This window comes from Sorex fumeus, unplaced genomic scaffold (assembly GCF_029834395.1).
Source record: "Sorex fumeus unplaced genomic scaffold, SorFum_2.1 ptg000024l, whole genome shotgun sequence".
NCBI classification, from domain to species: domain Eukaryota; kingdom Metazoa; phylum Chordata; class Mammalia; order Eulipotyphla; family Soricidae; genus Sorex; species Sorex fumeus.
Genome location: NW_026606081.1, coordinates 52169867 through 52230814, shown reverse-complemented (window position 1 = coordinate 52230814; position 60948 = coordinate 52169867). Strand labels below are relative to the sequence as shown.

At 57.2% G+C, this 60948-nt stretch overlaps 2 protein-coding genes and 1 pseudogene across 2 annotated transcripts; 2 read left to right on the top strand and 1 right to left on the bottom strand.

The window, feature by feature from the left end:
• The first annotated feature begins 317 nt into the window (after positions 1-317).
• On the top strand, positions 318-29196 carry AGPAT5 (1-acylglycerol-3-phosphate O-acyltransferase 5). The gene is made up of 8 exons (XM_056114086.1): positions 318-588; positions 6948-7017; positions 10224-10339; positions 12336-12425; positions 17606-17696; positions 24432-24593; positions 25799-25922; positions 27600-29196. Exons 1-8 carry the CDS (start codon positions 370-372, stop codon positions 27823-27825), a joined length of 1098 nt encoding a protein of 365 aa, XP_055970061.1. The 5' UTR covers positions 318-369; the 3' UTR covers positions 27826-29196.
• Positions 29197-31631: 2435 nt separating this feature from the next.
• Positions 31632-50313, bottom strand: XKR5 (XK related 5). Its single transcript, XM_056113907.1, has 9 exons — positions 50250-50313; positions 49232-49418; positions 48569-48750; positions 47456-47665; positions 46436-46605; positions 45682-45793; positions 43003-43734; positions 33857-34007; positions 31632-31698 (listed from the first exon to the last, which is right to left on the bottom strand). Exons 1-9 carry the CDS (start codon positions 50305-50307, stop codon positions 31632-31634), a joined length of 1869 nt encoding a protein of 622 aa, XP_055969882.1. The 5' UTR covers positions 50308-50313.
• A 2187-nt stretch (positions 50314-52500) lies between these two features.
• On the top strand, positions 52501-52652 carry LOC130023840 (uncharacterized; annotated as a pseudogene).
• Positions 52653-60948: the final 8296 nt, after the last annotated feature.

Below are 60948 nucleotides of genomic sequence, written 5' to 3'. Positions count from 1 at the left end.
CGACCAATCGGGAGGCGCGTTTCAGGCGCGGAGCCCCGCCCCCGCCGGGAGCCTGGAGACGGGCTGCCAATGGGCGGGCGCGTTGTTGGCGCGGAGCCCCGCCCCCGACCGGGCCCGGTGACGGGAGCGGGTCATGGGGTGGACGCGCTCCTGAGCCACAGCCCGGAGGGCCGCCGCGTCCTGTGCCCGCGCTGCCCGGCGCGGCCCGTGCGGCGGGGGCGGAGGCGGCGGGCGGCGCGGGGCGAGCGGCGGGCGGCGGGCTGGCGGGCGGGGGATAGGGGCAGGTCAGGTTAGGGACCGCGGGGCCGGGCAGGGACAGGGGCCGCGGGCAGGGCAGGGGCAGCGCGGGGCAGCGCGGGCGCCGGCGACATGCTGCTGTCGCTCGTGCTGCACATGTACTCCATGCGCTGCGTGCTGCCCGCCGCGGTGCTGCTGGGCTCGGCGCCCACCTACGTGCTGGCCTGGGGCGCCTGGCGGCTGCTGTCGGCGCTGCTGCCCGCGCGCTTCTACCAGGCGGTGGACGACCGGCTCTACTGCGTCTATCAGAGCATGGTGCTCTTCTTCTTCGAGCACTACACCGGGGTGCAGGTGAGCGCCCCCGCCCGCCCCGCGCTGTCCGGGTGCGGGCGAGCGTCCCCCCTCCTCACTGTCCGGGTGCGGGCCAGAGTCTCCCGCGCTGCGCTGTTTGGGTGCAGGCGAGCGTCCCCCGCGCTTCGGCCTCTCGCCCAATCCTGGGGTGTCCCCTCCGAGGGCCCCATGCCCAACTCCAGGATGCCAGCGAGTGCGCTCACTCGGGCCCTGCATCCCTAGCCCGCCGACCAGGCCCACCCCGGAGCACGTGCTCCACGTCCCGGCCTGCTCACCACCCCGGCTCCGTCCGTTCCCTGCGCAATCCCCAGCGTGCAGGAGAGCCGGGTCCCCCAATCCTTGGGTGTTGGTGAGCGCTCTGGCCCCGCATCCGGTGACCAGTCGTGCTGGCCCGGAGCACGTGCTCCACGTCCGGACCCTCTCACCATCCCTGGTGCAGGTGAGCGCCCCCACCCTCCGCGTCCCGGGCCCTGCCCTCTCTGGTGCAAGGTCACACCCAACCCTGTAAGTGCCGACCCCCCATCAGGCCTTCCCTCCGCCTGGGATTAGGTTTTTAATAAGGAGAGGTGTGCTTTGGGAACCGGCAGGACATGGTGGGGACTGGAGGCGCTTTTAGGCCGTCCCAGGCAGGCAGGGAGGGTTGGTGTCCGCTGTGGGCCCCTGGGTCGTTGGACACAGTAGCTGCCCATGGGCCCCTTCTTGCTCCGATTACCCGTCCAGAGATGAGATCTCCTGATTAACTCGCTGAAACTCGAGCAAAAGGCAGAGACGCCCTTGAATTCAGATCAGCGGCATCTCTGACACCCAAAACAACAGGGTTTTCAAGTGGGGGGTGTTGCTCACAGTAATCTAATTAGTGTCCCCCTTTCCAGCGAGGGGGGAGTAGGGAAGCCTTGTGTTGGGTTCTGCCTCCCTGCCCCCCTTCCACACTGCCGGGCTGTGCTGCTCCTTTTTTGGTTGATCCGGAGGCTCTGAATGTGTCTGGGGAGGGAGCCAGGCGCCGCCCCGGTAACCTGCTGGTTTCTGGGAAGGAGAGAGCAGGCCTGCTTCCCCACCAACCCAGGAAACAAGTTCCTGATAGGGAACTTTCTACATGTATCTCCTTTTAGCTCGTCCCTGAGTGTTACTCCACCCCAGAGCTCTTCTTTCACTGTGTTTGTCCAACCAAGGATTTGAGTTCATGTTGCAGGCAGCTGGTGCAGGTGAGGGTGCAGATTGGGAATACAGGACAGTGGAAGGCCGTAGCAGGGACCTCCATATTCCATGCAGTGTCCTGTCCCGGTAACCTGTGTGGTGTGCTGCAGGAGCATATGGTGCAGATGAGTTTTTTTCTTTTAAAAAGTGATAGCCGTAGCCGCGTGGATAGGGCAATTGCCTTGCATGTGGTCGACCCGGTTCAACTCTGGTGTCCCATGTGGTCTCCATGCACCACCAGGAGTGATCCCTGGGCGCTTGAGTGGCCTTCCCCAAACAAAAAGTGATTGTGAACTTTTTGTGTTTCTAAAATTATTTAAAATTTGTTTCTTTGCGAGTGGCTTTTAAAAAATTCCTGTTGCTCACGGGTGGTGTGCCTCATGCTGTCTTTGGAACCATGTGAGGTGAGAGGTTGTCTTATACCCAAAGCCACGCTTGAGGGCCAGTGTTGGCGGCAGTGCTCCCGTGTCGTATGTGTGTCCATATCTTTTAGATTGTGCCAGACCCTACAGCTCCTTGGCACTGGCTATTGGGGGGGGGGGGGGAACGGGGATTTGAGGCACCCAGAAAGACGGCAGATCCAGGGGCCAGGTCCTGCTGGATTCAGAAGTGTGGCCCCAGCCCCCCTGAGCTCCTCCAGGGTGCCCCTCCCACCCAGTTTGTTTGTACTGATGGCTCTGTTTGCCAAAACCTTGTTTCCAAGTGCTAACTTCATCAATTATAATGATAAAACAGGAAGTTCTTTGTAAAATAGATTGAGGGATTTTTGAGGGATGCCTCCGAACAGTGCTCTGAGGGCCTGGGGACCACGCCAGGACACCTCTCTTGCTCTGTGCTCTGGAGCAGTGCTGTGCTGGGGCCAGGTGCTGAGGTACTTAGAGGTCACCCCACCTGAGCTGGCAGTCCGGGGGGATGGGGCTCCGTGCTGGTGCTATCAGCCCGCCACTCTGACCCAGCCTCCCAGCCCCAGATGAACAGAGCTCTCCACTCACCTGCCTCTCTCCTAAAAAAAAAAAAAAAAAAAAATCAGAAGTACCCGAAGCCTATCGGGGATTTAGGTCTCCTCGATCCTGGAACCTGGCGGGAAGTGGAGAGTCTCTAATGCTTCTGGGGGAAACATTGTTGCCAGTTTCTTGATGAGCTTCCAGAGCTGAGACTGTGTCCTTTTCCCCTTATATTCCGATACTTTTAGCCAAGCTCTAACTCTGTGCTCTGGCTCCCCAGAAAACAGGATTTAAATGGAGAGGTACCTGCCAGCTCCTTTTTGGTACTTCATTAATTTGGGGTTTGGGCTGTGCCTTGTGCCAGTCCAGCGCCCCTTGTGAGTGGGTCTGTTTCTCTAGTCCCCAATGCTTACCCGACAGAGCATCAACAGGAATGCTGTCCCATCCCCTGGTCTCACCCAGGCCAGGACCGCGGGGGCCCCCCAAAAGCATCCCTCCGCATGGCTGGTGGTGACCAGGGCTGCCAGCCTTGGGTGTGTCTCTGTATTGGCCCCTCAGTTTTATACTTTTCTCAGCACTAATTCCAGCCTTACACTCCTCCCTGCCCAGGGAATAGACTCTTAAGGACATATCTTAGGGAGATGAAATCGGACCTGTGTTTGTGTGCTTTCTAATAAATATAAAACCTCAGCTATGAGTAAACCAGTTATCTGAGGCTGACCTGTGAGAGATTTTATTTATTTATTTTTTTAAACAAACAAAAATCTTTTTTTCTAGGGGATGGGGTCAGTGATGCTTAGGGCTGACCCTTTGCTCTGCACTCAGGGGTCACCCCTGGCGGGCTCCAGGGACCTACTGGCTACCAGGCACCAGACCCCAGTGGGCAGCATGCTAGGCAAACGCCCCACCTGCTGTACTAGCTCTAAACATCTTACTTTTAAATTTCACACCACAAATGCCATAAAACGTAACAGAGTATTTGAGAAGTTGGTGTCCTCCTCAGCCCTGCCAGGCCCAGCAGCTTCTTGCCCTGGTGACTTTCCTCTGGGGCCTCCCGCACCGCCCCTGCGCCCGCTTAGAGGCACCGCTCACTGCCCTCTTTCAGAGAGCGCCAGATTCCCTGGGCAGAAGGGACTCCCTCTCTCTGTTTTCTTTTTTTTTTTTTTTTAGTTAAAAAAGCCTATTTTTTAAATTGAGATACACAGTTACAAAGTTGTTCATGTAACAGGAGGTTTCAGTCATGAAATGTTCCAACACCTCCCTTCACCAGTTTACAACCAGTGTCCCCAGTTTCCCTCCCACCATCCCCCCATCTCTATGGCAAGCACTTTTTTTCTGTCCCTCACACGCTCTTTCTCTCCCTCACTCTCTCTCTGTCTCTCCCTCCCTTCCTTCCCCCCCTTCCTTCCCCTCCCCCACTCTGTCTCTCTCTCCCTCTCCCTTGGATGTTATGGTTTGCGGTACAGATACTGGGAGGTTATTGTGCATATCCCTTTACCTCCTTTCTGGTCCAGAGTGGTCATTTCCAACTATCATGGTCATAGTGATCCCTTCTCTATCCTGACTCCCTCCCCGCCTCCCCTGTGGCAGCATCCTCCTCCATGGGCCAGTCCTCCTGGTCCTGTTTCTCCTCCTTTAAGTGGCCGCTGGCGCTCCCTCCTTGGTTGGTCTCAGGCTGTTGCATCTCAGCAGGTCACCTACTTCCGGGGACACAGCCAGAGGACTTGATGGGAGTGGGAGCTGTGAGGAGGAGGAGCCCTGCAGAGGGGTGGTTGGCAGGGTTTTGGGGTGGGGGGGGCGGAGCCCAGGAGCAGTGGCCCACATGCAGGTGCTGGCAGTGCCTCCCTGGAGCCCGGCCTCAGGCTGGCCCAGACCCTTTGATCAGTTCACGAGCTGCCAGAGCTGCCAGTCAACCGGGGAGACAGACTTGCTGGGAGGATGGTTGCACCTGGGGAGTCCTGGGCGAGTGGGCCCCAGGGCTGGTGCCTGTATAGTTGTGGCTCCTGTGCCGTGTCAGTCCCGGGGAGCAGGCAGCGGGCCTCTGTCTCTGTGAGCCCCGCACGCACAAGCGCCACACTGTGCCAGGGCCAGTGTGTGGGTCTTCCTTCTAGAGAGCCGCACCGAAGACTGGGTGACCTGGAAGGTTCTGGCAGCCCCACCGCTTCCCGGCTGGGCTGGGCCCCTGAGGGAAAGGAGGCTGGTGGGGGTTAGCAGGGAGCAGGAAGGCAGACTCTCCAGGAGGGCGTGCTGGGGCTTGCCGCTGCCGCCTGGAGCTGCCAGGGCTTCCTCTGGCTCTCGGCGGAGGCTGAGGGGCTCAGAGGAAGGGAGGGGCTCTGAAGAGGCCCTCCCCCTGTGAGCCTCAGGAGCCTGCCGGCTGTTCCGGAAGACTTGGTTCCCCCTTCGGGTGCCTCAGGAGCGGGCAGCTGGCAAGGGCATGCTGGCAAGGGGACGCGGGTTTGCTTTTATAGGTGCCACACTGGGGCCCGGCGGGGGGGGGGGGGGGGGGGGGTGGGGGGTGTGCCTGGCCCCAGGTATCAGTGGCCACCATGGCATACCTGCTTGTGGGGGTGTAGGGGTGTGGTGTGAGACTCAGCCTGGGTCCCCACATCTCTGCACCCACTGTCCTGTGCAGGGCTGGGGTCCAGAGGACTTACCTTGCGCACTGTGATCAGGGTCAATCCTGGCACCATGTGTGGCCCCCGCACCCACCAGGAGTGATCCCTGAGGATCACTAGGGGAGCCCATCCCCTTCTCCCTACCAGAAATAAAAGCCCCACGATGGACCACTGTGGTGAGGGGTGTGTCAGCCCCCCTAGAGGGGCTGAGGGGGCATGTGGGACTGTAGGCACAACCCAACTCTCCCTAGAACAGTCTGGAAGCTCTGGTTCCCTGGCTCACCCCAGGCTATGAATCCTGCAATTGTTTCCTCTCCTTATCTCGCACAGCCCTTTCTGCCCAGCTGGATTCCTGCCTTATCTTCCTGCGGGCCAGGGCCCCTGGGAGTGGGGACCAAGCGCCCTTTGTTTCAGGCCAGCAAAGAGCCACTGAAAGTGGCCCTTGTTTGGGAGCCCCGGGGGCCACAGATGCTTTTCTCTGGGAAGCTGGCCCTTGTGCCCGTCCCCAGACCCAGACTGGCTGGGAGCACAGCACAGCCCTGCTGCCCACCACCCAGGCACCCACCCCCGCAGGCTCTGCCGTGACTCCGTTACCTGTGGGAAGGGCTCGGGTTTGAACATTTAAGTCTTGACCACGTTTGGGGAACCACAGGCCTTGGGGCTGGCCGTGAGATGGTCTCCGGGCTCCAGCTGGAAACTGCCTTTGACTGGCCACTCTGCCCCAAGTGGGGGAGAGAGGGCATGAGTTGGGTCAGTGAACCCTAACCTTTCCCTGTGTATCTGCTCCAGGACAGTCTGCCAGAGCCCCAGTGCCTCAGCCCCGAGTGTGGCCGGAAGTCCACTCTTCCCACATTTCCCGCTGTCCCCGCTGCCGTGGGTTGGGAGCTGTCTGGGGGCCCGGGGAGTATCTGGATGGCAGTGGCACCTGCAGTTTACCCTGGGAGAGGATTGCAGCTCTGGGAGAAGGGTGGGAGACCAGCCTCTGCTCTTCCTGTTACTGAGCCCATCAGGAGTGACGTCACAACAAAGGGAACCTGGGGGACGTGCACAGACCCGCTCTGGCTCATTCCTAACCGCGCAGGATCCAGAAGGTGCCAGAACACCGAGACCAGAATGAGAAGTGTCAGTGAGAGTCGTTCCCTGTGCAGCCTTTCAGAAGGCACCTCGCACGGAGAGTATTTATTAGGAACTATTTCCTACGTCTCCAGAGAGATGTCACGGGGTTCTCTCGGGAGACCGCACCGCTGGAGAAAGGAAGCCACTGACCCCTTCCTGATCTCTGGGAACCTCAGGGACCAGGCCCGGGGCTTCGGCTGCAGGTCTCCTGCTGAGGGGTCTGTTCTCTCTCCCCTTCCCTGCTTCACTCCACCTTGTCTGCTGCGGTGCCCACCTGCCCGAGGTCCCCTGCACCACGGCTCTGTGCCCCTGGCCTGGAAGTTGGGAAGCTCCCATCCCGGCTCTCATGAGCGCCGTTGTACACGGACTGTCCATCTCCGAGACCCTCGGGGCGGCCACACGACACCACATTTAGACATCAGCCTGTTCTGTGTGTTTTACTGCAAACGAAAGTAATGTTTCTTTTTTTGTTGCTTGTTTTATCTTCTAGATACTGCTATATGGAGATATGCCAAAAAATAAAGAAAATGTCATATATTTAGCAAATCATCAGAGCACAGGTTTGTATTTCTTTTGCCAGCGCGAGACTTGGGTTGGCCCCTGAGGCATGTGGCGTGTGATGCTCCTGTGTCCACGTGAGACCTTGATGGGGGGGGGGGGGCGTGACCTTGTGACGCAGACATGTCTTGACCCACAGCTTCCCTCAATCATGAAATGACCTATAGATTCAGAGGAATTCACAGTAAGCATGCATCGGGCCATGAGTCAGCCTTGCCGTTGCGTCTCTGTCTGCTCAGGACCCTGCCAGCCACGAGGCCTCAGGCGGCCCTGGGCTTGCTCAGACGGTGCAGTCAGTAAGATCTGACTTTGCTTTTGACACACGCTTGCTGAAGCCGTCCTCATTACTCTGAACACTTTCCTTTGAAAAGCGCCCTGGTGATCGGGGGCTGAGGGGCTTCTCCCAGACCCCGGGAGTTTTCCGCTCCTTCCTGGCTGTGGGTCTTAACCTGCGTTTGCGCTGGCTGTCATGTGATAGAGCATGCGAGGTGAGGGCTCGCTTTCTTCCCACTGCCTCCCTTAGCTTTGGCCAGTGGGTGTGGAGGGAGGCTGCAGGGATGGCAGAGCCCCGTCTGTCTGCGTCTCTCCCTGGTGTGGCTGGCACTGCCCTCCCGACTGGCTGAGTGACCACGGGAGGGGCCGGCCCTGGGAAGGGCTTTTCCCGACTGGCCAGACTGCATCCCCAGCCTCCGCCGGGCCAGCGCGAGTCTCTCCTGGGCCAGCCTGGGGCTCTCGGGGCGACATCTGACCGACCCCCCACCATTCCCACTTGCTGCTGCGGCTGGGCTCTGCCCCTTGACCGTGGCCCTCTGCTCTTTACGCCTTTTCCTCTGACCCTTAGCACTGCGCCCTTTTCCTGTGCCGGCTGGTGGTGTGGATAGCCGCAGAGTGGCTGTGGCAGTGGAGTGTCCCTCAACCAAGCCTGTGTCCTGCAGGGCAGCCCCCGTGCGCAGGTGTGGGCGGCCCTGCTGGGATGCAGGTGGTTATTACACTGGGCTGCCCGCCTACCCCCAGGGGACAGTGAGCCCTTGCTGTGCAGAGCTGCTGGGTTTCCACCCAACGGTTCCAAAAGTTCAGGGCAGGACTCTGAATGGTGAGATGGTCTAGTCACGCTTGTGACGTTCCTGTACGTTTGACATGTTTCTTTTGGTCGTTCTTGGAAAGGCATCTTAGGCCACAATATGGTCACTTCAGCTTTAGTGTAAAAACGCATCTTTAAAAACTCCTCCAGGCTTCACGATCTCTTGTCTCTGACCGCCTCTGTCGGGTTCAGGGTCACTGCCTGCACGCTGCAGAGGGTGTGCCGGATGGCTGTGCGCTTCACGCCGCTTTGCCACTGTTTCGGGCCACTTCCGGCGAGGTTAGGAGGTGCTGGTTCCAGTTCTAGGTCACTCCATGCGGTGCTCAAGATTGCATCCAGGGCGATTGTCTCCTCAGACCAGTCTTGCCGGCCCATGATGTCCTTTGTGGCTTGTCTTTGGGGGGCGGGGCAGACCCAGGGCCCTCGGCCAGTCTGGCAGTGCCATTGCGTGGGGGAGCTCGGGCATGTGGCTGGTGTCAGTTCCGCCCCATCAGTCATTCTTCTTCCTCTTGTGATGGCTGGGGGCTGTCCACGCCTCGCCGTGGTGCCCATGATGTGTCAGGAGCCCACGTGGCCGTGCTGGCCATGGATATGTGTGGCGTGTGGTGGCCTTTTACTGTGCCTCACCCACCTGACAGGCTGGGGCTCATCTTTACAGGTTACATGAGGCCGTGCAGGAGCAGGAGGCATCCTGGCTGCTCGTGGCCCAGGTGGGTGACTGTTCCGTGCCACAGACACAGCTCCTGGGCTTCATTCACCTCTGCACCGCTCTGCCCCTCTAAAGGGAATCCCAGAGGGTGCCCATGTGCACGCAGGCGGGGGTGGTTCCAGCACTTTCCAGGCCACGGTTATGTATCTCTAGAGCATCAGAACACTTGGGAGTGATACCCTCCCCCTCAAAAAAAAAAAAAAGAGAGATTTAAGAGAGCTTTAACAAATGCTAAAATGAATAATGAGTGATTGAGTGATAAAATGAACGAATGGTGCAAATGAATGATGACATTGTCCAGAGGGGCAGCTGTAGTTTCTGTGAGATGCTCTGAAGGTTCCGCACTGAGGACAGATCGGCCGTAGGCAGGTGGCCGTGCCTCTCTCCCTCTATGGGACTTTCTTCTTTTTGATTTTGTCTTTGTTTTGGGGCCACACCTGGCGATGCTCAGGAGTTTGGGGTCCCTCCTGGCTCTGCACTCAGGGATCACTCCTGGCAGTGCTTGGGTCACCATCTGGGGTCCCGGGAATCAAACCCGGGTCGGCCACATGCAAGGCCAGTGCCCCCGCCTTTCTCTTCATTCCCCACTTCAGGCCTGTTTGAACAACACTTCCACCCTGTAGTTCACACATTTGTTCTCAGTGCAAGGCTCCGAGGGAGCCTCAGATTCTGTTGTTGGCACTAGGGAGGGCTCTCCCTGGGGTTGCTGTTTCAGCCCCGGGGGTGGTTCGTGGCCTCGACTTTCCCAGACAAGCCCCTGGTCCTTGTGGCCCTCGTCATCCTCCTCCCTGGCTTTGCGCCTTCTGTCCCCTGCCGTGGGCCAGGCTGTCCCTCCTAACGTCTCTGCTGTGGTCCCCTGCTCACCGCCTCATTTGTGTTCCTGTCACCTGCAATGGGGCGGCTAACAGGCTGGGCCTGTGGCTGGTCTCAGGAGTGTGCCCACGTGTGGCAGAGCCCAGGGGAATTCACCCCAAACGCAGTAGATCCAAGGGGAGTGTGTGTTCCCCCACACTAGCAGATTTCAGTGGAGCGTACCCCACATGTGGCAGATTTCAGTGGAGTGCGCCCCCACACGTGGCTGATCTCAGTGTGGTATGCCCCCACACATGGCATGGAGCACTGTTGCAGACCCAGAATGTCGGGCGTGGGTCTCTATTTACCAGGCTTTGTTCACCTTTGGATCCTGTATCGCAGACCGACCCGGTAGGGATGCTTACATACGCCATGTCCTGCTGCTCTCCATGGCTTTGGCAGCCTTCTGAGCAACGTGGACCTCCCTCCACCCCGAGCCATGGCAGTCAAGCTCGGGTTTCAGAAACAGGCTGCACGATGGGTGGTGGGGGGACACTGCTGCCTGTGGCTGTGGTCGCATCTGGCCTTCGCTGACCCCGGGCCCACGGACCGCTCTGTCTTCGCAGTGGACTGGATCGTGGCCGACATCCTGGCCGTCCGGCAGAACGCGCTTGGACACGTGCGCTATGTGCTGAAGGACGGACTCAAGTGGCTTCCCTTGTACGGGTGCTATTTCTCTCAGGTGAGCTTCGCTCTTGCTTGGTGACCTTCTCGTGGCTCGTGAGGCCCAAGGGATTGAACTGAGCATACGCACAGTTTTGCTTACTGCAGGGGGCTTGGTTTATTTTTATGAATTGAATAGCTTCCTCGACGTTGATGGAACTTTATTTGGCGCTTTCAGCGGTATACGTTATATGTGTCATGATTACCCAAACAAATAGAAGATGCAAATGTGCAAAAATCAAAGGAGACCGTTTCAAAGGAAAGAATTTAATAGGCGATTACCTCCAGAAGTCAATAGCATGGGCGGCTGTGGACTGCACTTGAGAATGTTTAATGCAGGTGTTATTTTACAAAACGCCCTGTGAGGCCCCGTGCCAGCGCCCGGTCACAAGCTTTGTTTGCAGCGTCCTCTTCCATACTGAGGGCATTCCGAGCTTGCCCAGGCCTTTGCTGGCATGTAAATGACGTGTGTGTGATCTTGAGAGTGTGAAATGTCCGCGGCTGATGAACTTGGCCTCTGGTCAGAGAGAGCTGAGGGGCTGGGGCATCATCCCATGCTCCATCTCATGTGCAGGCACCCTTGGGCGTCCGCCCGAGCTCCATCTCATATATGGGCACCCCTGGGCATCAGCCGGAGCTTCATCTCATCCTCAGGCACCCCTGGGCATCTTAGCTCTTTTTAAGTCTGGCCGCCTGTGAGAATGTCATGGAATTGTGGACGGGGAAGTGAGGTCTCCATGACAAAGCTGTCTTAATCCTCAGTTTGTCTGAAGCACAGAGATAAGAGCACCCCAAATATTGCCAGGCAAGACAATCTAGTCTTGATTTTCTTAAGAATCCCCAGGACCGTGGCTGTGTGTGCAGTGTGTGAGTATCATGCATGGGGAGGCCAGCTGCACCCTGCCAGCACCCGCTGCCTCTGCTCTATCCCCTGGGACCCTCTGGCGGCATCCCAGGTCAGAACCTCGAGTGAAGACCCTGGTCCTTCCCAAGAGAGGCGTCCCTGCAGAGGCTGCCTTTTCTTGCGTTGTTCTCAGCGCACAAGCCACTCTTGTGCTCGTGCTTTTTAGAGAATTTCAGCTTTTGCGTCTGTCCTGTGGAGGCGTGGACTCTTGGTGACGGAGGTGTCTGAGCAGTGGAGGAAGGGCTCAGGAAGACGTGGGCGGGCAGCTGCACCCCTCCTGCCCTCCACTGCTTCCCACCCGCCCGAGTCCCTGCCCAGGCTCGAGCAGGTGCCCCAGGAACCCCCCTGAGCCACTCTTCCAGGCCTGTTGGGTGCTGCGACCTGCCCACGGGGCCTGTCAGGGTCTCTGGCTTACGTGGACCCTCAGAAGGGCAGCAGGGCATGGTTCCTACACAGGCTTCAGGGACTAATCCTGAGACGGCAGGGCCACTGCAGCCGAGGGACGGGTGGGTAGGGGAGAGCAGCCACTTGGAACAGTGAGGCCAGCCCGCCACTGTCCGTCACCCCTCAGACCGGGTTTTGAAGTGCCCGCTGGCCTTGCCCGCTGCAGATGCTGGCTTGGCCGCCAGTTCTGAGACCTCTCTGGGCAGCACCTGTCACCCTGCACATTGCTGTCCACAGCTGTGTGGCTCGTGTGGCCAAGTTGTCCTGTGAAAACCTGACCTTGCAGGACACTCTCAGGGGGAAGGACAGAGCTAGGGACCATCTGAATCACCTCGGCTGCTCCTCTTGAAACAGTGGCCAGAGAAACGATGCTTCCGGCCAGCACAGCCGGCCCATCTGTCGGCAGGGCAGCCTGGCCTAATGGGGAGAGGGGCGGGCGGGACCCTGGGTTCATGGCAGTCACACGCTCTAGTTTGATGGTAGGGTTTGTTTGGATTCTAAAGTGTACGAGACTTACTGCGTGGAGCCAGGAATCAGACCCGGCCCGCAGAGCCTGGTGTCTGCCTGTGTTGCCCTTCCCCCTCGCCCCTTTGGCGGGCGGGGGGCTTCAGTCCACCCACGGCCCTGTCCTGTGTCTCAGCCAATGGTGCCTGTTTATGTGTGGCAGCACGGGGGAATCTACGTGAAGCGAAGTGCCAAGTTCAACGAGAAGGAGATGAGAGGGAAGCTGCTGAGCTACGTGCGTGCGGGCACCCCGGTGAGTGACCCCCGCCGCCCAAGTCCCCTTGTCTCTGCCCCACGCCCCCCTTTGTGCTTCTTGTTTTGGAGGCTGTTGGCCCCCGCAAGCTGCTGTGCTCTGTCCTCACCTGCTGCCAGCCAGCCCCGTCTCCTCCCTGGACCCTCCCCCACTTCTTTCCTGCTGGCCTCCGTGTTCCCGTCCATGCCAGAGACCACACATGCCCGTGCCCCCAAGGCTGCGTCTGTCACGTGCGTCACTCCTGTCTCCGCCCACCCTGGTCTCTCTCTGTCCCCGTGGTCCCCTCACCTTTGTGAGTCTGCAGAGCTTGGGCATTTGGGCACCCTCAGCAGGCCACCGGGGGACAGGCCAGCCGCCCCTCCTGCGTTGGGCTCCGGGGTCTGTGCCCCAACACCCCCCCCCCCCCACTGCCACCCCGGTTTTTCCTAGCTTGGTTGTGAGTAGGGTCAGAAGACCTGGGGGGGGCCCTCTCCCCCCTGCTCACCGTCCCCACTGCCCACAGTGTCCCCATTGCCCGTGTCCCTGCCTGCTCCTCTCAGTGACTGCTGTCTCTGCCACCTTCTCTGGCTCTAGGCTGTGGCCTCTGTGTCCCCTCCCCTGGACTGTGTCCCTGTGTTTTCTGACCTGTGTATGTTTTGGGGGATGGGGGGGGAATGCTGCCTTACTCCCCGAGGGCCTGTGGGGCTTCCTGGGGATGGACTGAGCTGGACGCTGGATCAGAAGCAGTGACCTTCACTCACTCAGTCTGAGTGCGAGCCTCCAGTTTGATTCTGTGATTTTTTTTTTTTCTTTTTGGGCTATACCCGGCAATGCACAGGGGTTACTCCTGGTTCATGCACTCAGGAATTAACCCTGACAGTGCCCAGGGGACCATATGGGATGCTGGGAATCAAACCCGGGTTGGCTGCATGCAAGGCAAACGCCCTACCCGCTGTGCTATCTCTCCAGCCCCGATTCTGTGATTTTCTGAGCGTGGCCACTCTGCTGGTGGGCCGGGTCCCTTTATCCTGCTTCAGGCAAACGCTTGGATGTCCAGTGGCTAGCAGGGACCGGCTCCCAGTGAGCAGGACAGCCTCTCCTGAGGCTGGTGACGATGTGAGGACGGCAGTGCTTGGCCCCCGGGGTCCCAGTGTGGAAAGCAGTTTCACGGCCCAGAGCCCATTACTGGGGTGTCGTGTTCTTGCTTCAGCATCGTCACAGTGGCAGCAGATGCCATGGCCTGAGCGTCTGTCCTCGGCTGCAGGCGTGGGGGGCGTGCAGGCCTAGGTCTAGGCAACGCGCCCTCCACCGTGCCAGGAACCATCCAGACCGACAGGCAGGAAGCTGTCTGCAGTCGACTCAGGCCAGAGATGGGGGGGGGGGGGGGGGGGGCGTGAAGCGTGCAGATTGTCACTCTCGCAGGACGACTGTGACAGACAAAACGTGTCCTTGAGCATCTCGGGGTCTGGAGGTGCCACACGCACACACCCATGGAACAGATACTCTATGGTGTGAACCGTAGAAGCATGCCACCTTTTTTTAAAAATATTTTTGGCTTCTGCACTGCACCTGGCGATGCTCTGGGGTTTTTCCTGACTCAGTACTCAGGAGTCTCCGCCAGCAGTGCTCAGGGTCCATCCTGGGCCGGGCATGTGCAGGGCAAGCACCCTCCCTGCTGTCCCATCGCTCCAGTCCCATGTGAGTTTATTTGCTCGTCCTCCCCCAAGAGTCAGAAAGAACCTCGGCAGACACGGTGCTCCCGCAGGCCCCTGGGGGCATAGTCAGGAGTGATCTCTTGGGCGCCTGAGCTGTTCAATCTCCCTGTCTCCTCTTGGGTCACGGACTCTGGGCGCTCCGGGGCGGAGCGTTGCCAGTCACATACGCGACTGTTTCCTTGGACCCCACGCATTTTTGTGTTCTTTCCTCTGCCCATTGTGTAATGGGCTTTTTAATGCATTGACTGTTTGTAATTATAGTTGCCGAAAGCTTTCAAGGCTTCCCAGGCTGGTACAGTTGTGGGCCTCCGTGGTAGAGAGGACCTGTCTTGGTTATATTCTGTGCATCATCTCATAGGAAATTGCATTCCATTTAAAGAGGAATCATTACTTAGAAGATACGTGTAGGTAACCAAAGTTTGTTGAGTCCTGTACTGTAAAAAAACTCTGGGGGTGGGGGGTGGCGACAGCCTGGGCTGCTCCCCAAGCTGGGACGACCCGGGCCCTGGGGCAGACAGTGGAGGAAGTGAGGGCTAAGACATTGGATTGATCAGATGCCGTTTATTCCATTCTCATCCCCGTTCACTCCTGTCTCTCTCCTTCTCTCCCGGGCCCTGATCTGGAACCCCTCTTTCCTGGCTCTGGCTCTCAAACTTGATCTTCTCCCCCCGCCCCCCCCACCCCCCAGCCCACTCTTACAGTCTAGTTAAATCCCCACAACCTTGAGGGGCTGGGCTTATACTTAGGTGTGGTCACAATTGATAGGGTTAAAGTTCTTCCCCTCAGGGGTTGCTGCTTCTAGGACAGATTCTCTTTCAGCAGGACCACCCACCCAAGGCTGGAATCCCATGGGTGTATTAATCATTTTGTATGGACACAGTAAGAGATGCATTAAGCTTATAGAATTGCTCTCCTGGGGTCATCCCGATCTCAGACTACAGTGCTCAGGCGAGATTAGTCTTTCCTATCCCTCACAGGGTCCTAGTGTTGTCATTACTTTTGGATCATGACAACATTTGTCATGTTCAAGCTCTTAAAAGGTAAAGGTAAAGGCCCTCCCGTTGATCGTCGATTTGCTCGAGCGGGCCCAGTAACGTCTCTATTGGAGACTTTGTTGTTACTGTGTTTGGCATATCGAATGCTCTCGGTAGCTTGCCAGGCTCTCTGAGAGGGGCGGAGGAATCGAACTCGGGTCGGCCATGTTGGCCGCTTGTAAGGTGAATGCCCTACCGCTCTTAACTTATAGTTAAGAATTGTGGCGCTTTGGCCAGGCCCATCTCAATGCCAGTATAGCACATAGCTTACCACTTACCTTGGTTCCACCCAGGACCCTGCTTTTGGGGGCACTAGGAATTGAGGGCAACTGAGGCTTAAGTTGAGAAAGCAGATACTCGGGAATGAATAATATTTGAAGCCAATTAAATCCCAAGTTACAAAAGCGTAATATTGTCTTCTTGTGTCTATACAAAAGGACATTGCTTTAAACTATTCAAAAGACATAAGGAGAGGAGAAAGGCAATATTATAATACAAGTTCAGTGTCCTAGAAAGATCTGACCTTACAAATGAACAGAATCTGATTAGGGGAATAAGCTGCTTAACTGTTTCAGGTAGAGAGCATAGATAAGTAGTTTACAAATAAACAAAAGAATGGGAGTGACTTGGGAGCACTTTGATGGGTGTGACCGATAAACCTAAGCACCTTGTGGCAAAGGAGAAAGGACAAAGCAGTGTTATCCTACACTGTGCTGTTTCTGTGTAAATGTGCCCACTTGGAACTGTTGCCCTGAATGTAATAGAATCTTCACAAAGGGGGGGGGGGGGCGGGGCGAGGTGACATCTCAGGGCAGACTTGGCTGCGCATGGCCAGCCCTGCTGCCCAGATCTGCACCTGGTGGGAGATGGGCCCGTTCCAAGGGAGCTCACCTAACTACCACCTGGAGAGGCTGCTGGGCACTAGTAATTCTGTCTGTCTGTCTGTCTGTCTGAAGTGGTCCATGCTCTCTTGCTCCCGTGTCTGTGTGCGGGCGACCCCTGGCAGGACGCTGTTGACAGCTGGAAACACTGGTAGCTCTTGTTAGAAGAGAGACAGAGCGGCTGTGAGAGGGGGTGTGTGCAAGAGGGTAGGGTCTGTCCGGCAGGGCCCTCCTGCCCTCCCCGTCCACAGCAGCACCAGGAGGTTCTGGGCCGCCTGTTCTCACTGGCCACTCTATCCTGGGGGTGCTGGGCCGCCTGTTCTCACTGGCTCCTCTATCCCGCCTGTTCTCACTGGCTCCGGGGGACTCTGGGCCACCTGTTCTCACTGGCCGCTCTATCCCGGGGGTGCTGGACCACCTCTTCTCACTGGGCCCTTTGTCCCAGGGGTGCTGGGCCACCTGTTCTCACTGGCTCACTGGCCCCTCTGTCCCGGGGGTGCTGGGCCGCCTGTTCTCACTTGCCCCTCTGTCCCGGGGGTGCTGGGCTGCCTGTTCTCACTGGCCCCTCTGTCCCTGGGGGTGCTGAGCTGCCTGTTGTCACTGGCCCCTCTGTCCCGGGGGCGCTGGGTACCTGTTCTCACTGGCCTCTTTGTCCCGGGGGTGCTGGGCCACCTGTTCTCACTGGCCACTCTGTCCCAGGGGTGCTGGGCCACCTGTTCTCACTGGTCCCTCAGTCTAGGGGCACTGGGCCGCCTGATCTCAGTGGCCTCTCTGTCCCAGGGTTGCTGGGCTGCCTCTTCTCACTGGCCCTTTTGTCCCAGGGGTGCTGGGCTGCCTGTTCTCACAGGCCCCTCTGTCCCTGGGGGCGCTGGGCCGCCTGTTCTCACTGGCCTCTCTGTCCCGGGGCTGCTGGGCCTCCTGTTCTCACTGGCCCCTCTGTCCCAGGGGTGCTGGGCTGCCTCTTCTCACTGGCCCCTCTGTCCCGGGGGCGCTAGGCCGCCTCTTCTCACTGGCCCCTCTGTCCCTGGGGGTGCTGGGCCACCTGTTCTCACTGGCCGCTCTGTCCCAGGGTGCTGGGCTGCCTGTTCTCACCTCACCTTACTTCTTCCTTTTATTTCTCTTGCCCAGCTTCCCTGGCTGGGGCTCCAGCCTGGCCTTGAACAGAGCCTGCCCATGCCTCGGCTCTCCGGGAAGAGTGTTCTGTCCCTTCTCTGTGCAGGCCTCCGTCCTGTTCCCAGGGTCCCACCGAGAGACCCCGCTCTCCCCTTCCCTGCACCTTCCTCATCTGTTTCCAGTGACGAGAGTGTGAGAAAGAAATCTTGTGTTCTTGCCGAAATCCTGTTATTTCCAATTAAATATGTAAGAGACGGAGAATATTAGCCACTCAGATCATGAATTGTCCCCTTCACAAATGATCGAACTGAAGCTCAAAACTGCCAGTAATCGCTCTGAATCCAACGTTGCCTGTTGCTAGCGTATTCCCACACTCCCAGGCCCGCAGTCTGGGCGCGTCCTGGGAGGTCCATGAGGATAGCAGAAAGGTCACTGGAGATTTTCTTTATGCTTCACAGATGTATCTTGTGATTTTTCCAGAGGGGACAAGGTATAATCCGGAACTAACAAAGGTCTTATCAGCTAGTCAAGCCTTTGCTGCTCAAGAAGGTAAGAAAAATCTGTATATGGGAAAATCAGTGCCCGTTTTGTTCCTGGTGTCAGAGATCTATGTACTTGGTGGTAGTTGGGGTGTGTGAGCAACAGCCCTGAGTGGAGGAGAGAGGCGTCCTTCCCATCGAGAGAAGGGCAGATCGGGGTTCCTGGCTCTGGGCATCCTTTCCCTGCGGCGGCATGTGGCCTACCGTGTGGGAGGGAGCATCTGCCTTCGGGCCTTAAGTTTGCTCCCGGGGCTGAGACGCCTGCCTCGGTGGTGCACCGGTGCCGTGTGAGTCCTGGGCACCGCATATGGTCACTGCAGGCACTTACAGGAGTGATCCCCCTGTCAAAAAACAAAACAAAACCAAAGCAAGAGTCTCTCTGGGTGCCACTGGGTCATGGTCAGCCCTGTTGACAGCCTGTTGAGGCGGGTGGAGGCGCCGAGCGGACTTGGGGGAGGGGGGTGGCGGGAGCCCTGAGGGGCAGCCCTCGGTAGCTCATGCTTTGGGGCCAAGAGCTGGCCTGGCTCTCCTCGGCTTGTTCCATGCCGCCTTCGACAGCTGTTTTGGAAAACTGGGGCTTCGGGAGCGCGTTGGTGTTCAGTCTTTCCTGTTATCCCCAAGCCTCCCTGGGGTAAAGGGCATGTTTACGCATGGTCTCAGGAAGGGGGTTATAGGCGCCAGCTTCGTTTCAAGAGCTGCTTCCTTAATTTGATGATTTTAGAAAGAAAACAGTAAAACAAAATTTGGGGGTGGAGGGGTGAGGAGGTCAGTTCTTATGGTTCCAGAAAGCTGTTGCTTGCAAAGTGTCCCTTCCGTGAAGAGGGCCGAGGGCTGAGTCCTGGCTGGGTCAGACGCGCGTGGGCGCCCGTGGCACCCGGCGGTTCCTGAGAGTCGGGTAAACAAGCATCCAGGCGAAGCTCTGCACATTCCCGTCCCTTCATGTGCCGGCGCCTGTTTGTGCTGAGGTGCTGCGGTGAAAGGCGCCCGCGGCCTGGTCTCGGCCTGCCCCTCGTCTCCACAGGCCGTGCACAGTTTGAGGCACTTTGTTCTCGCCAGGGACGTTTCCTGGCACTCTCGTGTTCTTTATGAGTTGAGAAGTTTATCTAGAGGGTTTTTATAGTCTGTGCCAGTTTTATTTTTATGACAGTACGAGATTCTGAGATTTCCAATGTGAAAACATTCTGCTAGGCCGGGGCAGCCAGCGCCGATGGCCTGGCTTTTGTGACCGATAGGAGAGGTGAGCCTGGACCTCTTGTTGTCTGCAGGGGTGTGGGAACCGGCACCCCAGCAGGAACCGCCTCCCAGTCACTCAGTATCTGCTACCGCTTCCGGTCACTACAGGGCTACCTTAGGGCTGGCCACGGGCCATGGACAGACCACAGCGCCTCTCCTGGCCTGGCTGAAGAGGGGACAGTCTGTTTCTTGTTTTGTTTGGGGGTCCACACTGGGCAGTGCTCAAGATCTGCTCCTGGCGGGGCATAGGGGGGTTCTGTGGGGTGCTGAACCCAGGTGAACCATGTGTGACGTGGAATACACACATGCACACATGCATACACACAGACATGCACATATGCACACACGCAGACACGCACACACAACCATTCCTGGGAGCAGTAGTGGGGGACAGGTCCGGTCTTTTCCTGGAAGCCCCTGCAGGGGAGGGAGATGCAGGAGACTGGGATGGCTTGGGGCTTGCTGAGGCCGCAGGTGTGTGCTGCGTGGTGACTCAGTCATCCCTGGCGCATGTGTGTCTGGGACTGTTATGATGGTGGCTGCTGTGTGTGAGGTGCAGAGGGAAGGTCTTCCTTTATGTGCACATGTTGTATGTGTTCCTGTTTCACACAGTAACACACAGACACACACACACAAACACAAGGGCTGGGGAGGTGCTGTGGACCGTGGTGTAGAGGGTTATTAGCACTTAATGTGGGTTTGGTGTGTGACATTTGACCCCTAAAACACACAAAAATGTCAGCACTCATAAGCAAAATCCAGACCATTTTTGGGATCGCTATCCTTTTTCCGGGTGGGTGTTCCCACCCTGGGTTACCTGTTCAGAACCGAGTGCGCCCCTCGGCCGCCCTCCCAGGACGCCAACAGGCTCCAACAACAGACGCTTGTTTCCTCCCGGCCCGAGGCGGCCGGACGCCCCAGATGCAGGTGCCAGACGCCCCTGGCTTGCACAGGGCCACGTGCTGCCGTGTCCTCACGCGGCCTCCAGACTCCGGCCCGGGCAGCTGCTCTGAGGGACAAGGCTCGCTCATATCCCCGCTAAAAGTTACTTTTCAAAACCCAGGAGAAATTTGCAATGCTAAGATGTCTTTTAAAGTGACTCTGTAGCAGCCTAATAACCGGAATGCGGGGGCCCTGTAACCTGATGGCCCGAACACCGAGGAGGACACAGGGACTGCTCAGGCACCTTCCTGGGACCTGGCCATCTTTCTTGGTTACCAAAAGAGACAAAACGAGGAATTTGGGTATGGAGGGTCCTAATGTTTCATGGCTGCGGTTCCTTCACTTCTGTAGCTGGGAAAGCTGTTGCTGTGTGTTGCCGTCTGTTTTCTTCTGGCCGTCAGATAATTATTTCCCGCCGTGCACAAAGGAAGTCGGTCTCTGAACAGTATAGCCAGAAGAAGTATTTCCTGTTTTCTTTCCTCCCAGGTCACTACTAACCGAGATTATTTGAAAATAAAAACAAAACAACTTGTTTCTCCATCTGTTTAGCTAATTTTTCTTCAAGAAAATGGAGACTCAGCACTTGTTAATCCGGTCGATCTGGGCGCACAGCCTCATCGGCCTTGCTCTGGCTGCGTGGAAGTCGAGGGCCCCTGTGAGCTTGTGTGTGACTCTGTCCCTGATTGTTCGTGAGTTTGGTTCGAGGACACTAACTTGGACCCCTCCCCCTCGCCACCTTCGAGGAGGGTGTCCTTGCCCTTGGCGCTGTGGTAATGGTGACCTTGGTGTGGCCTGTTGCGCTCAAAACGTTCAAACATACCACTACATGGCCCGCATCTGCTGAGTCAAAGGTCAGGGGGGTTTCAGGATGTGAAAACAGGAAAGAACCAAAATTAGAAGACTGCTCCTCCAAGAATCCAACTCTCTGCTGGGGGGGAGAGCGGGGGGGCGGGGGGCTGCTGGGCGGGGTCCCTGTGTGCTGGGGGCCTGGGCATGCTCTCACATACACCTCCCTCCATTCCAGGGAGCCCCCCCTCCCCCCGCCCTGGCTTGGCTTGGAGAGGGAAGGAGGGCGTGACCGTGGCAGTTCAGGAAGCCACTGTCCCTGCAATCCCCTCCTCCATCCCTGTCTGAGGGGCTCTCACCACCCTGGGCCCCCAGCCAGTGATCTTGGGGCCTTTTATGGGCTCTTTGTGGCTGTTTCCTCACCGTTTCCATGCAGGCTGGTATGGATGGAAGTGACCGTCCCTCCTGCCTGCCATTTCGCTCCTTTTAGCTGCCCTTTGTGAATAATTCTCCTCCTCCTCCTTTCCCCCTTCCCTTCCCTTCCTCTCTTCTATCTCTCCTCTCTTCTTCCTCTACCTCCTCCTCCTCTTCATCTCTCCTCCCCTTTCTCCTCTTCCTCCTCCTCTTCCTTCTCCTCTTTCTCCCCTCCTTTCTGGTTTGTTGTGGTACCCGGATTTCAACCTAGGTTCCTCACTTGCCTCCGAGCCACACCCTTGGCCCTTTTGTGAATCCTTGTTCCATACAAGGCGTGTCAGGATCTGAGGTAGCTGGTCCAAAAGTTGCGCCTGAGCCCCCAGGATCAGCCTGCTGGGACCCGGGAGAGCGGCTCTCGCATCTGACGCTGGCTTGGGACTTAGAAGCTCCGGCCCAGAAGGATTCTGTTCTCCCATGGGCCAGCAAGCGTCCAGGCGCCCCTTACCCCACACCTCAGTTACGGGAGTCTGAGGCATTTGCTTCCTGGTGGTGAAGGGATTTGGGTCTCATGTTCTGATCAGGCCACACCCGACCAGTGCCCGGGGGTCACTCCTGGCAGGCTCTGCGGAATGTGTGTGGTGCTGGGGATCAAGCCCAGGTCAGCCAGGTGGACAGCAATGCCTGGCCCTGCAGTGCTGTGTCTCCAGTCCTTCAACTTCCAAATCTTTACCTTCATCCTCCTCTGAGCCTTTCTACAGCTCAGGATCATATCTTTCCAAAGATGTGTTTCTACATTTCACTTTTTTTTTTCTTAAGCACGGTAGCTTAATTTAAAATCCCCAGAATGGAATTCAGGAGTCCTGTTCTCTTACTGTCCTCTGGTCTGATGGCAGACCAGCGACAGAGGGTTTTCATGGTAGCAAGCAAGTGATATCTTTGTGTCTTTTAAACTCTTTATGATATATGGCACTTAGTTTTCATCTCATGAATAACAATCACATTTGTAGGCCCTAAGAGCCCTCAAAACCTTCCTTTGTAGATTTGACTAGATAAAAATAACTATCATCCAATGAGGTTGGAGAGTTAGTACAGTGGGGAGGGCCTTGACCTTGCACGAAGCCGACCTGGGTTTAATCCCTGGTATCCCATAGGTCCTTCGAGCCCACCAGGAGTAATTCCTGAGCATCGCCAGGTGTGAACCAAAAACAAAACCAAACACATAAACACAGAAAGTAACTGTCATCTGAAACTTGTGGCACTGACACGCTTACTTGGGTATTGATGATCCAAAGAGCTCTGGCTGTTGGTCAGGAAAAGGCAGAGACCATTAATGGGGAACTGGAGTTGAAGGACTCGGGCGTGGACCAGTGTCCTTCCCTGAGCATCCACGGCAGCCTGGCCGAGCAAGTCCTATCACCTTGGGGGTGCCGAGGGGACATGATGGACACCGTTAGGGGTGGACTGCGTGCCTGGTGTCCCTGTACACTTCCTCTCCTCTTCCCTTCAGCCCGCCCTCCCCCTCCCCAGCTCCTCCCTCCTTTCCTCCCCTCCTCCCTCCCTCCCTCCTCTTCTCCCTTTCTCCTCCCACTCTCTCTTTGCCTCCTTCCCTCCTCTCTCCCCCTTGCAGGGGCTCTCTTAGCTCTGAGCCTGTGAGAGCCTCTTGGCTGTGCTCTCCTGTCTTCTCATCCCCCAACACCCACCTTCCCCCATCTGTGGGGCAGCTTTTCCTCCTCCTCCTGCTGCCTGACCTGCTGCCCCAGGCGTGGAGAGGGATGGTCCTCCCTGAGTCCACTCGCCCACCGCCACAGAGAAGCAAGCACTGCTCAATCCCCAAAGCCTATGGATACATAGTAGCAAACTAATACATTGCAACAAACAGTAACACACTGTAACAGAATGTATCCGCTCTGTGGGTGTGGGAATCTCCCGCTTTCCCACACCCAGGCTGCATTTCAGACATTCCTCTCGCTTGCCCTCTGCTTTGGCGTGCAGTCCCTTTTCCCTGGAGAGAGGTGGCAGAAAATCCAGCTCCAGGTTTTTCTAGCCTGTTTCCTTGGCGCTTCTTCCCAGAGTCGCTCTTGGCTGTTGACAGGTCAGCGGATGTTCTAAGCAGTGCAAAGGGGCAGTAGGAAAGGGGAGGCAGGTTCTGCCTCCCACAGGAGCATAACGAGGGGTTCTTTCCTGTAATGGACACACACATCTGTGCCAGCAGGTATGGTCAGCCCACACCCCACAGCACCTCCCCCTCCAAGGGTCCAGGGAGACAGTGGACAGGCCCCACCCACTGAGCATCCACCTGTGGCTGGACTGGCCCATCCCTGCCACAGAGCAACATCTCACACACATGCACACATGGAACACGCACACACAGTCATAACACACTTAGACACGCACACACGTGCATGCACAGAGCACACACTCATACGCACATGCACACACTCACACACTCATACACTCATGCACACTCATAAACACATGCACACATGGAGCACACATATACACTCACACATACACACTCTTACACATGTCTAAACTTACGTACATTCACACGCTCATTCACACATGTACACACTCACACGCACACTCCCAGCCGGCGCTGTAGGGCGGTGAGGGCGGGGTCGTGGCTGTCGCTCTGGGTTGGATGGCATGGTGGGGCCACAGCTCTGGGGCTTCCACATTGTGGGTTTCTCACCTGAGGAAAACCACACCCCGGGAAACGACGTCTTCGGTCTGCCTGCAGGTGTGGTCTGCCGCAGGGACTGCAGCCGCCAGTGTGAGGGCAAAAGAAAGTGCACGTGTCTGCACACGTCATGCACATGGGCACACGTTCCTTTGCACACGCTCGTGTTCAGAGCTGGGACTGTCTGAGAGGTGGGCGGAGGAAGTGGGGGGGGGGGGCGCTGTGCTCTGGACCCTTCGGTGCCCCGTCTTTGCTCTGCCCTGCTGTGGGGAGGAGCAGCTTCCTGCAGTGCCCGTCCGTACCGCCTGGGATGGCGTCCGGAGAGATGTCAGCTGTCCCTTTGCAGCATAGTCGGGACAAGTTTGGGGTTGAGACTGAGGCACTTCCCTCGCTTGCCCCACTTTGGTCCCTGAGCACCCCAGAAGCTGAGTCCTGAGGCCTCGCCGCAGCTACTGGCCCAATGGCCCTGGATCCCGGGGCGGGTGGGTCGGTCAAGGGAGCACCGCTTAGGAGACCCGAATTAAAAAATGTGGGTGCCTGTGAGGTGTGGGTCCCAGTGGGGTGTGGGTCCCTGTGTGGTGTAGGTTCCTGTGTAAAATGTGGCTCCTGCCCGTGTGGAGTGTGGGTGCCTGTGTGGGGTGTGGGTGCTCGTGTGAGCTGCTGACCGAGCCTCCTGGCTGCCTCCCGCAGGCCTTCCCGTCTTGAGGCATGTGCTAACTCCCCGCATCAAGGCCACTCACGTGGCTTTCGACTCCATGAAGAGCTACTTAGATGCCGTATACGACGTCACTGTGGCTTTCGAGGGGACGGTGGATGAGAAGGGTCAGCGAAAGGAAGCGCCCAGCATGACTGGTGAGTGGGCGGGTCTCGGGCCTTTCTCACCAGCTCCCGGGCAGCAAGGGCCAGGAGAGCCACAGCCCTATGGTTTGAGGCGGGGAGGGGAGGGAGAAGGGGAAAGAGAGAGACAGAGAGATGAGGGAGGGAGGGAGAGAGAACAGTTCCTCCTGCATGGGGACTTCTAGTGAGATCTTGTCTGCTTCCAAACTCCTGCATGTGGGTCTCCCCTGCCACTGGACGTGTCTCTCTCTCCACGTGTGTCTGTGCACATCCGTGCACACCCATGCATCCCAACCCCAGCTCCCCTGCACCAGGAATAAGCCCTGAGTACCACCGGGTGTGGCCCAAAAGGATAAAAAAAAGCTGTCCACTTTTAATATCTATTCAAATATGACAACTTAGCTGGCTTTTATTGTAGTTTAGGTGACATATTTGTCAAAGTGTCAGTGTCTTGGCTTTTCTGTGGAGTCACCGCCCTCGCCTGTCCTTAACCCCCGGTGTTCCATGGTCACACACACCTGACCATGTGGAGGAGACCCAGCGAGCTGCCCCCGCACATGTGGCCCTTCATACCCTCTGTCTTCTGCTTGTGGCCGCGTGTCCTGATGGCCGTGTGTCGCCCCCTCCCTTGGCGCATTCCCTCAGTGACACCCTGCTTGGGGAAAGGCCTGAGATGGCCGGGCTGCCAGCGGAGTCCTCCTGCTGCGGTGCTCCCCTTACGTCTGTGTCTCAGGCCAGAGGGAGGCGGCCAGCTCAGGGTAGCACTTGCTGGGCACAGCTTCCGCTGCTGGGGACATGGGTGACAGCTGAGCTGCCGCCTCTTCCTGCCCTCGCTCCCCAGGATTTGCCTTTCCAGGGGGCTCCAGGCCTAGGGGCGCTGCCCGCTCCACTGGGTCCTGCTGCTCTTGGGAGCCCTCCAGCCGTGTCCCTCACTGGGCTGAGACTCAGGGATGCCACATGAGCCTGCGGCACAGGGGGAGCCAGTGCCCAGAGAGGGCCTGGCCCTGCCGGCATGGTTCTGGGGCCGGTCCCTGCAGGGTGAGAGAGCAGGCGGGTGCGTGTTCTGGGCTGCTGTGGTGGGGTCTCCCTCCGAAGGGGCTTTGCTAGGGAGTCTGTATTTTTTCACGGGCGGCTCTTCTGACAGTGCGGCTTGTGGTGGAACTATGACTTCAGAAATGGTTTTCAAAATGATATATTTTTATTTTTTTCTGTTTTGTCAGAATTTCTCTGTAAAGAATGTCCAAAAATTCACATACACATCACTCGCATAGACAAGAAGGACGTCCCGGAGGAGCAGCTGCGCATGAAGAGATGGCTCCACGAGCGCTTTGAGATCAAGGACAAGTGAGTGCGGGGGACACGGCCCAGTCGGGCAGCGTCAGGATACGCCCCTTACACACAGCATGTTGCTGCTACCTGGCCATTTTGGGAGGTTGGTCCTTCCAATGTCCAGCTTAGTGTTTAGGCCTGTTTGTGCTGTCGCTGCTCTGTTGGGGTCTTCCAGGTGCTCTTGGGGCTGGGGACCAGGGCCAGCAAGGTTCAGCCACCAGGGCTCGATTGCTCAGTGCTCAAGCCTCTTGCCCAGGCCAGTGGGCCCTGCTTGAGTTGGCCTTCTACACTCAGAGCCTTCTGCTGACCGGCATTTGATTCTCTTTATTTGTGGGCGCTTCTCAAGCAGGACCTGAGCTTGAAGGTCACGCCCAGCACCTCTTGGTGACCCTGCTTCTGGAAAGCCACATCCTTTCCTTACCGATGTGTGGAAAAGTGTGAGCATGTGTGTACGTGAGTGTGCACATGTATGAGTATGTGTTTGTGTCTGTGTGTGCACATGTGTGTAGCGTGAGTGTGTATATGTGAGTATGCGTGTATTTGCATGTGTGTGTGCATGAGTGCATGTGTGTGCACGCATGTGTACACGTATGAGTGTGTGCATGAGTGTGTGTGTGCTCCTGGACAGCTGTGTCCATGTAAAGATCCGTTCTACCTCTGAGTAACTTCTGAAATGACACAAATTCGTAAGTTTCACGTAAGCTTCTTTTCGTGGTCTGCCTTCTCTGGAGAGCCTTTGTTTTTCCTTTCGTTGTCATATCATAGTGAAATATTTTCGAATTGACTCTTCAGGTCTGATTTTAGCCAATAAGAATCGTTAAAGGTCCTGGGGCTGGAGCAGTAGCACAGCGGGTAGGGCGTTTGCCTTGCACGCGGCCGACCCGGGTTCGGTTCCAGTATCCCATATGGCTCCCCTGAGCACCGCCAGGAGTAATTCCTGAGTGCAGAGCCAGGAGTAGCCCCTGTGTATCACCGGGTGTGACCCAAAAAGCAAAAAAAAAAAAAAAAAGAATCATTAAAGGTCCACACATTTGCAAGTGGCAGGCAGGCGCTTCACCTCCGTGCTGCCCGGGTGCGAGTGAAGCTGCTTCACGCTGCTGACAAGTTGTGGAACGTGTCCGTGCAGGCACACACCGTGTTTTGTTGTGTCTGTACATTCTTGGTTGTGCACTATATGATTTATAAGACCAACCATCCAGGTCGGCCACTGGTGGTTGGGAAAGGCCTGTAAGAACCTGATCTCGTCACGGAGGTCTGGGGGGGGGGGGGGCTTGTGTGACTCTGGGACGAGCCTGCATGTGACACAAGGGGTGACCTCTAGACAAAGTCATGCTCCGGCCGCTGAGGGCCTTGCTGTGCGAGGGGCTTCTGCTCTCCTCAGTGCTCTGGCCCCGTGGGGTCTGCACCACCCCAGCACTCGCCCGCCGGCTTCCGGCCCTTACCCCTGTATGTCAGCCCAGCTCTCCAGCCGGTGTCCGTGGCGGGGCCTGCTTCCAAGTACTGAGCCCGATGCACTTTCTAGTTCAGACTGGAACCTGGTCGAGGGTACTTAAGCATCCGAGACCCCGCCTGACCTTGGTCTCTAGGTGTCTACTTCCTGTTTCCCAAGCACACAGGCACTGTGCTACTTGTCGGACTGAGAAAGAATCGGAAGGACTAAAACTTGACTTCCCCCTTCCGTTCTGGCCGTAGGTTGCTGATAGAATTCTACGACTCGCCGGACCCGGACAGGAGGAACAAGTTTCCCGGGGAGAGCGTGCATTCTCGGCTGAGCCTCCAGAAGACCCTGCCCTCCCTGCTCGTCCTCAGCGGCCTGACGGCTGGCCTGCTGCTGACCGAGGCCGGGAGGAAACTGTATGTGAAGACCTGGGCCTTTGGGACCGTCCTCGGGTTCCTGTGGGTCAGCGTGCGGGCGTGAGCGTGTCCTCGGCCTGGGCGGTGTAAATAAAGCCTTGTTGACCGAACTCTGCACAGGAGGCAGTGTCTGACCGCAGGCAGATGCCCGGGCCCCTCGTGCCACGCGGGGCAGCGTGGACGGCCGCGGGGTGCGTGTCCCTGCCGTCGTCCTGGCCCGGAAGGCCGTGCTCACCCACATCAGTCTGTGGTCTCGTCGCTGTGTCCATTTCCGTTCCTCGCCCCAGTTCTCTTCACTGACGGCTTTGAGTCCTGCAGCCGTGGGGTGTTTCCTCTCTGGCGAGTCTCTCCGGGTCAGCCAAGAGTTTGTCCTTCAGTCCCAAGGGGGGAGGGGCAAGAGAACAGCCTGGCCCTGCGTGCCGTGTCCGGAGCCCACTCTGAGCCGGCCTCGCGAGCTGTCTGTGCAGTGACCGGCCCTTCTGGCCCTCCCGGAAGTGACTCCGTCTGCATGTCCGTCTCTGTCCTGAGGCCTGACATGTGCAGCACGAGGCTTGGGTTACAGTCGTGACCTGGTTGAGCCCTGGGAGCCTCGGTCGCCCCGCTTTCCACGCCTGGGTGCCAGGAACGGCTTACCTACCAGATCATCAGTGTCGCCCTGGGCGGGCCTCGGCTGGAGGCGTGTGCTGCCTGCCTGGCCCGCGCCTGCCCCTCGCCTGCCCCTCGCAGCTTCTCCCCCTCCCCGCAGCGAGGCCTGGGGGGTGCCCCCACACAGCCTCCCACACCCCACATGCCGCTGCCACGTGCAGCCTCTCTGCTCCCCTCGCCCCTTTCTCGGGGCGACTCCTCTGTGTGGGGCCCGAGAGCAGGCGTGGCCCCCGCCCCCAGCCCCCGGGGGTTGCGTGGAAAAGCAATTTCATGCCAAATTGCCGTTTTCTTCTTACCTGTGAAGTGTGCATCTATGTCTCTTATCAAACACTTTTTTTTTCTTTAACAATCCTGCAGTTACAGTTTATTTCTCAATCAGATCAAAATCAATGTGCGTTGTGTGACCTGGCTGGTGCAGCCATGCTGTGAGCCCGTTCTGAGGCCCTGCCAGCCGAGCTCGCCCTGAAGGCTCCGTCTCTATTCCCACAAAAGGTCCATCACATACTTGTTAGTTAAAACTCGTGACAAATCTCTGGAACACTAGCCACTTTGTTTTAACATGTACTGCTACGAGTGAATCATCATTCTCTAAAATTCGCGTTTCTGTGTCTACCTGTAAACCTTCTCCCGTACTCGCGTGTGAGCTGTGGTGTCATCGTTATTATTGAGTTCCAGCTTCTGTAGTTTTTCTTTACCCGATGGCCGTTGATCAGCATGCTTCGATGTTCTTCAGGAAAGGGTCTGTTTGGATGAGAGAAAAGAAAAAAAATAAAATCTTCCACTCTCTGAAGTCTGTGATACTTGACATTTGCAGTCTGGACATTCCCGAGCAGTCGCAGCTCCGCTTACCCTGCCTTCGAACTTAGCAAAGTTGTAAAGAAATGCATTGGATTCGCCGGCTTGGTCATAGAAACGGGATTTCATAAGCTGCATGCAATCACTATTTGAAAATTGTGTCAAATATCTGACTTCAGCCAGGTCTGTGCACGAGTACCAGCCTGATCTCCCTCTCTCTCTCTCTCTCTCTCTCTCTCACACACACACACACACACACACACACACACACACACACACACACACTCACTCACAGTTCTGTCATGTCGCATTTCCCGCTGACTTTGTGATGCCAATCCCCTTTGTATTCCAAGCGCATGAGCTTATTTTCCCTTTGAGATGTTATTTGCTTGACGATTGCGGTCATTGGGCGCACATGTCAACAAATCAATCTCAGTGACTGCCCATTGAAAAAGCAACTTCCAAGTGCTGTCTGTGCCCGGTGGCTGACCCAGATCGATGCCACGATCATCTGAAAGACCGGAGGGTCTGCCCAGGTCATGTGCCGTATGTGCTTGCACGGTGAAAACGCTTTAACTTCATATTATTCTACACAAATTCGGCTGAGGAGGTGATCTCGGCGAGTGCTTTGACAGTGTGTGTGTTGCTTGTATGTGTGGAAGTTGTGTGACCTTTTGATGGGATGGTTTCTGCTGACTGACGTGCATTTAGGCTGAAGGTCACCCAGTGGGTCACCCAGCATGGCCAGGGCAGCCCAGAAGCCCCTCAGCACTCCAGGGGGGAGGTTACGGGACCCAGCATGGAGATTCAGCGGAACAGATGTAACCTAGCTCCAAGCACTGAAGAGTACTCGGCAGAGGGCTGGCTACTGCAGGGAGGGCAGTAGCCTTGCCCCGGGTTTGGTCCCGAAGCCTGCTTGAGCTCTGCAGGTTATGGCCCTCGAGCAACCAAATAGTCATGGGACCCGCATCAGACTGGCAGGGGGACAGCCAATGTTTGATGCTCCCGGGGAGAGATGCCTGTGTCACTGCCGTCAGTTGGCTGTCCCAGGTCTTGGGACCATGCAGTGATGGACCTGATCCTTGGCATCCCTCGGCACCATCCCGGAGTCTGTGTGGACATAAAAGTGAACTGTCATTCCCATGTGGCTCATGAGGTCAGCTTCTTGGGTCTCTGCCCATGCATGGAAGGAAGTTGGTTTGGGGTCCTCCTGAGCGCAGGGGTGTGGCCACTGGCTTCCCTGGGGGCAGTGACACCCCTGCAGTGGTTTGTGCCCCCCGAGTGCTGTCTTGGAGTGTCCACCATATAATACGCATCCCTGGACCCTGGTGTGGGGCCACGACTCTCATGAGTAAAGGAAGTGGGCAGTGGCCCTGCCAGGCCCCAGAATCCAGCCCGGCTCACTGTTGAGACATGGGCCAGCAGGATGACCGGAGCCCCCAGCTTCAGGATGTCACTGCTGCCACACAGTCCTCTTCCCCTGGGGGACTTGGGTTCCTCTTTGGCAGCCTTTGCCAGCGGGTCAGATGGTTTCCAGGGCAACAGTGCCCAGAGAGCAGGCTGCCGTTGGCCCTTGTGGGAGGGTTTTCCCATCCTGGGGGGCCCCTGCTGCTCTCCATCCTGCCCCGTTGGTTCTGCAGTGGGGGGCATCAGGGGGCTCTGGCCCAGCTCCTGCAGCCACGTGTGGTAGGAGGCCAGTGGCCGTCTGCAGGGAGCACCACAGTCCAGCCCAACCTGGGCAGGCCTCTCCCCGCCCCGCCTCCTGCCTGAAGGACAGGTCACCTCTGACCCTGCAGCTCCCAAACACTGCCCAGGGGGCGGGCATGGGTCAGTCTGTCACCCCACGGCCACCAACATGCAGCCTGGCTCCAGGATTCCCCACAAGGACTTTTCCAGCTTGGGGAGGGGAGGGGCATGCCACGCTCATCTGGGCTCAAGAGTGACCCCTGGCGGCCCGGGGTGGACACGGCCTGTGCCGGACAAGGCCAGTACTGCGCAAGGCCAGCACCCTGCTGTCTGCTCTGCCTCCGCCTCTGTTCCTTGATAGAAAGTCGATTCCAGGAGGCACCGAGTTACTGTTTTATTTTCTGAAAACTGAGAGTCATTCCAGTAAGCTCAGGCACGGCCGACCTCTTGTAAATTCACGGGACCTGGTAAAAGTGGTCAGAGGACAGTCTTCCCTGCACCCACGCAGGGTCTGAGACAACCACCAGGATTAGAGGGCAGAGCTGGGGGCCGGGGATGCCTGCCAGGGCCCCGTGCTCTACTTAGTAAGTTCTTCTGGGGTTGGACTTAGTTTTGGGGGCTCAGAGCTGGCTGGAGGGGTCGGGGGACCCTCTGGGGCCCTGGGATGGAGCCCAGATGGTCATGTGTGAGGCAAGCGTCCTGCCCGCTGTCCCATCCTTCCGGCCCCAGGACGGATAGCGTGAGTCACCTCAGCTGGGTGGACCTGCGAGGGGACTTTGAGAGGAGATGGAGTTTCGGGGGGACAAAGTACCTGAAAGGTCGGAGAAAAGTGGAGGACGCTGAGGGTGCAGTGTGCCCAGGACAGCAGTTAACAAAGCAGCCAGGGCGCGTGGGGCTGTGCCCTCTGGCCTGTGTCTCCAGACAGCCGGGCCGGCAGCCACGGGTGTGGCCCAGCCCTTCAGCCATTAGAGCAAAGGCCTAAAAGTCTCCTTGGCGCTCTGCGGTCTAGCCAGGCTCGGCCTGGCTCTCCGGGGAGCCTGAGCTGGTAATTACTGGGGCGGGGAGAGGGGAACATTTGCAGGACTCCAAGGCCATCATGAAAGATGTGTGGGTTTGGGGGGTCACTTAGCATTTTGCCTCGGGGCTCCCCCAGAATAACCCATCTCTGCACTCCAGGCCCCGACTGCCTCTTTCGAAAGCTCATGTGGGGGTGGGAGAAACAGCACAACGGGGAGGGCACTTGCCTTGCACACAGCCAGCCCAGGTTCAATCCCCGGGAGCCCGGATGCCCCCCCACCGAGTTCATGGGGAGTGATCCCTAAGCATAGAGCCAGGAGTGATCCCTGAGCACAGAGCTGGGAGTGATCCCTAGGCATAGAGCCAGGAGTCAGCCCTGAGCACTGCAACCAAGAACAGTGGGCCGTGTCCTGCCCCAAAGCACTTTGAGCACTGCTTGCAGGTATAAATGGGGCCTTTGGGCACAAGCTGGGTAGAAATTCTTTTAGCTTAAAATTGAACAAGGTCAGGCTGGACAGTGGGTAGGGCGTTTGTCTTGTACTTGGCTGATCCGGCTTCAATCCCCAGCATCCCTGGTCCCCCGAGCACCGCCAGGAGTAATTTCCGAGTGCAGAGCCAGGAGTAACCCTTGAGCATTGCCCAAAAAGGAAAAAATCGAACGATGGGGTTTGCCACCCCCTGACTGTGCCTCTGACCTGTGGGCCCGCACCAGACCGGGTGGTTCTGGAGGCGTTGGAGCCAGTCCTTGGATGCACAGGGCGGGTAGAGCCGCATGGCTGATGCAAGCAAACCAGTTCCCAGTGTGCAGGGAAGAAGGTGCGTCTGCAAGGACGGTGGCTCATATGCACGAGGCATGTGCGTGAACAGTCTAGCGCTGTGACATGGCCCCAGAAGGGACACGGGCCACAGCCTAGCCGGAACTCTTTTCTGTCAGCAGACCCTTATTATCTTTCAGCTAAAAAAAGACTTTTTCATTTTTTCACCAGCTTGGTTTTTTGTGAATAAAAGAAAACTTCTTTCCACATGTAAGTAGCAAGGACCGAAGGGAAATTTACAGCTGGGGGGATGTCACTCAGTGCAGCCCCCTGGGACAGGGTGGACGCCCTGGCCTTGTGGCCTTGGCTCACGGGTCCCTCCGAAGATGGGGCCCGTTTTCCATCTATGACGCAGGGCGGGAGCGGGGCTGCCACTGGCCGTGGGCCAGCGTGGGGCCGTGACAAGGTGGCAGCTTTCCACACAGAAACCATGGACCCTCCGATGCCTGCCTGGGTGGGGCTTCCTCCCCCCAGGAGGCCTGGGCGGGGAAGATACCCGCGGCCCCTCCCAAGTATGGGGATGAGTGCAGCACCTGCAGCCTTTCTTTCAACTGTGGCCCAGCCCGGGGACGGGGCAGCCACCAGCTTGGTGTGGAGACCCGGGAAGTTTCATCCAATGGATGCTGTGCCCCCTCTGAGGAATGGGTGTCAGTAGGTTCACCCCACAAACTGTACCCGAGCATGGGAAGGCAGAGAAGTCTCAACTCTGGGCAGGGCTGACCGGGGGCGCCCACTGGCTGAGTCCAGGTGCGAGGGAGCAGGGAGGGGAAACCTTTGCTGCAGCAGGTCACCGAGAGCACCTCCTGGGAGCCCCAAGAGGCAGCACTGCCCGTCCTTGCCCCACGGGTCAGGCCCTGGACGCCCCTGACCCTTCAACCCCCTGCTGGTCACCGTCATATTTAAGGACACTCGAGCAAGCCGTCGGTCAGCGTCGGGTGCAGATGCATGATTGTGGGACATGAGAGTGTGGATGTGTGCACGTGTGGACGCATGGACATGTGGACACGGGTATAGGACAGTCTTGGCCAGAGACGGCAGGCTGCCCACCTCTCTGTTCGTCTGTCTGTCTGTCAGACTCCCAGGTATGTGGTCCCCCAGGGAAAGTCCCCGCCACAGATGCAGGGAGTCGGGCCGGGCCTTGGGCCCTGCGAGTACTTTTCCACGCCGCTGCAGGCGGGCAGGAGGAAGGGGTTCCTGCTGGCCGGGCTCAGCTGACCCCGCTCTCTCTCGGGAAGTGACCCGCACTTGGCTTCCGCTTCCCGCAGTGGGCAAAGGGCCACCGTGCTGGCTACAGGCAGAGGGTCAACCAGGGAAATGGGACAGATGGGGGGCAGGATGGGGAAGTGGAAGGATGGGGAGATGGATGGATGGGAGATGAACAGATGGGAGATGGATGGACGGGAGAGAGACAGGCAGAGAGGGACGGGTGGGAGATGGACCTCTCAGGCCAGCCGCCCTCCCAGGAGTTCTCACTCAGGCAACTGCCCCTTTGCCCCCACACCACTGTCTGTCCCCTCTATGCATGTCCTACCAGAGAAAGGCAGGGCCACTTTGCCTCTCCTCATGGACGCTGACTTTGCCTCTTCCTTCCAGACATTCCTGCATCTTGTGGCCCCCAGGGTCCTCACAGCCCTGCTGACCACACCCACTCCTCAGGCACCCTGGCCCTTCTCTGCTCCCTCTACTCTGCATCCCTGGGTGGTCGGTTTCTCCCACTGTCCCGGCCCAGATCTGTGGACCCACACGTCTGCACGTGTGTGTGTGTGGGGGGCGGGTGCCTGTGTTTGTGCACGTGTGAGTGCGTGTGGGCAGGACTTGGGGGTGATCCGAGCTCTTGTATCGATGGTCCACACCCCGCTCTAACCTAGTGCAGCCCCCTCTCTCTCTCCCAAGACCAGCCGGGTCATGCACACAGCTTTGCCCTCAGCCACCAGAGAAGGGAGCGAGTGGGTCCTGGGTGGACGCAGGGTGGTCACGGGGAGTGGAGTGCCCAGTGGCCAGGCCACAGCCGGCAGACAAAGGAGACGCAGCTGCCCTGTGTGTCCAGCTCAGACAAGGCCACACTGTGGGGACAGTTGTCAGTGGCGCTTCAGGGTGGGCGTGCTGGGTGCACAGCATGGCTGAGGGTCTTCAGGCAGTGACCGTGTATGACTGTGACCCTTCCCCTTTCCATTCTGCCAGACCCATGTGCGGGGATCCTCCGTCCATGGCGGACTCTGGGTCAGGGACTTGGTGTGCAGGTCCAACACAGGCCAGTTACAGGGAGTTCTGTGCAGGTGGGGTGTGAGCAAAGGGGAAATCTCTGTCACCCTGAGACTGCCCTGAACACACATGCACACACACACGTGCACACACACACACATGCACACACATGCACACACACATGCACGTGCACACACGCACACACATGCACACACGCACACACATGCACACATGCACATCAACACACGCACAGATAGCATGTGCACACACATGCACGTGTGCACACACATGTACACACATACATGCACACACATTAATGCACGTGCACAGTCAGCTCAGGCATGCACACATACACACACACACACATACACATGTGCACACGCTCACAAAATACCCTGGATTTCCAGAACTTTCAGCCCAGCAACTCAGGGGCACTCTGATCCCACCTGAACCTTGTAGGACTTGTCTGACAGGGCAGAATGCTGCTAGGGGTTGAAGTCAGGGGGACTTCCTGCAGGAGGAGGCCTCAATTACAGGGTGACTTGGCAGGGTGGCAAAAGCGGGCCTGGGACCTCTCACTGGGCTGAGACTTTGCCTCTAGAGACTCCCTCCTGCCCCCCTCTGGCCTCTTTTCTTCTGAGAAATGTTAACAAATTAGTCTCCTCCACCTCCTGGCCAGCTGCACTTGGTACTGCGCCAAGGACAATACCCAGTGAGCACAAACTGGCTCAGAAACGCCCAGGAGAGTGCCCCGACCACAGCACCCACGGCGCAGCCTCGGCCTCTTCCCCAGAGAGTCTGGGCAGTGGTTCCGCCAAGGGCAGCAAGGGGCCCTGCAGGGGGGAGCCTCATCCCCCTGCGGAGGCCCGTTAGAGCCGGCCTGGGCAGGCTGTGTGTGGGGGGACGGGCTCCCCGCTGGGCTGCAGGGGCGGCTGGGGGGCACAGGCAGCAATCGGGCACCCTCTTGATTTTCCTGTGAGCCCACACGGGTCCCCAAACCCATCTCCTGGCCCGTGGTGCCCTGGATACTCCCCTAAGCTCGCCTGCCCCCAGGTCTGACACTGGGCTGCCCTGCCTCAGCCCAGGTCCGACTCCTGAGCTCCATCAGCGTGGGGGCCTCGCTCTGGGCTCACCCTAGGGAGTTGCTATCCCTGCAGGTGGGCATGTCTGGGAGGGGCAGTGACGCCCTGGCTCCTGCCTGGCATGGCCTCCTGAAAGTCCTGTTGGGGGCCTTCCTGTGGGTCGGCAGTTCAGGAGGCTTCTGGAGACCTGCCCAGCCGTGCCCGGGCCCCTGAGGAGGGGGAGGAAGGGGACCCATCACAGCTTGTCCCCATGTGCAGGCCTGCAACACCTGGCCAGCCCAGAGGTCTCCACACAAACGCTGTGGAGCCGTGTCTGGCGAGGGAGCAGGAGCATGACTGACCAGGAGCAAGTGGCCGGACACAACTACCTGCCCCAGTCCAGCAGATGCTCAGTCCGGCTCTCAGTTTGCTCTCTGAGTCCCAGAACCTCACCTAGGAGTCCTGGAGCCCAGAGAGGCACCTGGGGCGGGTGGGATGGGCAGGAAGTTGGCAGGCCCACGGCGGGCCAGCAACCCCCACACTCTTCTCTTCCCAGGCCCCTGGGCCACCTGCCTCGGCCGGCACAGGCCACAGAGACCATCCTGGCGCTGGGAGGGGTGAGTAGTTTGCATTTTGGAGGCTCGATCATGTTGCGTGTGTCCAGAGATCCACTGGCACGGGGCTGGAAGTGAGAAGTAGGCATGCTGTCTTACTCTGGATTGCTCTGAGCCAAGACCCTGGAGTGTGACGGGGCTGAGCCAGGGAGCCCTGTGGAGACACTTCAAGAATTCGCCCGGGTTTGAGTCGGCAAAGGGGGTCAGTGGACGAAGGGGAGACACCTCAGACCACGGGCTCCCTCCCTGCACACTGTAGACAGCTAACGAGACTTGCCGAGGAGACTTCCTCCGGCACAAACAGCTATTCTGGGCCAGGGCCATTTTCCAATTGGGTGACTGGATGGTAAAGGACAAGTTGTTTTCGGGGTCAGTTTAGCGGGGGAGGTCATGAAAAAGGAGTCTGAGAAACAGTCGGAACGGCAAGTGGGCAACGTGGCCACGGCCCGGAAGTGTCAGTTCTCTGGACTTCTAGGGCCCATGGACGCGACACTGTCCCTGCGGACACTTAGCAGTGTTCGTGCTGGTCAGGTGGTTGGTCTTGAAGGAAGAGTTCAGGCAGGGCGTTGGCTGGCTGGGCTGGGCTGAGAACCCCGTGAAGGGCCGAGATTTACAGAGCCAGGCCCGAGAGTGATGGGGAAGCGGATTAGCCGAGATGCCACAGTGTGAGCCGTCCCAGGGAACCCCTTGCGTTTCCTGAACACTGCATCCCCACCCCCTGATTCCTAATAAAATTCTCATGAGAACAGAGGATCGCGCCATAAAAACTCCACGACTCTCCCCCATGAGAACTGGCCGCCAGAGAGGGGGCACTTGGGTTCACGGCTGTGGTTTATTTATTAAAAATTTCTCAGTAAATATATCACGGTCGGGTGGACAGTGCCTGCAGTGATGAGGGCGCTGTGGATCATTTCTGTGTCCCCAAGTTGGAAGGAAAACAAGAAGAGGCACGTCGGGAACGCACCCAACCAAGGACAAAAAAAAAGTGACTTTTTTTCCCCCTAAAGAAAGCTAAGAAGTGTTTGCTCCTAAGAAATCCCCAGCTGGCTGGCCTGTTCCTCCCTGTCCCTCTGACCCAGAAAGACCGGTGGTGGAACTGCATTTGCCAGAGCGAAGGCTGACCTCACAGAGCCCAGAACTCACAGAGGGTCCACTATTCTCAGAGATGTGTCCCTGCCACGGGGCGTGGCCTCTGCTCTGTGCCACAGGAGCTGGGTCTGAGGAACTGCCAATGTGCTTTTACTTTGGGCATGGCAAGCTCCCGCCTGGGGCTCCCAACCTGGCCCTCTTGGGCCACCACCTGGGAAATATCTGAGCCATCCATGTGGCCGGAGGCTGCCTGTCTCCACGTGGCTCTGAGATGCGTCCTCTACACCCAGATGCACCCTCGTTCTACGGAGACAGAGTGGCCAGCAGGAAGGCTCTGGGGGTCAGCCCCAAGGGCTCAGCTCTAGCCTGCCTGACCTGGGGAGATGACCCTCGGGGTGGGGGAGCCTCTGGGAGCCCCAAGCTTTTTGATTGCTTGTTTTGGGGGCCTGGGGATGCTGGGGCCACACCAGATGGTGTTCAGAAGCTATTCCTGTCTCTGTGCTTGGATGTCACCCCTGGCTTGGGGCTGGCAGGTGCCTTCCCTGCTGTCCTGCCTCTCCCTAGTGAGAGACATGGTCCTGAAACTGTGCATGCCGGCACCCCCCACCCGGAGCACTGACCAAGGAGGGAGACCGGAGCTTCCAGCTGTCTGCGCTGCAGGCTGGAATCGCAGGACGCTGATGTAAAGTCCAGCCCGTGGGCACCACCTTTGCTGTGGGGATGAGGCGCTTGCCATCTGCTGGAGATGTCAATGACTTTTTTGGGGGTCACACACTGCGTTGCTCAGGGACTCCTCCTGGCTCTGCACTCAGGAATCACTCCTGGCGGTGCTCGGGAGACCCTATGGGATGCCGGGGATCAAACCTGGGTTGGCTGCTTACAAAGCAAGTGCCCTCCCAACTGTGCTATTGATTTAATAGATTTATGTATTTATTTATTGAATTTTTTGGTTTCTGAACTTTGTGAGTGCATCACATATCTTGTAAAAGGTAAAGGCCCTCCCGTTGATCGTCGATTTGCTCGAGCGGGCCCAGTAACGTCTCCATTGGAGACTTTTGTTGTTACTGTGTCTGGCATATCGAATACTCTCGGTAGCTTGCCGGGCTCTCCGAGAGGGGCGGAGGAATCGAACTCGGGTCGGCCATGTTGGCCGCTTGTAAGGTGAACGCCCTACCCGCTGTGCTATCGATCTTGTATTTTTTTTAAAAACAAAAGCCCCCCCCCCCCCTTTTTTTGAATCCCTGTGAGATAAACCCTTCCAAAAGCTGTTCATGGTTTGGGTTTCAGTCATAGAGTTCCAACACCCGTCCCTCCCTCCCGTGTGCGTTTCCCAGCACCAGTGTCCCCAGGTTCCCTCCTGTCACCCCTACCCCACCTCCTGCCTGCCTCTATGGGCTTCAATGGCTTTAAACTGAGTCATGAGAAGTCCCTCCTCTTCCTTCTGTGGGAGGTTTGAACCCCAACAAATCCCAGCTGACCAGTGAGCACATGAGCAAGGGGCTGGGATGTGTAGAAGCACTCTGCCAGGTCGTCTACGGAGGCCTCTGGGCGCCCCGTGTGCAAGCCTGACCACTGCAAGAGGCCCTGCACGCAGGAGGGGTGGAGCGCCACCTGCTGGGGGCACAGCTCCACTGCCGGTCAGTGCGTAGCTTGCCGGCGCAGCTCCTGAGACTGGTACCTGGGCGCTGCCCCGGGTTGGGATGATGGATACTGCCCCGGGCCCCCTGTCAAGGAGGGTGTGGAGGGAGGCCACCTCCAGGTGCCAAAGAGCCACCCTTCTCCCTCTGTCTGTTAAGAATGCAGGCCCCAGAGAGAGAGAGAGAGAGAGAGAGAGAGAGAGAGAGAGAGATAGCACAGGTGGGGGTGGGGGTGGGGGGAGGGCGCTGGTCTTGCTCAGTCAGCCCGGGTTTGACCCCCACGTCTGGATCTGTGAGCACAGAGTTGGGAATAAGCCCTGAGCACAGCCACAGCATAAACTTGACTTATTCCAGGATAAAAACAAACACAAACAAAAGGCCATCCAAGCCCTGTGCTCTGAGATGCCTCTCTCCGCAGAGAATGAACCGGCCCTATACGGCAGTCACGAGTCAAGCTGGAGACCACGGTCAGCTGCTTCATCTAAGCCCAAGTCAGGCCCAGCAGGACGGCGCTCAGAGTGGTCAGTTGTGTGGAGTGACGCCAAGTCCCCCTAAGTCCGTCTTTCCGATCCGTCCCAGGACACAGAGCAGGGCCTGGCCTGCCGCCTTCCCATGGGCTCCGGGGTAGGGAGGGGCTCAGGGCTGCAGCTGTGGACCCGAAAGGGACTCAAATAAATGGACAGCTCAGGGGCAGTTCCCGTCATGTGCTTGTGGACAAATAACTTCGAATTCCGTGAGGATAGGGGAGTGTTGGTGGTGGGGGCCAGTTTTCCAGTCTCAGGCAGCAGACTCCCCCTCCCTAGAGCCCCCACAGGGACCCCAAGAAGTGGTGTAAGGGCGAAACTGATGCCATGACAGGCAGCAGAAATGAGAAAAATCAGGTAGGCCTGAGGTTCAGTTTCCCAAAAATCAAACAATGCGTAGCTAGCCAGCCTGGCCCTACCTGGAAAGTTCCTGGGCCCAGCAAGTGGGCTCAATCAGTCACAATGTGCCAGAAACCATAGAGAATGTAACCATAAGCTGTTATTGGAAACTATTGTTTACCTGCTGCCTGACCACTGTTGCCAAAGTGCTTGCTTAACTTTGAATCCTATATAAACCACTTGTGATTTGGAGTCAGGGTCCTTGTCAAGACTCCACTGTGTTGGATGAGACTTGGGCCCTAGCTCGAGCTAGAAGAAGGTTCCGTTGCTTTTGCATTATCGTGTGTGAACCTGGTCTCTCCACAACTGGGGATCTGAAACTCGGCCACAACAGTGGACAGGGCTGCCCTCTGCACCGAGGGTGGGGCCTCCGGATTCTCCCCAGACTTTCTTCCGGGGAACTCGGGAAGAGCAAAGGGCCGGGAGGCAGTTCTGAGGGCCTGAGCCAAGTGCAGTGTGAGGAAGCTCCGAGTTCAAGCCCAGCCCTGCCTTTTCCCCACCCAACACTGTCAGGACCAAACAGGAGCCCTGGGTCTGAGTGTCGCCCAGAGTGAAGGGGAAGAAGGGCTCGTCTCTCTCAGCAAATGCATCTTCTCTACTTGCTTTTGGGCCATACCTGGTGGCGCTCAGGGCTGACTCCTGCTCTGTGCTCAGGGCTCACTCCTGAGGACGGAGGGGACCCCATGGGATGCCGGGGTCTACAGGGTCTACACCCTCCCCACTGCACTGTCTCTTCAGCTACAAAGATGCATCTCCTCCAAAAGGGGTAGCAGGAAGCGTACTGACTTCCAATCCACATGTGCAGATCCGGCTAAGCAGGTCTACAGCACACAGGGAAGGAGCGACAGCATCGCCTCTGCCCGCCCAGCTTGGCCCAATCAACTCAGCCGGGGGAGCTGGTTGTGGGCAGCCCCTGAGAGCCAGACACTCAGCCCCATGGTCAGCCTGGGATTTCCGGGTACCTTTTCACAGCTGAGGCTGCCCCCGGGACAGTCCTGGTGTCTGGGCCCAGAGGGGTTTCCTACTGTGTGGGTCGTCAGGGCCCCAGAGGGGTGGGGTTTGGGATGGGGACTCACATCAGGAGATTCCTGGGCTCCAGGACTTTAAACAGGGTCCACTATCCTCTTACAGTGTCCTCCCAGACTCTGGCTCTGGACAGCAGACAAGGCGAGAGGCTGGTGTTGGGGTGACGAGCTGTCCCCATGGCCCCGGTACTCTGGGTCTCAGCTGACCAGTCTTGTACCCCAGAAAATTCTCTGTCCGGGATAACTGGGAGTTGTGACTACTTCCCAGACTGACTTGGGGATGAAGGTCACTGCTGCCTTTAGCAGAAGCAGTGGCCGGAAGTGGACAGAGGTCTTTCCTAGTACTCCAAGAACTCAGCATGAGGTGTCCCCAACCTCGGGCATCAGGGAAGACAACCCTTCCACATCCAACTTCCTTGGGGGCTGGACTCTCGGTCCCTGTGGGCTCCCTGACTGGGCGTTAGGACAGGGGGACACCCAGGGGAGGGAGAGGGGAACGCTGAGGGGAGGAACAGGTGCTCTCCTGGATGGCAGCCTGGTTCCAGACAGTCCCTCTGTCTATGGGGAGGGGGCAGTGGGCAGGGGCTGGAAGCAGGTGCTGCCCCCAGTGCGGGGGGAGAACTGAGCATCATCGAGGTGCTGCTAAGATGCCCCGGGGGACGTGCAGCGAGGGAGATGTCCACACCCAACACAGGGATAGCTCGGGGTACTCAGAACACAGTTCTCTCTGGTTAGAGAGACAGGATGCAGGGACGGCAATGGCCTTGCACTTGCCCATCCTGGTTCCATCCTCAGCACCTCTCAAACTCCAGCCCCAGCCATGCTGGGTGTGGCCCAACTCCTCCCCAGCCATGCTAGGTGTGGCCCAACTTCCTCCCCACCCCAGCCATGCTGGGTGTGGCCCAACTCCCTCCTGCCCCACAAAAGAGCCTTGTGTCATTCTCTTGATCTTGTTTGTGGGCTCCATCTGGGTGTCACACACAGGGCCACAGTCTGACCCAAAAACTTTCTCTGAGAAAGAGCCAGAACTACGGTGGTGAGGGGCACTGGTGCTGGACACAGTGCTGTGGGCTGGGCTGAGCCCACTGACGGGTCCTTTCTGCACCGTGGCGGGGTATGGGCTTGGGGGCTGCGGAGAACGGCCGGTGCCCCTGGGTGGGTCACACAGCGCCTGCTGTGGCCTTCTGCTGCTCCGTCTGGCCACGCACCCCGGGGGGGCACTCAGGCTTGGGGGTAGACGTGAGGCACGGCTGGTCGGCTGGCCTCAGGCTCACCCCAGACCGCGCCCTCGGGGGGCTCAGGTGCCCCGCTGGCTCTCCGGGCTGTGCCCCTTGCTCTGAGTGAACTCTGCAGCTGCCGTGGCAGAAGCTCCTTCCTGGGCCACGGATGGGGCTGATGTTTGCCATGGCCATGGGAAAGGAGCGGGGGGCCGGCTGGGCCTGGTCACTATCCCCCAGCCTCCTCCTGAAGTGGGGGGTCTGTGTCATCAGATGTCCAGCTCGGGGTGATGGCGTGGTCCCATCAGTCGTGGCCCCATGAGCCTTTGTCCTGTCAACCACGGTCCCATCAGCTGTGGCCCTGCCAATTATGGTTCCACCAGTCATGGTTCCACCAGCCGTGGTTCCTGTAGCTGTGGTCCCGCCAGCCGCGGCCCCATCAGCTGTGGTCCCACCAGCCGCAGCCCCATCAGCTGTGGTCCCACCAGCCGCAGCCCCATCAGCCATGGTCCCACCAGCCGTGGTCCCATCAGCCATGGTCCCGACAGTCGTGGCCCCATCAGCCGTGGTCCCGCCAGCCGTGTCCCCAATAGCCGTGGTCTCTCCAGCCATGGTCCCTCCAGCCATGGTCCCTCCAGCCGTGGTCCCGTCAGTTGTGGCACTGAAGTAGAGCGTGGGGCTCCGGGGGGGCCCCCTGCCCCCACAGGGACTGTCTTCAAGCCTCGAGGTGGAGTCTTTGTACTGATCATCATCGCTGACAAAGGAGACATAACTTGAGGCTTCCGGTGGGCTGCCCGCTGCTCTCTCTGCCACCACCTCTGGGGGTGAGGATGGGGGTGCTTTCTGGGGAGACAGGGGTGTCCTCTTCTGGGGGGAGAGTCGGCTTTTGTCCCACGTGGCAGGACAGCAGCCGCCAGCATGATGGCCTCCGAGCACCGCCCTGAGCCGGGCCGGGTTTCCTGTCTTCAGCGCCAGCTTCAACAGCAACCAGTGGTGTTGGGGGACGTGGGGTACCCCGGTAACCCAGCTCCCAGCCCAGCCGTGGGGGCAGTCTGAGGCTGGCAGCGGCTTCTGCACACTTGCTGGCTCATGGCTGTCCTTGAGGTCGGCACCCGGGTCGCCCCCAGGAGGACCCCCATCTGCGCTGTCATCCCCCGCCCGGCCACAGAGGGGCCTGAGGAAGCGTGACCGGATGGCCGTGGACTCCGGGTGCAGCCGGCTGTAGTAGAGGACCAGAGCCACACCGCCTGGAAGGAAAGAACGAGAGACAGTAGTCACCCTCGCGGGGCTGTGCACGGCCATGGTGGACAGCGTGTGTACGTGTGTGCTGGGGGCTGCCCGAGCCACCCACTCCCCCAGGAGCCGTGGACGAGGCAGCAGAGCCCAAGTCCACAGAGACTCCTACCTGGACACACCACAGCAAAGCTGAATCCATCAGTCCCAGAGCCCCCGAAGTGTTTGTGTAAACATGTATCTGCACGATCACATGTATGTCTGCATGCATGTGTGGTGTCATGCGTGTGTGTCTGTTTGGTAGACATGTTAACTTGGCTTTGGAATGACTGGATCAGTGTCCCTCGGGCACAAGCCCATGGCCAGCTAGCAGAGGAAGGGGGAACGCACGCTAGTGTCACCACGGGCCCACGACGCAGGGTCACCGGGCCCTCGGGAAGCTGCCAGGAGCTTCCATGCGCGACAACATTTCCTCTGCGCATAAGCAGCGTTGTTTACTGGTCTGCTCAGCGCTGCCGTGGCGGCCGTGGCCTCGGTCGGCCGCTCTAGCTTCCTGTGGAAGTGCTGGGCCTCATGAGAAGCCGCACGCATGGGGTGGGGGTGGGGCAGGAAGTGCTTGGCTTGGCAGGGAGCGAGAGAGGGGTCATGGTGTCGGGCCTGGCCATTGTCTCACGAGGGTCCCGGCCTCGACCACAGTGTGGGGAATGGCAGGGCCACACAGGGGGTGCTCTAGGGTGGTGTGGCACCTGGGCCTATCCCTGGGGCCTACAGCTGCACCCTGAGCCCTCACACCGCACTGTGGGGGATACGGGTCACATGGGCTCAAAAAGGCTCTGGGACAAGGAGACCCAGCAGCTCTGACGGAGAGCCCCCTCCGGCCTGCTCACCCCGAGCTGAGAACCTGGATGCCGGGCCACCCTCCTACCCCCGAGAGCTTGGGAAGTTGGGGGAGGGGGTGCAGCTGCAACTTCTGCCCATGTCCAGGCCCTACTGAGTCTCTGTGAATCCTCTCTGGACCCCATTACGGTGGGGTCATTCTGCCCTTTATGCTTTTCTCTCTAGGTTTATTTTGACTTCTGGGCCACACCAGCAGTCCTCGGGACTGACTCCTGGCTCTGTGCTCAGGGGCTCACTCTTGGCTCTGTGCTCAGGGGCTCACTCTTGGCTCTGTGCTCAGGGCTCACTCCTGGCTCTGTGCTCAGGGCTCACTCCTGGCTCTGTGCTCAGGACTCACTCCTGGCTCTGTGCTCAGGGCTGACTCCTGGTTCTGTTCACTCCTGGCGGGCTTGGAGAGACCCTGTGGGGTGCTGGGGATGGAGACCGGGTCTGGTGCATGTGCCCTGCCCACTGTCCTATCGCTACAGCCTTCTCTTTGTGCTTTTTCAAATGCTATGACCGACGCAGAGATCTCTCTGTAATGAGGAGAATTTTCCATGACCTCAGAGGAAGCATTTGACTTGGGAAAGAAGAAGCAGGCCCAGACCAGTGGGCTGACTGGCTCATATCACGACCAGGGATTAAGAGCAGCTGAGCCCAGGGTGGCCAGCGGGATCGGAGGGGAGTCCCCACTGGACAGACCCCACAGTGTAGGGCCTGGTCTGTGTCTCATCTGCTTGGCAGAGTCCTGTGCCCACTCCTGTGAGCACCAGGACCTGAGTCCCCGCGCCCTCTTCTCCTCAGGGACAGGATCGGGGGAGGGGTTGGTAGTGGGGCAGCAGAGCCCTGAGACCTGCCCACGACCCTGAACCCTCTTCCTGCTGCCCTTGGATGGGGCAGGGGACTGGTGGGGGTGGGAACGGTCTCCTAGGGTCTCGCCAAGCGCTGGTCGGGGTCGGACAGCTCTGTCCTCGGGCTCAGGAGGTGCCTGGCCGCCAGGAAGCCCCTGACCCTGGGTGGGGGTAGCCCCCTGTGCCTTGGAGCCCAGATGCCCACCTGGACGCGAGTTTGGACCTGCCTCTTACCGATGAGGGTCCCCAGCAAGGCGCTGGCAGCTGGCCACAAGCTGCCCGATGGCGGCCACTGAGGGAGGTTGGTGGCCAGCAGGAGCAGGGCCACGTTCTCCAGTGACATCACCTGTGAGGAGGAGACAGAAGGGTCACCCTCCCCTCAACCCCTTTTAGGGCTCAACTGTGGCCCAGCCAGTGCCCAGGAACCCCCTTCCCCCAGTCCACGGGGAACCCTGGTCCTCCACACCCCAGTCCCTGGGGCCTAAGCCAGGCGCTCCTCACCCCTGAGCACTCATGCTCACACCCTCGCACTCACAGGCCGCACACACTGACACACACATTTCAGCCTCCTATACACACAGCACCACTCACACAGATACACACTCATCCCCTCACACAAACTCTCATACCTACCCCTTCACAAACATACCCTCACACACACACGAACCCCCTCACACACATTCACCCCCTCACACAAACACTCATACTCACCCCCTCACACACACACAAACCCTCACACACATTCATCCCCTCACACACTCACCCCCTCACACACACACCCTCACACACACACACTCACCGCCTCACACACACAAACCCTCACATACACACACCTTCACACACTCACCCCCCATACACACCCCCTCACATACACACCCTCACACACAGACACTCACCCCCTCACACACACACTCACCACACACACACACACACACTCACCGAATTCCCCTGCCCCCCCATGCAGCCCCTGCCAGGCGGTAGGACTTGCCGTGTAGAAGGCAGCCACGCGGCGCCCAGAGGGGCCGCCCCAAAAGTTCAGGTAGCAGAAGATGCCCACAGCGCCCACGAGCAGGTTGAAGAGCCTCCAGTGGCAGGTGCTGTCCACCACGTCGCTCTGCTGCGTCACCAGCCAGAAGGTCATGGCCAGCCAGTGTGCACCTGGGAGGGAGCAGCCAGTGAGGGTCCAGCTGTGGAGGGCATAGCCCTGAGCAGCTTCCGCCTGGTCCAGTCACAGAGAGCAGCCCCCTCCCAACGCTGTGTGCTTCCTGGCCTCACGGTGAGAGCAGGGGTAGGAGGTACCTAGCTGGGTCCCACCCTACTGGGTGGAGTTTTCCCAGGGGTGAGGGGGCTGGGCCACACCTGGCTGCCCAGCTGCCTTAGGCCAGGGAACTTACAGTGGCAGGGATGGAGCTGGGTCATCTGTGCACAGGGGAGCGTCTCAAGCCCTGAAGTCTTAAATAAGCTGGACACACAAGCCCACCTGACCAGCAGGGCTCTTCTGGTCCTTGGGCCTTAGCCCTTGCCCTGGGGAGAGCTGTGGCCCCGGATCCTCTGTTCACGCCCATGAGGCCTACCTGAGGGGCTTTGGGTCAGGGGAGTCCCAGAGGAAGTGAGGGCCAGGCCCCCCCCCCCCGCCCCCCAGAGGCGCCTGCAGTCTCTGCCCCCTGATAGGCTTCTAGAAGCCTCTCAGGTGTGGAGCTGGGGCTCGAGGGGAACCAACTTTGGGCCGGACCCTCCTTCTGTGTCCTGGCCAGCACAACAGACCCGAAGGGCCCTGAGCAGTGTGTGGCCAGTTCTCCCGGCCCAGCACATCAGGTCCTTCCTTCCTGCTAGGGTCCTGCTGCCTCAGGCTCAGCCAGAGGGTCTAAGTCCCTGAGTCCACACCCCCCCCCCCCCACACACACACCCCAGCCGGCCCCTTCAGCGAGCAGCAGCTGTGTGAGGGCATCTTGTCCTGCCCTGCGCATTTCGGTCACATAGGAGAGGGGCTGGACCGGGCGAGGCTCACCTGTGACAACCAGCACCCAGAGGCGGTGAGTTCTGCAGAAGAGAACCAGGCTGAGGACACGGGCGGCCAGCATGCCCATCCTCCAGAGCAGCTGGCACAGCAGAGCCACCCATGGTGCCGGGGGTCCGCCCCGCCTCATGGCACCCAGGCACTGTGTGTAGCAGGCCAGTGTCCAGGACAGCGACAGCCAGGCACACAGGGCACTCACCCCTGCAAGGAAGGGGCCAGCACAGAGTTGGGCACGTGGGAGCGATCACAGGGTGCCCCAAGCAAGTGCCCCAGTGCACGATTTGCAGCCACACGCATGCTTATGTCTACACGGGGCAGAGAGAGGGCAGCTGGGAACCGTGCACACACACACACACACACACACACACACACACACACACACACACGCACACGCACATGCACACGCACACACACACACACACGTCTGCCCGCGGCGGAGAGGGTTGGCTGGGGAATCGCAGCAAACACACATGCACACCACACATGTGTCTGCATGGGTAGAGAGGGCAGTGGAAACTGCAGCAAACATGCACACACATGTTTATACGGGTCAGAGAGGCAGCTGGGAAACTGCAGCAAACACACATGCATATACATGTGTCTGTACGAGTGGAGAGAGGGCAGCTGGGGTACCATGATGCTGGCTCCCCCCAATTCCTGGCCCTTTCTCCCAAGTCCCTGGATAAAAGCAACCACAGCCCTGACCCCCCACCCCCTAGCTGGAGGCAGGGCTCAGAGACAGCTCGTGGCCCAAATGAACCCCACTCGGGTCTGCAGAGGAAGCTTTGGGGAGACCTTTGATAAAGATGGTTCAAGTTTGGGCTGGAAGGTCACCTGCGAGCACTCAGGAGCAGGATGGAGCCACGAGAGGAAAAGGAGGAGTAGAACCCACAGAGATGAGGGAGAGGGGCTGAGACACCTCCCCCATGCTGGGGCCGTGCTCCCCAGGGCTGTTTCCATGTGGTTCAGCTCCCACGTGGCTCTGGGGGTCAGGTAAGGATCCCGCTTCCCCTGGAAAAAGCTGATGTTGCTGCAAGGCAGGTCCCTTCCCGGGGGGCTTCTGTCCAGGCCCATCTGGGGGGGTGGCGCCCGGTCTCCCCTCACCTGGCATGATGGCCCCGGGGTCCGGTGCGAGGAGGATGTAGGTCTGCAGCAGCAGGTGCGGCGTAGACTGCAGCAGGGCCTCGAGCAGGCGCAGGGTCCCCAGGGTGGCACCCTCTAGCGGTGGCAGCTGGCCCGGGCCACTGTGTCCCTTGCACAGAAGTGTCCATGCCGCATTCCAGTGCCTGAAAAGGGACGCGTGTTCAGGGGCCGACTGGGCTCCAGGGCCTCATGCAGGGCCATGTGGCAGGTGGCTCTCCCGGAGTCCCAACTGTACCCGAAACCATGGCACCCGGCTGCAGCCATTGTAGTCCCCAGAGCAGCCACAGTGCGGGGGCTGTGGGGACTCAGGCCTACGGGCTGTGGTGGGGCAGGAGGGGGGGGACTCCAGGGTGAGGTGTATGTGCATGTGTGCAATCCATGTCGGGACATGTGTGCATGTGTGTGGTTCATGTCAGGGCATGTGTGTGGTCCGTGTCAGGGCGTGTGTGTACATGTGTGGCCTGTGTCAGGCATGTGTGCACGTGTGTGGTCCATGTCACAGTATGTGTGTGTGTGTGTGTGTGTGTGTGTGTGCGATCTGTGTTGGGGTGTGTGTGCACATGTGCAGTCCATGTCGGGGCATGTGTGAGTGTGTGAGGGTCATGGGGCTGGACCCGTCCTCACCGCTTCCACACGCCCAGCTGAAGCAGGTGCAGCAGCAGCAGCCCGCAGCCTCTGCGTCCATCTCGGTCCTCCCGGAACCACAGGTAGCTCAGGCCCTGGACCAGCAGGCCGGGCAGCTGCAGGCCCAGGCCCAGCCACCCCCACAGACAGTGGCCGGTGGTGAAGTAGTAGATAGGGCTGCAGAGTCCTGGGGAGCAGAGGGCGGGGTGACTGTGGGGCTGTGCCCAGGGCCCCCACAGGCCTGACGGGGCTAGAGAGGGGCTGGAGAGGCAGGACGGGCAGCTGCCATGGCACCTGGCCCTGCGAGCACGTGGGGATGGGGCTTGTCCCTCGGGGTCCAGGGGCAGTGCTGAAGTGAGTGCCCCCTTCCGCCTGTCCCAGTCTGCGGCCACCTGAGGGTTAAAATGCCAGGACACTGCCCAGCGCTTGGTGCTCACTAAGGCTCAGGGTAGCCTAGGGCTGGGCGCTGGTCGGGCAGGTGGTGGTGGTGGGGTCTGGATCTGCCCTCCAGGGACAGATCTGAGCCTGTCTGGGTCCCCGTGCCTGCTGGAAGCCCTGGGGTCAGGGGGTGGGGAGTCGCATCTGCACAGGGAGCCTCTGGGATCAGATCCCTGAAATCCAGCCGGCGCGGAAAGGGTTACAGATTCAAACGCAAAAGGCGCTAAAAAGTGTTGCCATCTTGTGTCTGCCGGCGGGAAAGCTGGGGATGGAGTCACAGTCCACCCGGTTCCCAGGAGACCTGCACAGAGGCCGGGGCAGGTGGGGGAGAGCAGCACCGGACTATTTGACCTCTGGAGGTCAGTGCGGGGGGGAGGGGCATGAGATCCAGGTGCGCGGGGGGGGGGGGGGGGGGGGGGCATGAGATCCAGGTGCATATGCAGGGCTGGGGGGGGGGGAGCATTCTGGGGAATATGGGAGAGATCGCGCATTCTGGGGGCGCCCGGGGAGACCGTGCGTCTGGGGGCTCGCGTCCCTGAGTCAGACGGCTGCGGGTGGTGTGGAGGGGCTGTCCACTCACGCGTGCTCTGCTCGGCCACCAGCAGCAGGGCCCAGACGCCCAGCACCGCCGCCTGCATCCTCTGCCTCGGCCTGGCGGCTCGGCCCGCCCCTTTCCCCGCCCGCGTGGGGATCCCGGTCCCGGGTCCGTTCGCATTTCCGGGCTGTGACCAACCCGCCCAGTGGTGGCGCCGACTTCTGGCCGGTCGGAGAAGTGCCCCGCTCGGCTGCCTTGAAGAGCGTCCAGGTGGGCTCGGACAGGACCTGGGCAAGGCGGCTTTTCTTCCAGTCCAGGAGCCCTGAAAAGTACCTGGTATCCACTGGGCCCCCCTGGGCCGGCCTTTCCCCAGGCCCAGCTGCTGACCAACGCATCCACCTCTCCTACATGTGCTGACCCTGGAGTGAAGTCAGGATCTGTGCCCACGGGGACGGGGTGGGGGGGTGGCAGGTTGGTGCACGCGCATCCTTTTAGTTCTAGTTCGGGAACTTCCTGACAGCACCCTTGGGTGTTGCCGCTCCCCACTGTCTGGCCTGGGCCCCTGCAGAGGGTCTGGCCCCACAGAAGGGGTCACAGCCGGCCAGGTTGACCCAAGAGCAGGGCTGGGGTGGGGTTCTCTTGGAGTTATGTGATGTTGAGCCCCTGCAATGAGACCCTCATCTGACACTTTCTTCAGTCCTGGGTCTAGGGTGAAGGAGCCCACTGGTTGGGAGAAGCTCCAGGTATGAGGGGATGGAGAGAGGGAGGGAGGGAAGAGGAGGAGGAGGAGGAGGAGGAGGAGGAGGAGGAGGAGGAGGAGGAGGAGGAGGAGAAGGAGGAAGAGGAGGAGGAGGAGGAGGAGAAAGGCGTGCAGGTCCCTCCCAGCTCTCCACACCAGATCTTTCTGGGGCGGGGGAGGGGGGATGGTGAGCGGAATGGGGATGGCAGCAGGAAATAGAGCCCATCTGGGCTGCTTCTTCCGACCCAGACCCAGAGGGAGCAGTCAGCCCGCGACGGCTTCATTAGCACCTAGCCATTGCCTTAAACTTTGGAGGAAAAGTAAGAGCCGGAGAGTTCATCATCATCATCATCATCATTTTAATTAATTAATTAATTAATTAATTATTTTTTGCTTTTTGGGTCACACCCAGTAATGCACATGGGTTACTCCTGGCTCTGTGCTCAGGAATTACCCCTGGCAGTGCTCAGGGGACCATATGGGATGCTGGGAATCGAACCCGGGTCGGCCGCGTGCAAGGCAAATGCCCTGCCCACTGTGCTATTGCTTCAGCCCCGATCATTTTAATTTTTAATGTAGGAGTACTGCTATTTATTCAGCCACTGATTAAGCTGATTGAAGCGGGCAAGAGTTCATTATTTTGAGTCAAGAAGAGAGGGACAGACATAGAAGGACTACACTCATTTGTGGCGTATAAAGTAACAGAATGAAGACTAACACCCAAGGATAATAGAGATAACGGCCAAGAGGATTGCACATGGCTTGGAAGCCCGCCTCACATGCTGGGGGGAAAGGCAGCTGGGGTAGAGAAGGGACCACCAAGTAAATGATGGTTGGAGGGCTCGCTCGGGTTGGGAGATTTGTGCTGAAAGTAGATTATGGACTGAACACACGGCCACTTAGAACCTGTATTGTAAACCATAACACCCAAAAGGAGAGAGAGAGAGTAAGAGGGAAGGTTTCTGCCACAGAGGCGGGGGGTGGGGGCGCAGGGGTGCTGGGAAGGGATGGGGTGGCAGGAGGGATACTGGGAACATTGGTGGTAGAGAATGGGCACTGGAGGAGGGATGGGTACTGAATCATTGTCTGACTGAAATGTAATCGCGAAAATTAAACAAATAAATAAATAAATAAAATCTGTCTGTCCTCCCGTTGTTCATCGATTTGCTAGAGCAGCCCCAGTCATGTCGTCTCCATTGTGAGACTTGTTGTTACTGTGTTTGGCATATCAAATACATCATGGGTAACTTGCCAGGCTTTGCTGTGCGGGCGAAATACTCTCAGTAGCTTGCCGGGCTCTCCGAGAGAGGTGGAGGAATCGAACCCGGCTCAGCCAGGCCGGTGGCTTGCAAGGCAAACTCCCTACCGCTGTGCTATTGCTCCAGCGCAAATAAAAAAATAAATAAAATCTGCAAAAGAAATAAAGGGGAAAAATACATAATAAAAGAATTCATTATTTAAAAAAATCTAATGATTGTTCTTGACAAGATAGAATTTGTACACACAAACTCTGTGTATACAAAATGTGTGTATGTGTTTTCATAAAAAAAAAAAATCCTGCTTACCCAGCAGGGGAGCGACCATGATCAGGAAGGTGGTTTTCTCAGGGCAAGGTTCATCTGGACGTGCTGACCCCTGCGACTGGCCCAATGGCCACTGGGCTGCACAATTTACGTGGGGATGGGGGACTATATTCATACTCTCCCCTAAGAGTCCCCAACTCTATTTAGATACCAGAGTTTACAAAGTTGTTCATAATGCAGCTGTTCTGGGCATTCAGTCCCACCACCACCACTGTCCCTAGCTCCCCACCCATTCCTCTAATTCATTCATTTTATGTTGCTTGTAACAATAAAGTGGTAAGTGGAATTACCAAAACATAATAGAAGAAAATTTGCAAAAGTTGTTGCATCTGACAATGCAACAATGAAAGTCACCTCCGTGGGTGTGCTGAGCTGTCAACTGCTGCTGGAACACCCCCTGCTATGTTCCAGCTTCCTGGGCTTTTATCATTAGGAGGTGGCTGTGCCTCCCCGCCACCCCTTTGGGGTCTATGGACCTGGTGTGGGGTCCGCGTGGGTCCCCGCAGCGTCAGTCGTGTGGCAGTGGAGGTGACCGTGGCAGTGGCTGCTGGGGCTTCGGCAGGGCTGGGCCTTAGTCCCCTGCCCCGGGAGCCCTAGACTTCTCAGCCGGAATACCCGTGAAGCTCAGCTCATGACTTGCCTCTACCCAGGGATTGCTCACGAGGCCACAAAACCGGGCCATGTCCATGGTGGAGGCTGTGGGATGACAAGATGCATTATCAATTTTATTGCTAAAATAAAAAGGAACTTGGGGCTGGAGCGATATCACAGTGGGTAGGGCATTTGCTTTGTATATGGCCGACCTGGGTTCAGTCCCCTGCATCCCATATGATCCCCTGAGCACCTTCAGGAATAATTCCTGAGTGCAGAGCCAGGAGTAACCCCTGTGCATTGCCAGGTGTGATCCAGAAAGCAAAAATAAATAAAATAAAATAAAATAAAAGGAATTCATTGTCTGGGTTGGGGGTCCACACCCAGCAGTCCTGGGGAAACCAAACAAAGCTGGCTTTGAACTTGGGCTGGCTACGTGCAAGATAAGCACCTTAACTAACCCCTGCACAGTCTCTAGGACCTGGCCTGGGCGTTTTAAGGAACTTGTTTGAGAAGGTGGGAGAGGGGCTGGGTGGAAGGGTCCCGACCCTTGGCCGGTTTCAGACATTAGGGTTTTCTCCCGTCCTCTCTGTGCCCCAGGCTCCAAGGGTGCGTCATTTCTCTCTGAGCCGGTCTCTGATTCAGCCTGAGTCAGTCTCGGACTCACAGATGCGGCTCTTCAACCCCTAGAAGCAGAAAAACCAGCTGATGAGTCAGTTGAACGGGCCTCCGGGGTCAAGGAGACACCCAGCATGGAAAGGCCGCTCGGCCTCCTGACCGTGGGAGGGACGGTGCTGTAACCACCTGTGTGTGTGTGTGTGTGTGTGTGTGTGTGTGTGTGTGTGTGTGTGTGTGCTGTCTATCTGTGTCAGAGTACTGTGTTGCTGAACTCAGGGGCTGATGTCAGGGCCCTGGGATGCGTTTGTTCTGCCCTTTCCATATGCTCAGAACCTGGCACCAGAGCCCTCCTTCTCCCGAAAACCACCCAGGGAAGTCATGGAGTTGAGTGCCCATATCCCGCTGGACCGAGTGACCTCTCTGCAGAGCGACCAGTCCGTTTTTGGGTCCTGGGAGCAGCAGCCCTGCCTGTGCAGCCCTAGCTCTGGTCTCGTAGCTTCCCAGCTCAGACCAACCTCCTGCACCCGAGGGCAGCCTCTGCTCTGGGTCTGTTTGGACAAATGGGACAGTTGTTCTATTGCTTCTCACACTCTGTGTCAGCGGCAGCTTGTTCTGCTGTGGTTTGACTTGTTTCTCTGACTTCTGTTTTTCCTGGAGATTGTTATTTGGTGCCTGGGACTGGATCTGTTTCACGTCCAACCACCATTTTTTTTTCCTTTTGGGGTCACACCCGGTGATGCACACAGGTTACTCCTGGCTCATGCACTCAGGAATCACTCCTGGTGCTCTGGGGACCATATGGGATGCTGGGAATCGAACCCGGGTCGGCCACATGAAAGGCGAATGCCCTCCCTACTGTCTATGGCTCCAGCCCCATCAGACCACTTTTAAGTAGTGTTTCTAGGTGGTGCCGTGTCCTTCCTGCTCACTATCTGGGGGCTCCTCATTGGGCCGCTTCCCACTAGAGACATCTTCAGCTTCAGGCTGCCGACCCCCAGCCTTTAACCACAGATTCCTGGCCCTGGTTTTTCGCAGAGGGGTTTGAGATGGTGTGTTTGAAGATGCTTTGCCTGGCCACGTTGAATGAGTTTCAGTGAGCATGTTCTCTGCTGGAATAGGAAACATCCAAGCCTGCCCCTCAAATGAAGCTGTTGTGTGTTCCCGTGACCCACCAGCTTTGGGGGGGGACTCCCTAGTAGTTTATGTTTATTCAGGGTGTTCCCAAGTGGTTCTCAGGAGTGTCAGGACCCGGGCTGGCAGCTTAGAGCAAAGGCCAGGGAGCTGAGGTGCTGCTCGGGCCTGCCAGTGCTCAGGGTCCCAAGCCAGAACACAACCCAGCAGAGTTCAGAGACCTTGGGGTGGCAGGAATTCATCTCGGGTTGAGCCTGTGCCAGGCCCATGGCTCACCCTTTGTCCTCTCTCCTGGCCGTGGGGTTTCCCTCCTCTGGCCAAGCCCCTCCGGCTCCACTGTCTCCTTTTTGGAGTGAGAGAGTCAAGACTGGCCTGTGCGCAAGGAAAGCTCATCACTCCTGGCCTTCCCTGCGTTTTCCAGGGAGAAATGCCTGTTACTCTGAGCAGAGACGTTGATTGGGTCACGATAGTCTCAAAGGTAAGGTATTTTTGCTTTCCTGGAAACTTCTGGGTGGAATGCATAGGGTCAACCTGGTGCTTCTCGTGTTTTACCCTCATGTGTGTGCTGGAGATAACAGGCTCCCGCAGGCTGCTGCTGTGCGTGGTGTCTGCGTGTCCTCCCGGCCTGCATGTCCTCCTGGTGTGCCCCTTGTGACTAGAGGGTCGCATTACCCAGCACTGAGTCACTTAGGGAGGAGTCGAGGGCACTGGGGCACTGGCACATCTCCGTAGAGCAGGTCACTCTCCCAGAGCTACTACCCAGGAGTGATGCAACACTCTTAGACAGGACTCTGAGAGGGGAGGGTCAGTGCATGCAAGGGACAGACTTCCCACAGCCTCCGGGAGGTCTTAGGGCTTCCAGAGGCAGCCAGGGGCAGAGCTAGGACAGTGGAACATGGCTGACTAGGTAGGGGGTCGATCCCCAGCAGCCTCCATGGGACCCTGAGCCCACCAAGAGAGATCTGACTGTAGAGCCAGGATACGGGCCTTTGGGTCAGGTCCCTAAACAAACAAGGATGCCCCCAGTTGCTGCCTGGTTTTATATACTGGTCCAGCCCCGCAGCATCAGGGAACTGGGCATGCAGAGCCGATTTAGATTTCGCGAGGTGCAGACCACAGGCTGATGGCACAGGAGGCATCAGGATGGACATTGAGGGGCAGCAGTGATTACAGAGGGGCCAAAGGAATGCAATGCCCCTGCAGGATAAGGGGAAATGGAAGGTCAGATTAGTGATTCCCTGGGGAAGATGGGTAGAAGCAGAAACAAAATTATTTATCCAAATTCCATCACAATTGCCAATCAGTTATTTGTCTAAATTCTATTACTACCAATCAGTTATTTAGCTAAATTCCATTAATACCAGTCAACTATTTGTCTCGATTCCATAGATGTCAACACCCCAAGTTCCAAACCCGGCCGCTGGTGATTCCAATCATTAATCTATCAGGAAATGTCAGCCCCCCTGGCTCCACCCAATTACCCCCTGACCGGGTCCTGGGAGCTTCTCACAGTTCAATGGATGCAGTTGGGTTTGGAGCTTCACCAGCAGGGACTTTAGTCACCGGTTAGACATGTGTTCTTTGAAAATCGAGATTTTACCTGTTGCCTGTAACAAGAAGCGCTGTCCTTGAGTATTACCCACTTTCGGCTGTGTTCCTCTCAATGCTGTGCTTGTTCCTGCCATTGGCACTCACTAACCTGGAACAGATCTCAGCCCATAAAGGAGACTGGCTGGGTTCGTGCCCCCTCCACCCTGCCAACTCCCGGCTCCCATCCTTTATGGCTCTAGGTGTGTCTTTGTATAACGTGCTCATTGTCTGGTCAGTCTGAGCAGCCGGAGCAAGATGACTGAGGCTGGGTGGGTCCACTAGTTTGTTTCTCACTGGGGTCTGGGGTTAGGGGAGGGGGTAATAGGTCTTAGAGCCTCATCACACCTCACACATCTCTCCCGTGTCCCTTCTTGGAATCTAGGAGGACACTAATCCCCTCTGTGGGCCTGCCTGTAGCCTGTCACCTTCCTGCCCCGCCCCTGAGTTTGGTACTGGGATTACCTTGCAACACTTGTCCTAGGAGAGGCAGACATCCCGTCTCTGGGCTTGTGCGTCTATTCCTGATGCAACCGTTTAAGACTGCACGGCTGCATTGCCACGGCAGTGGCCAGCTCCAGCTCCGGCCTCTGCCCGCCTTCCTCCCTCCGCATCTCCTTCCCCTGCTGGCAGCCGTCTCCCACAGATGGGTCAGCAGACACTGCCCCCGAATCTGAAGCCACGAATATGCCTGTCCATGGTGCTGCGACTCTAAGATGGAAGAGTTGGAGCTAACGCTTCCCTTTGTCTTTGGGTGCAGGACTCCTCCAAACAGTGCTCAGGGGACCCAGACCCTTGTACCTGTGACTCTCAACCAGCGGGGCCCATGGTTCAGGAGGGCCAGAGGAAGTGGAATCCCACATGCCTTTAGGGCCATGCAGGGGTGTGGCCATGCTAACATAAGGCCACGCTCAGTAATTTTCCTTTCTAAAAGGAGGGCATAGACCAAAGTGGTTTGGAAATATCTGGTCTAGATGCTTGTTTTGCTTTTCAAACACTCGCTTGACGTTTATTAGGTTCTTTCAGATAGAAATCATCTATGCATATATAGGAGTCATATATATTTTTATACAAATATTTTCCCTTCTGGGACAATTTATTTCATTATTTCTTTGATCATGGCTTTCTTTATATTTCCCTTCTTCTCTTTCTGCAATCCCTGTGAGCAGAGAACTTTTTTTTAAATTAAGACTTTTATTTTGCAATGTCAGAATTGAACCATTGTGAAGCATGAGTGTTGTACCTCAGACTCATCCCTAGCCCCAAGTTATGTAGACAATTGAATAGTATTCAGCTGGAAAGAAAGATAGGATCTGAAGAGAGAGTACAGGGGCCAAGGTGATTGTCTTGTACTCTGCCAACCCCAGTTCATCAAGTCTTTTGCATCAATGTGATTCCTGAAAACCACTGGGAATGATCCCTGAGCAAACAGCCAGGAGTAAACTCTGAGCACTGCTCATGTGGACCTCCCAAACAAACAGCACACAAAAATATGAAATTGGCTTAGAGGAATAGAGCAGTGGCTTAGTGTGCTAAAAATTTAATATATATAAAATTTTTATACATTGTAAAATTTCAGCACCATAGACCATATCCACACAATAACCAAGTTCATTGAGGTTTCTCGGGAGTTCAAGATGCCGCTCTGTCTAACGTTCATTGACTTAAAGAAGGCCTTTGATTCTGTTGAGACAGAAGCGGTCATTGAAGTCCTATCCAATCAGGGCATTCAAACTCAATACATCAAGATCCTCTGTGAGCTGTATTACGGATTCACTACCAGGATCTCACCATTCTACAAAGAAGTAATGATTGATGTCAAGAGAGGGATTCGGCAGGGTGATACCATTTCACCGAAACTCTTCAGTGCCACCCTCGAGAACATCATGCGAGGACTGGAATGGGAAGGAATGGGAGTGAAGATAGATGGTCGGCAACTACACCACTTCCGCTTTGCCGATGACATTGTTTTAATAACACCAAACATTAGCCAAGCGGGACAAATGCTGGCCGACTTCGACTGTGAGTGTGGAAAGGTCGGACTACAGCTGAATCTTATGAAGAACAATGTTTATGAGAAACAGCATCGTTCCTGACGCCCCATTCGCTCTCAACAGAATGACCATCTCTGAATGCAACAGCTTTGTGTACCTAGGTGGAGAGGTCAACATGACAAATGACCTGGCACCCGAGCTGCGCAGGAGGAAGAGAGTGGCTTGGAATGCCTTCAAGAGCATCGAAGAAATAGCTAAGAGAACAAAGAACCTCCGGCTCCGGGCACATCTCTTTGATTCCACTGTTCTTCCTGCAAACAGGATGAGAACACTATTCGGGTCTCCCAAAGAGGAATTGAAAGAGCTATGCTTGGAATATCACGTTTCACTCAAATGAGAGAAAGAATTCGGAGTTCCGACCTCCATCGACGATCAAGAATCAGGGACGCTGTCTTCTTTGCCAAGGTGTCAAAAATCTGATGGGCTGGTCACGTAATGAGATTTAAAGACGACCGCTGGACTAGAGCTGTTATGGACTGGATTCCACGGGATGTCAAAAGACCTCGTGGCTGCACACCTACCAGATGGTCAGACTTCTTCATCAAGATCATGAACGATTGGCTTGAGGCTCTTCGTGTTCCTAGAATGAACAGACGCCATTGGGCTACACTAGCACGCGACAGGGACAAATGGAGACGTTACTGGCACCCACTTGAGCAAATCAACGATCAACGGGAAGTCAGTGATCAAGTGATTGTAAAATTTTATATCTATTTTATATGTTTATATTTTAAAATTATATAAACTTATAGAGAGTATTTAAAAATTATTTATATAGAGCTTTTTTGTAATGCCTAGCTTTTCTCATTGCCAATTAGATTTTTAAAAAATTTTTATTAGTGAAACACCATGAGGTACAGTTGTAGACTTGCAAATTTTTGTGCTTGGGTTTTATTTATATATTGATTGAGTACCCATGCCTCCACCAGTGCCCATTTTCCACCACCACTATTCCCAGTATCCCTCCCACCCCCATGCCCCCATCCCACCTTGCCTCTATGGTAGGGCATTCCCTTTTGTTCTCTCTCTCCTTTTGGGTGTTGTGGTTTGCAAAAGAGGCATTGAGTGGCAATCATGTTCGGTCAATAGTCTACTATCAGCATGCTTCTCCCATCCTGGGAGGATCCTCCTAACAACCTTTATTTGGTGCTTCCTTCTCTATCTGAGCTGCCTTTCCCCCTAGCATGTGTTGCTGGCCTCCAAGTCATGGAGCAAACCTCCTGGTACTAATCTCAGCCACTCTTGGGTGTTAGTCTCCTATTTTGGTACTTTATGTTCCCCAGATCAATGCAATCTTTCTATGTCTATCCCTCTCTTTCTGACTCATTTTGCTTACCATGATACTTTCCATGTAGTACCACTTGTATGTAAATTTCATGACTTTATCTTTTCTAACAGCTACATAGTACTCCATTGTGTAGGTGTACCAAAGTTTCTTTAACCAGTCGTCTGTTCTCGGGCACTCAGGTTTTTTCCAGATTCTGGCTATTGTAAACAGTGCTACAATGAACAAACAAGTGCAGATGTCACTTCGACTATACTTTTTTGCATCTCTGGGATATATTCTCAGGAGTGGTATTGCTGGGTCAAATGGGAGCTCAATTTCTAATTTTTTGAGAATCGTCCATACTGTTTTCCAGAAGGGCTGAACCATTCGGCATTCCCATCAGCAGTGAAGGAGGGTCCCTTTCTTGCCACATCCATGCCAACACCAGTTGCTTTTGTTCTTTTGGATGTGGGCCAGTCTCTGTGGTGTGAGATGATATCTCATTATTGTTTTGATCTGCATTTCCCTGATGGTTAATGATGTAGAGCATTTTCTCATGTGCCCTTTTGCCATTCGGATTTCTTCTTTGAGAAAGTTTCATTTCGTCACCCCATTTTTTGATGGGGTTGGTTGTTTTCTTCTTGTGGAATTCAACCAATACTTTGTATATCCTTGATATCAACCCCTGATCGGATGTAGAACTTTTTAAGTACATCACCAACATCTCTCATTTTTGCTCTTGTTTGTTTGGGGTTTTTTGTTTTGTTTTGTTTTTTTGGGTCACACCTGGCAATGCACAGGGGTTATTCCTGGCTCTGCACTCAGGAATTACTCCTGGCGGTGACTTGAGGGACAATATGAGATGCTGGGAATCGAACCCAGGTCGACTGCGTGCAAGAGAAACGCTCTACCCGGTGTACTATTGCTCCAGCCCCTTGTTTGGGATTTTGGGGGGGTGTTCAGATCCCTGACTCTGTGCTGGGGAACCATAATTGGTGCTGGGGACACACCTGGGTCAGATGCCCTCCCTGCTGTCGGCTCTCTGGCCTCACCACTGTTCTTTTTTTTTTTTTTAATTTTTATTAGTGAAACACCATGAGGTACAGTTGCAGTCTTAAAAATTGTTGTGCTTGGGTTTCAATTATACAATGATTGAGTACCCATCCCTCCACAA

What these genes read in the sequence shown, in the direction of transcription:
- XKR5 (XM_056113907.1), bottom strand. Translation starts at nt 50,307, where the DNA reads ATGCAGGCGGCGGTGCTGGGCGTCTGGGCCCTGCTGCTGGTGGCCGAG. An exon ending in CTGGGTGCTGGTTGTCACAG is followed by an intron (nt 46,606 to 47,455) that starts GTGAGCCTCGCC and finishes GCTCCCTCCCAG; the next exon opens with GTGCACACTGGCTGGCCATG. An exon ending in GGCTGATGGGACCACGGCTG is followed by an intron (nt 34,008 to 43,002) that starts GTGGGACCATGG and finishes CTCTGCCTGTAG; the next exon opens with CCAGCACGGTGGCCCTTTGC.
- AGPAT5 (XM_056114086.1), top strand. Translation starts at nt 370, where the DNA reads ATGCTGCTGTCGCTCGTGCTGCACATGTACTCCATGCGCTGCGTGCTG. An exon ending in ACGGGTGCTATTTCTCTCAG is followed by an intron (nt 10,340 to 12,335) that starts GTGAGCTTCGCT and finishes TATGTGTGGCAG; the next exon opens with CACGGGGGAATCTACGTGAA. An exon ending in CGCTTTGAGATCAAGGACAA is followed by an intron (nt 25,923 to 27,599) that starts GTGAGTGCGGGG and finishes TTCTGGCCGTAG; the next exon opens with GTTGCTGATAGAATTCTACG.